Here is a 72,089-nt window from a genome sequence, read left to right as displayed (position 1 = left end):
GATTGTGTCTTTACAAGAGAATTGTATTTTATTGTTGATTAATATAGCTCTGCCTCTCTGTTTGGAGTTATAACAAGCTGAGTATGTGTGAAGGAATTGTGGTGAAATTAATTTGTGATGTCCTGTTGTAGGTGTGTGCGTCTCTTGTAACAAGACAATGTCTGCCTGTAGTTTGTTTAAGTGTTCGAAAACTTTTTGCCTTTTTATTTGCGTGCCCATTCCTCGCACATTCCAGGTGACAAACCTGAACGTGTTCCTCGCTACACTCATCTTCCAGGTGTGTGTGTGTGTGTGTGTGTGTGTGTGTGTGTGTGTGTGTGTGTGTGTGTGTGTGTGTGTGTGTGTGTGTGTGTGTGTGTGTGTGTGTGTGTGTGTGTGTGTGTGTGTGTGTGTGTGTGTGTGTGTGTGTGTGTTTTTAAGATTCCTAATTCTGACTGGCTATTCAAACATAGGAGTGTGTGTCTGCCAATATATGAGTGTGTGATATCGTGACAGTTGGGTTGTGATGTGTGTGGGAGGGAGAGGAGAGATAGGAAGTAAGAAACCAAAAACAGAAAAAGGACCATTTCAAACCCATAGGTGACATTAGCGGTGACGTAATGAGTACTTTTTTTTAATAACATTCTTTTTATATCCCAGCGCTAACAGTGCAAGTCCAAGATAATTATTACTATAACAATCTAGCAAACATCGTGTACATTAATGATGTAATATTAATTAGCTTCGCTTTAATATACGTTGTTCATGATGTTTACTAATGTTGCTGTTAAATACTTACCTGGACCTGAGTAAACCTGTGATGTGTGTGTTAGAGTGGTTATACTCAGCTTGTGAGGACCATCAGTAGAGCCAGGGAGTGACGGTGGGGTCCCGGAACAGCTGGCCGTTGACATAAAGCCTTTCCACTGTGATGGCGGCTCGGGATCCTTCAGCGATGAGCTTCTTCCTCACAGGAGAAAGCAGGCGGTGGCGGTCCAGGATCTTCTTCAGGAACTGGTCGTTGACGCTGAAGTCCGTCCCTCGCAGTTCCCTGCCGTGGCTCTTCACCTGCTCTTTCTGTTTGAAATGTTCAAACTTGGCTACGACGGGCCGTGGGCGCTGGTTGTCCTGTCGTCTTGCTCCCAGGCGGGAGGTGATGTTGTTGACGGTGTCTGCGAGCAGCTTCAGGCTCACCTGCATGAAGTCCCGCAGCGATGTCTCGGCGTCCTCCTCCGCCCGCTCGGGCAGTCTCGCGAAGACGAAGTGGTCCCGCATGCTCCGACTCTGGAGCTCGAGGATCAACTCCTTCATCTTGTTCTCCTCCGTCAGCCCGGTCAGTCCTTGGCTCAGTGACTTCACCTCGTCTCGTAGTCCCCGGTTCTCAGCTGTCAGCTCAGCCACCTGCTGTTGACTGAACTCGAGCGAGACCTGGAGCGCCTGAAACTCGTGGTGGAGCCACTAGCCGCTAGCCGGGCATCGAAGCTGGACAGCTTGGTGTTAATGCCGTCCAGGATGTCCTCGAACTGTTTAGATGGTGATGAAGCCATGGGTGGAGAGGCCACCGGACGGATACTCTTGGAGGACGAAGTCTGCGGATTCTTGGACATTGCTTGGACGATCGTAGCACGTAGCAGTCCAAGTAGGTTTGAAGATCTTCTATTGTGTCTTCTTCCAGTAATGTGTGTTAGCTTAATTTACCCTTTGTTTCTTTGTTTTGTTTTATTTTCTTCCCGTTGGATGGAAAAGTTTGTTTCACAGCCTGGGTGTCGCCATGTTGGATTGCACTTGATGACGTCACCCTCGAGTCACTCACTGTGCATACTCCTCCACCACTTTTCAGCAAACGTGTGGTCATGCAAGCGAATCAGAGATTTTCCCTTCATGATGTCAAGCGGGGAAATAGCCCTTCACTCTGGTAGTGGATACTCAATTTGACTCTCCCACGGGTCGGTATACACTTCTAAAGTTTACTGATATACTGAATAAATTCAGTATAATATGAAAAAAGGTTTGCAGGTGCGAGCATTAGCTACATGGTAGTAACTGTAATGACATGCTAACCGTTCTGAAACGTCCTGCTGCAGTCCGAGCTTCTCCTTCTGGGTCAGATTCTGGTTCAAACTGGTCCAGTTGTAAAACAGCGTTTCTAGCCATAGTCGCAAATCTTCCTGAGAGGAGTGTGGACAGACACAGCTCATTAGCATTTAAAGGTACAGACACAGAAACAGCCTGTTCTCAGTAGAGCTCAATAGAGGGACTTTTATGGCGCTTTTCTACTAGTACCTACTCAACCCGCCTTTGACACTTTTCAACTACATGTTAGTCGCTGCGACCAGGTACTTTCGTGGTACCTGCTCAAACGAGGTTCCCAGCGAGCTGACGTGAGTAGAAAATATGACGTCGGCAGATCGCAGGTCACTGATTGGCCGGGGTGTGAGGATGCAGAGGAGTCAGGAGTCTAGTTCACCCCGCCATTTTTAGGGGCTGTTTTTTTTAACACGGGTCCCAGAGTGGGGAAATTCTAAAACCCTGGCGGACTACAAGCTCCAGTCGAGCTACAGAAGCTACTGACGCTAGCAGGAGGACGAGCAGGAACATAGACCTATACAACTCAGAGTTACATAAAAGTCTATGAGTAGGTGTCTACTTCTAAATTTCTATGTCCTCCATGTCTTCTTCTGCGTTTTTGGTGTATTTGGTGAGTCACAGCACCCCTAAAGGCCTGGCAGATGTACTACATGGCCTGAAGCCTTGTGTTGAGCCGTGTTCATAGTGAAGTGTTGACAGAATTTTTTGGGCGAACCCCGGGGAGAAAAAGATTGTTTTGGCTCTTGTGGACGTGGCCTTAAAATCCGATCACAACCAGAATGCTAACAAACACAGAGAGACGCACAGAAAACAACCCCGTGGAGCAGTGAAGAGCTGCAGGCGCCTCTTTGTCTGGTGACAACCAGAAGATTCAGGAGCTCGACTGAGCGACCCGCGACGAGCATCAGAAGGTCTCCGAGCCACGGATACCACAATGTTTCCCATTAACTGGTTTCCCTGTTAACTGTTGACGGCCTTCCTTGAGCGTCCCCTTTTCACAGCAGATGGTAAAAACCTGACCAAAATCCGTAGCTGTCCTGGCAGCACCTGTTAACCACATTTCCATTAAAGGCTAAAATATCATACTGTTTCTTTATCTAGTTTAAACATCAGCTGCTAACACCGGCTTGTGGCTGGAGTCACCAGTTAACAGGGGAAAAAGTTAAACCGAAACACCGGACAGTGAAGCACATCTTTATGATAAAGCACGATCGTAAAAAGGCACATTTTGCAATATTAATAATTTCTCCCGCTCGCAGTTGTAACTTTCGTCATTGAAATGCATGTTGGCTCCGCGTCAGGTGATATAGATTCGGTCGGGGCTGATTACTCAGAAAACCTCTGTTGACTCCGCCCACACCGCAGTGGTACTATATTGTTATAGGAAACGAACAAAGCTCGAGTCGAGGTCAGGTGAGAAGGTACTGGTGGAAAACCGCCATCAGACTGGCTGAAATTCAGGACCAAGGCTGGATTTGGGGGAATTCACATTGACACCGATGTGAAAAACTGTATAATGTGGGACCTTTAAAGAAGACCTTGAAGTCTTGCTCAGATTTCATGCAAGTCATAGTTTTCTCGACGTTGAAGTGAAGAAGCTGCCGGATGAAAACTTGACCGACAAGTTGAAGCCTCATTTTTTGCACGTTCTGATATACAGAAATTGAGACATCTGCAACCACTACCAGACCAACATAAAAGGGATTTTTTTTTTAACACATTGAAAATCCAAGTGACGCGTTTGCAAGGCTCATTTGATAAACAGGCAGAGCTGTGGGAACAACTGCAGATATTTGGAAAACTTCTATAAAATTAATTCCTCTTCTTCTCCTTTCATTTATTAAATTCACTCGGCTGAAGCCTCAAAGACGTTGAAGTGTCTGTTTTGGCTCTGCGTTGTATTGTGAGTTTTAAGGTGCCGCAGAGCCCGTGAAATGGCATCATTCACTCCAACATCTGTTGGAGGCTTTGAAGACGAGGATGAGCCATGATGTTTGACATCCGAACCCAAGAGACCCAAAAACAAAGACAGGAATCCATCGATATTGATATAATCATTTATTCGGTTCCGTGGTCTGCCTCCAAGAGTTTGTCTTCTTTTTGAATCCACCACCCACAACTTGTAAAACACATGGGGTCAGACTGGAGGCATTCAGGAAAAATACATGTGTAATAACAGGTTGTAGAGAGATTTTTAACATTTTTGAAAGAAGAAAAGGTTGAATACAAGGAGATAGTAAAGTTTTCCTTTTGTTACGAACATTTATTTGTCTATGAAATAACCTTTTTTTCTTCTTTACTTTATTCCATCAACTTTCCATTTATCTGCCTGTATCTGGCTTTTATCACTTATTTTTTATAAATTTTTCTTCTTTTTGTTTTACTTCTTATGAAAATGTACCCATTAATCATTTTACTGGACTTGTTAAAGTATTAATATTCTTTACCTATATAAAAGTACAGTTGTAACAAGGGACTTTGGTTAAACTAAAACTACAGATTGAAGTTCCTGGAACCTTTTCCTGCTGGTGGTTGAGATGGAGGTCATATACACAGACATGTATGATAGCAAACACTTTTTATTTCTTGTCTTGTCAGGAGACAACATCATAATCACCCGCAATAGCATAGATCAGAATTAAACTTATGTCAAAGATTTGAGTCAGAAACTAAGGTTCCGTTTACACCAGGGTTCCCCGACCACCGGACCCTTTGGTACCGGGATCACTTGGTACCAGGCCGCAACGAGAGAATGAAAAGTTTTATTTTGAAATTGTACATTAAATGTCCCTTAGTCTGCAACAAAGTTGGCCAAGAAGGTAACTTTTTCATCTGCATTTATTTATGGATTTATTTCTTTATTTATGATTTGTCATCATCCGAGGACCAATCCAGCAGATTTTGGGTGGTTAACGGCAAACCATTTCCGAATAAATTCCAAAAAACGGTGAAAAAAAGGCCCCATGCAGAGCGGACGGGAGAGGCACCTCATGGAGGAGATCAGAAAAGATCCACCTTGGAAGTAATTCTCAAAAAGTTTCATTTTCAGTGTCTCCGGGCGTCGTTGTCGTGCAAACGGATCCAAAACACAGCAAAAGTTTTGCGTTTTCACTTGAAATCGACTAAATGTCATAAGTAGAGTAGCAAAGTACTTTATTACTTTCCACATCTCTAATCTATCTTCTCATTTTCCTCCGCTGCCATATAATCAGTTTTTCCTCAAACGTTTTTCTTCTTTGTTGGGTTCCTCCTTCCTCCCCGTCTTCTCTTGTCACATGTTTTCTCTCCTCACCCTTTAAATAGTGACTCAAAATGGAAAGGAAAGAATTCACTGTGAGAAACAAAAAGAAAAGATTACTGTCCTCGTGACACTTCTTTCATTGTGTGGTCTCTTCATGATGAATGGATGAATGGAGATTCAGATCAATCAGCAGTTTTTACTGGGAATTTTCACATGTATGTCCAGTATTTCTATGCCGACACATGAAAGTTGATTCTGGGTCATACTGAGTGGTCTGTGACTGTTTCAATCAGTCTGAGGCTCCTGCTCTCATCCTGAGAAGACGCTCTCTTCCTCTCTCTTCCTCCTTTTCCCGACCTCTTCCCCGTCGTTCCCGTTGACTTTCTACATGCTGATGTTTGCTGTTAATTTTAATGACTTGTGCATACTGTATAAGGATGCAGGCTCCTCTCTCTGTGCTGCGATGGCGCCAGAGGCCTTTCCAAAACATGTAAATATTCAAAATACCAATTAAAAAAAAATGTTGGAACTTGTGATTGTTGTATGATGTGTTTTTCCTGGTATTGTTACATTCACACAGCCTACTCCACATCTTCACTCTGGCCTTTTCACCTTTACAAATCCCATCTTTCACTCAATAAGTGCATTTCTTAAAGAGGTCATATTATGCAAAATTCACTTCCTAAAGGGTTTCCAACCGTACTAATCGTCCCCGTACCTGGAATGACGCCCCAGGAGTGAAGACAGTCTGTCCTCTCTCTCCCTGGCTTGTTTCAGGTTTTAAAAAGTGTGTTGCTCCAACCAGCCAATCAGAAATCAAACCCTATAGAGTGTCATCGGGGGTTTAGCCAATCCCAATCAAGGTAAAGCCCTCCCTTTGACTCCTCCCACAATTAGGCACAATTAGTACTTCCTCCTCTTCCTGAGATGGGACCATGGGAAATTATTGAAAAACTGACAATCTATATAAACAAGGCTTCACACGACCTTCACCCATGCAAACAGTTAAGCTCCCTCTGTTTCTGAGTCTGCTTCAGGTCTCACTGCGAATGGTGAGAAAGCAAGAGTTCATCGCCGTCATCTTAACGGCCTGACTTACGTCCCTGTTCGACGTGGCCGGCGCGTCGGTTCAAGTGCTTCAGACGCTTTGTCGCAGTTCAGTATAATTGGCTTTTTCAGTAGGGAGTTCATCTGGGAGGCATTCTCCGAAGGCCTCAACCTCAAACACCTCAAATCCTCTTACAGTTTGACCTCCTCGCTTTTATCTGCCTGTGATCGCCAGAAATCCACTCCAACTCCAAGATGTTGACTTCACCACCCTGTGAATTACGAGGCATTAAAGGGGGATTAATGGTTGCCGTTTGTTCTCTGGGATCCTGTTATTGGAGTATTTGGCGTCTGCACATCAAAGTGACACTTCTCCATCTACTGCAGCCAATCGCATGCAGCCGCTGATGGATGGAAACACGACGATACACTAACAATACACTAAACCACCATGACCAAGCAGACTCTAATGTTCCTCACAATCACTGATGTAACTGCAGCTCACATCGAGGCACAGTTGAAAAACAACCTAATTCCCTGAATAAATTTTAAGATTGAGTAATCAAGTAGTGATTTTCAGTCATTTGCAGAGCGTTGACAACCAGCGGAGGAAAACCCTCGAGGAAAAGCAAATCTGGAGACATTATGGAGACGTCAACAAACCAGCATCTGGCCGGCAGTTTATTTATTCTGAGCTGCCAACTTTCGACTTCAGTTTGGCGAGTGATGTATTTCAGTCAGAGGTGAGGAGTGAAGTGTACACACACACACAAACACACACACACACACACACACACACACACACACACACACACACACACACACACACACACACACACACACACACACACACACACACACACACACACACACACACACACACACCCACCCACACATACACTCACACACACACACACACACACACACACACACACACACACACACACACACACACACACACACACACACACACACACACACACACACACACAAACACACAGAAACACAAACACACACATTCAAATTGAGAGCTATAAAAGAGGCCCTGATATAATGTTGGCAATAAAAAGGAATGTCCATTTCTTTTAAATAATTCTTTCATGATGTGCGTATTAAATCATTGATTGTTTTCCTTGGACATTTTCAGCAACATCCAAACGATGTTTCATTGTAAAACAGAGGAATAATCCCGAATGAATCTCAAGGGCATAAAAATCAGGGAGGCACTGATAACACTTTCTTAAGGAACAAGTACGAGTACTACTTGCCGATAACGAGTACCGATACCAGTACTTATTAAATGCAATAAAGCATACATTAAATGCAATAATTCATACTTCCTACACAAACAATATGCAAAGGCTATTTGTTGCTGCAAACCACCATCGGACCAGATATCCGATACTGGTATTGGTATCAGTACATCCATGATAAAGAATTTTAATGAAGGAACTATAGGTTCTATCTAACGTATTTATCCACTTTAGACACATTTGCTGAAATGAATGATTACACTTCTATTCTACACCAGCAGCATCTAAAGCAGTGATTCACAAGCTTTTTTTTATGAGGGACACAAATTTGAACCAATGTAAACCTCCATCACACCCTGTACAAGAAAAAGTTGAAGGACCCTTATAAGATACTACATGTGAACTACACTTTCTTTATTGTATTATGTCATGACGACCTCCTTTTCTCTGGAGATGAACTCTTTGGGCGTCCACTCCATCTTCACCTTTCACGGTTTCAAACTTTCACCACATGAGATCCATTCAGCTCTTACTTTGTCCGTGTCTACGTAGCTCTCATTGTACACACTTGTTTTTCTTTTTGACAATTCATCTTTCTCATTTGCCTGATGACTCACCATGTTTTCTCCCCCTTCTTACACTTTTAATGTAAACACTTAAACTTGGTAGTTTTGTCACATAACTGAATAAAAAACGGACTCACCTATTTTTAAGACATAAAAAATGATTTTAGAATCACTGTACTCAAACATTATTAATCTCACACCATACATTCTTATGGATCTGTTGTTAAGAAATAATCCTTCAGAAACAAAAAGAAATATCAGATTTAATACTGTGAACTACATAGTGGCTGTGCCAGTCCGGAGTTTCTATTCTTAGAATTAAAAAAATGATATATACGTGATATGGCCTTATCCTGCTCCCTGTTTTTTCCCCACAGTAAAGCTTTTGAACTGGAGCACATCTGTTGCCCGTTCATCCTCCTAACTGTTTCCACCTGCTGCTTTTCACAGCACGAGTGACTCACCCCACCTCTCAGGACAGTTATTATCAAATAACCTCCATTATGACAAAGATGTCACGCTTTCAACCCAAACTACTGACTCCCGAGCTCTGCGCCTCGGCTCCTGGCTTGTTTGGACAAATTTAAAATTTCATGCATGGGAAAGCCTTGGGTGCAGCCGATTGGATCATGCGCCGGCCTGAAAACCAGCCGACGGTGCATCTGGACACAATGTACCCGGACTTGCACTAATTGCCTGGTCTGTCTGAAGTTGCAGCTTTTAAAAACATTGTGGAAGTCGCTTTAATCAGAGTCCACCAGGCAGGATCTGGTCTGTGTGCTCTTTTGAATCTGGCGTCCTGCGTTTGGACGCCGGCCAAAGTATCAGCACGGCTCGAGGAGGAATTTTTCTTTTTTCTTTTTGTTCTTAATAAGCAGAACCAATCACTGTGCACCTTGGAGAAAGGTCATCCTCAGTACGACCTTAACAGGCTGTAAAAGGCTGTTTTCACCCTCAAAGAATTCTTAATAAAGAGGACATTTGTGGTCTGAAGCCTCCTGCCCTGGTCTGTCTGCAGCGAGTGGATCTCTGCCTGTCCTCCTCTTCTCTCTCCATCCATCCTCTCACCCCGACCGGAATAGTTGAAATTCTCAACCTCCGGGTCTGGTTCTGCAGGTTTCTTCTTCTTTAAGAAGGTTGTAGTTTTTTTTTGTCTTGGATTCCTCATGTGGAATCTTTGCTTCTGTTTTTTTTTTCTCTGTAAAAGTGTCTGTGTTGGATTTGGTGCTATATAAATAAAGTTTAATAAAAAAATATGAATTAAAACCTCAACTTTCTGTCACTGTTCAAGTACTGACAATTTTAATGGGTTAAAGTTACACAACAACTTTTATCTTATGTCCGTTTACACGACAATGAAACACACAACTTTCTGAAACGCTGCTACTGCACATGCACACCACGTTTGTTGTAAATATTTATTCTGCACATGCTCAGTAGCTAGACCATCAGAACAAAGTTTCCTCTGTGGTGTCATGGCACTCAGTCCATATTCTCCTGGGGTTTGGTACTTTTATTTTGGCAGTCACCGTAATAACAATCCAACCTGGTGGTCTGTCCACTAGAATGTCCATGTTCTCTCGTTGTTATTGTTTAGAGCTCATTGTTTTCTGCTGCATCTGTGTGTGTGGTTTCACAACAAAAACAAACAGCAGCACCCACTAGTGGTCCAACATTATAACTACATCTTTTTTAGTGTTTCTGTGTAAACGCAAAACTTTTATCAAACGAAAACACAAAAGCATTTCCATGTGAACTGTCGTCGTGTAAAAAGGGCCTCAGACTCATTTTAACTTCAGAATCTCAGAAAAACAGAATTATCAGGTCAAACAATGGTCTGAGCCTAACGACTCACCTCGTGAAATTAAGTAATTTTGAAGATTTGCTTGCCTTTTTAAAAGTATTTACTCATTAAATTACACGATGAAGATGAAAACTAGGATTTTGGCGCAAAAGAAGGCTGAGAAGAAAACATGTTCATCTCGTGTTGTTGACTGCATGCCTGTATGTGTGGTCTCAGTAAAAAAAAAAAAAAAGATTTAATAACAGAACACACTAGTAGCCCAACATGAAAACTCGATTGTTTATGGACATTATTTTCAAAACCGTGCTGAATATATGCAAAACTTTTCCAAAACAAAACATTTGGTCTAAACAACATGCTAACAATATTGTTTTCAGTCATCAAAACGTTGCTGTGTAAACACAAAAACTTTATGAAACGAAAACGCAAAACAAACATTTTCACGAGAAACGTTGTGATGTCAACAGGCCTTTCTCATCGAGTGTTTCCTGACAAACGGTAAAGAGCTATTTTAAGTGTTGTCAGAGTGCTTGTTGGTTCGGACCTCTCCAAGAGGCAGTGAACTGAAACCACAAAACCCTCCAGCCTCCAGCCTCCAGCCTCCAGCCTCCAGCCTCCAGCCTCCAGCCTCCAGCCTCCAGCCTCCAGCCTCCAGCCTCCAGCCTCTAGCCTCTAGCCTCCAGCCTCTAGCCTCCAGCCTCTAGCCTCCAGCCTCTAGCCTCCAGCCTCCAGCCTCTAGCCTCTAGCCTCCAGCCTCCAGCCTCCAGCCTCCAGCCTCCAGCCTCCAGCCTCCAGCCTCCAGCCTCCAGCCTCCAGCCTCCAGCCTCCAGCCTCCAGCCTCCAGCTTCAGCTCCCACATACCTTCAGGCCCACTGTGTGTTTGCAGCGGAGGCTTATTTAGAGTCCTTCATCAGCTTGTGGCTTTCAGAAAGTACTTGCAATCAGAGGCACGGTCTGAACCAGTAGCCTGGACGTTTAAGACCAGCATTCCGCCCCTTCACCTTTGCTTCTCTTACTCTCGTCTGCGTGTCATTTCTCCACCAGCACATGAAACTCTTAAACCTGAACTTCACAACTTGAATCCTGAACTTTAGCTATGGCTCAGGGATTAATAGTCTGAACTTGGTCTCTCCAGGCTTCATTGGTTTCCAGTCACCCCTGGCTTTTACAGGCAAACCGAATCAGGCCTCAATTTCAGGATTTGTGTGAATTCTCACGTAGGACCCGAAGTATACTTCCAACAAATCAACAAACGGTTGAAGGAAGCCTTTTTTCCTGCCTGTGGATCAGTGGAAGAGTGTTGGAGTGGAAGTAACTCACAATGTGTCGATATTCAACAATGATATTCTTACAATAATACATACTTTTACCGTTTTCATTTCCTCATTATGTCAAACTCACAGCAGAAACATGAGACTGGTTTGTATTTCCACTTTTGACAGGTTGTAAATGTGCTTTGAAAACAGAGCAGATTCATTCTTTGCGCTTTGAGATGTTTGTTAATGTGATTTAGCGCTTTACAAATAAAATTGAATTGAAAATTGAATTGAATTCTGGAAGGTTTTCCACCTCCACCATTCACAGAGCTTATCAGACAGTTTGAGTGCATAACACTCCAAATCCAATCAAACCAACCGCCGTTGGAATCACATGTTTAAATAAAGCTGTGGCCACTTTGTGAGAGCGCTCCCAGATTAGTGACGGAAATTAATCTTTAAATCCTCTCTGATTATAACAATTAAGTTCATCCAAAAGGATCACACCTGTCTCCTGCGGTGTGGAATCACCGCTCTATAATTTGTTCGGGGAGCTGCTCCATGAGCACCAACAGTGAAGAGAATAAAAATAAAAGTCCACACCGTTGCATGCACTCAACACCAATTCACCCTCAACCTGCACAAACTTTGAAAGTGATAATTTTTTGTTGAATACCAGATTTCATGTGTTTCATACCTTTCACAATATGAGGTGATATTATTAACATCTGTGGTGAGCCAGAAGCAAAATAAGAACATGAACAATTGGAGAAGACGGACATTCTAGTGAACAGACGACCAAGTTGGATTGTTATCACGGTGACTGTCAAAATAAAAGTCCCAGGAGAATATGGAGTGGGAGTCATGACACCACGGAGGAAACTTTGTTCTGATTGTCTCAGAAGCAGGGCTGACTAATTGTGGGAGAAGTCAAAGGGAGGGCCTACCTTGATTGGGATTGGCTAAACCCCCGATGACACTATATAGGGTTTGATTTCTGATTGGCTGGTTGGAGCAACACACTTTTTAAAACCTGAAACAAGCCAAAGAGAGAGAAGACAGACTGTCTTCAATTCTGGGGCGTCAGTCCAGGTATGGGGACGATTATTACTGGTGGAAAACCAGCAGAAAGTGAATTTTTAATAATATGACCCTTTAAAATATATTCCTAGAATGATTGGGGCAATGGAAAAGCACACTGCTCTCCTAACTGAGCTACAGCCAACCCAATAAATGACCTAAAATCAGTATTTTTGAAAAGGACACAAAAAATCATGCTTGAAAAAGGCAAAAAATGTCCCAGTCTCTGTGTCTCTCTCTTGAAATAAAGGGGAATCGAATGAGGATAATTTCATGCAACTGCTAAAGTTTAAACGAGTGCATTGCTTTCAGACTGCGGGATCCTCCAGAGGAGAGATGATCGGTCCCTCAGGGCCCTGGAAAAATGTTTAACTCCACCAGATAGGCTTTCAGAAACACATAACCGCTCCTGTACCTCTCTATTTGAAGTCGTGTCCCACCACCCCTTCACCTTCATCTTCTGCCAGAGCTCCTTCTAACAGATCGTAACTGGCAGCAGCGAAAGGTAAACCAGGCTGGAGTCAAGAATATTGAGATTCACAATATTTTCTAACAAATCAATTCAAGTTATCTTGTGTTGTTATTGCTCCCGGACGCCTTCAGGACCTCGGAGCCCTGCCCAATTGAGACCTCCTTTTCAAACGGTTTTGTATTGGTGTGGTTCTGAGGCGCTCGCAGAACGGCCCCTCTGCTCTGCAATAACATTTCTGCACTCGTCACCTCGGACTCTGGATGTGGAGTCTGCTTGTTTTTTAAAAACACCTCGGGGATTCAACCTCCAACTGGACTCCAGCTCTCCCCGGGGCGGCGGAGATGACTCATGACCCAGATCACTTCTGTTGTGATTTCGCTCCTTATAAAATCAAACAGGGAATTCAGAAAAGCAGACGATGTTTATTATAACTCATGTTCAGGACTGAAGGTGGTTGGAACACACAGCTCGCTAGACGCTGGCTCGCCGATGAAAACCAGGCCCCGTTTACAGGACAACGTTTCAACTGGAAACACTTATGTGGAAAAAACTGTAGTTTTCCTGTTGGGCCACTAGTTGGTGCTGTTGCTTTGTCTTTGTAATGAAACCACACCAAGAACAAGCCACTCTAAACATTAACAATGGGAGAACAAAGACATTCTAGTGGACAGAAGTTGGATTGTTATTACGGTGACTGTCAAAATAAAAGTCCCAGGAGAATATGGACTGGGAGTCATGACATTGTTCTGATTGTCTATCTACTGAGCATGTGCACAACTACTAGTCACTCCAGTGCGCATGCGCAGTGGCAGCTCCATGTAGACAGCGGAGAGCATTTTTGTGAAGTTGGGTTTTCACCTGTCTCCACGGAGTCTAAGCATTTTCACAAATTGCATATTTGCCCCTTTCTATGGAGTCGGAGCGTTTTTTGAGGAAGTTGTAATTCCCCCCATTTCCATGGAGCGTTTTCAAAAAGTAGTGTTTTCAGTGACTCCGAGCACTGTTGTCCTGTAAACAGACGCCCAAAAGCCGAGCGAGTCTCGTGGAGTTTTGGTGGATCCATTATGGAGAGTGGTTATGATTGATGTTTGATTCAAGCACTCTTCAAAATGTCCTTCTTCGTGTAGTTGTACAAACAGTACGGACCACTGGTAATATTTAATCCAATGTCTTGCCAATAGCTCAGCAAGTTCTAAAATTATTAAGAGGTAATATAATTGAATGTATAATACGTGAAAAATTAAATAAAAGAAAATGTAATTGCTGCAGCCAATAATGTAAGAATACATAATAAAACTGCAGTTCTTGGAAATACAAAAATGTTTGCTGATTAAAAAGCAAAGTCATTCGTTATGGATGCATATGCTGTTCAGCAACCTCTGTTTTTATTATGGGTATTATATTACATCATTGGCTTTATTGAATTCAAAATGTAAAATGTATTATGTACTTGGCCATTATTCTATTATTGGTTGCTTTCAAACCTTCATGTTGGTGGTGCGGTCCAGGTGTGTTTAGACCCAAGCAGAGAACACTGGACACATGTCAAAGTGTCCTTGAGCAAGACACTGAACCCCAAACTGCTGAGTGCCTTGTATGGTAGCCGCCTCCATTGGGGTCTGAATGCGTGTGTGAATGGTTGAATGTGATGAACAGTGTAAAGCTCGTTGGGGACTGCTTACGCGGTGGAAAAACACGATATAAGTTACATCCTTTCACCAAATTTTCAATAACAGACATGCTTGGAATGTATAAAAAGCCAGTTTGACCGTTATAAATGGTTGATTTGTTCTTGATAATTGAGTCATATAGAGATTTTGGTGGTTTACAACACTTATTTTTAAAGAAAACATCCATCATTAAATGACAAATGTATTGAAAATTATCTCAAACTCTTAGAATTCATATAGAAAACCACTGCGACTATTAAATTCTGATGCACTGCTGAGACATTATCAATGATGTTTACACAAACAATCCCCAAAAATATTTTTTCAAAACTATTATTTGCAATAGAAACAATATCAGGACTCTTTTCATGTGTGGATCTTTTTACGTTCCCCGCCCCGAACCTTCTGTCTCTAAATTGCTATCAGCTTCCTTGTCTTGTAAGATCTGATCGTGGGAACTTTTGAGGTCATCCAGTGAGAGAAGAGGTCGGCTGAAGATCTCCTGGGCCTTGTTCATGACCCTGCGGAGTTTCTTCTGAGCTGCTGTGAAGCTGCTTTACCTCTCAGCGTTTGTAATCTGTGAGGATGTTCTCAGTGGAGCGCCAAAAAACCCACACCTGCAGTTTCTGCTGGGCCAAGAGTTCCAGCTCCAGGACGGTTCATCTCCACCCAGACGTGCCGGTGAAACATCCATCTCCTATAATAAAAGCGATTTTGTTTGAGAAGTTTGACTTTCTTCGAGCTGTTAAAGTCTCACTGCGACTCCATCGAAGAGCTTTTCTTCCTGTTTGGACCAGAGAATTACTCGCTCTCCACCTTCCGTTTTTCTCAGAAACTCACCTTTTGATCCTGTTGTGGAGTTTCTTGTTGTTTCCAGAAGCCTTCTGATAGTGACGAAAAGTACATTCGCTGACTTACTTTGCAAAATTCACAAGGAAATAAAGGACTCCGGGAGTTGTCTTGTATGCAACATTATTTTAGCTTCGTACCACAGGACTAACGCTTCCTTTACTCTCTATTGATCAACACCTTTATAGTCTAACATTGTTAAATCAACATTTATCACGTGAAGTGAAAAGCAGCGTACAGGTAAAATAAACCTTTTCTGAGATCATTGCTTCCAAAACACGTTCAAACTATTAACAAAATTACAGTTAATGCAAAATATCAAATTAACTTCTGAAAGTCTTTTTGTATTATGTTTTCTTTCTTGCTTCGGTAGATTTGAATACATCCACCTGCACTGAGCATCATCTCAGAACTACCACAAACTGTGATGTAAACTTTATTCTTGTTCATAGTATAACGTGACTGAACTTCCATTTGTTCCACTCCACTCATGTGAAGCTCATTACCACTGTTTATGACTTTAAATGCCTGTTTACGCTTGGATGAGCTGGTTCTTTCATTTTCTTTCTCCCTCGTCGGGAGATGTTTTGTCAAAAAAGATTTATAGTTATGATCGAGGACATAAATATGTATTGATGTCCCACTGGTGAAGTTAATCTGTTTGCAGGACCGAGGCCATTATTATTCTAACAGCAGAACAAATCCAGCCCTGCAGTTTAAACAGAACCACTTTGTTTACCAGCAGGAACATAGATTAATTTCAGTTTGTTATTTGGATTTTTAGCTCAGTTAAACAGCTGTTTGACTCAGATGTTCATGTTGCGGAAACGAAGAGGATCCATGTAAGTAAACAGATGCAAAAGAAAAGAAAGAACAATGAGGCCTGAAGCTGGATTAAGAGGAGGAAGACCAATCTCATGTACATTGTAATATTCAGGTTGCGGTAATCAGGGAACAATGATGAGTTCAGTTGATGGGTAAGTTAAATGCACCAAGGTTATAGAAGTAATAGTGAAATATCACAGGTAGAGTGAGAAATAAAAGATCAGTGCAGGTCCTCCAGCAGTCCAAACCTACAGCAGCTTCACTGGAATTGGTCCAGATTGTCCGGAAACAGCTTCAACTTTAAACTTTATTAAATTGAAAACTAACTGAAACTCGGATCTGGTTCCACATAAGGAGCCTGAGAGCTGAAAGTTCTTCTGGGCAGATATGGGACTAATAGTTCTTTATGATATGATGGACTCTGGTTGTTAACAGCTTTAAAAAAAACTATTTTAAACTCTATTCTAGATTGAACAGGAAGCCAATGAAGAGAGGTTAGAATGGGAGTGATGTGATCTCTCCTGCTGCTTCCTGTCAGGACTCTCGCTGCAGCATTTGGAATCAATTGAAGACTTTTTAAGCAGTTATTGTTTCACTCTGGAGATAACAGGTTCATGGAGTAGTTTTTCAGCTACACTCTGAGTCAACATGTTCCCGAATTTGGAAATATTACGGAGGTGAAAAGAAGCAGTCCTGCAGATTTGTTTAATGTGGGAGTTGAAGGATCAATCCTGGTCAGAATTGACTCCCAGGTTCCTCACAGTGGTACTGGAGGTCAAAGGTCAAATCACAACCATCTAGTGTTACTATATCTTCAGATAATTTCTCTCTCACTTGTCTCTCATTTCAGTTTTATCTGAGTTTAGAAGCAGAAAATTATAGCTCATCCAGGCTTTTATGTCTTTTAATGAATGAATGAATGAATGACTCAGTCAATCAATCAATCAATCAATATTTATCTTTTCTATGTCTTTAAGACAAGCGTCTAGTTTAGCACGTTGATCAGTATAATCTGGTTTAATAGATAAATAGATTTGTGTATCATCTGCATAGCAATGGGAGTTGATGGAGTGCTTCCTAATAATGTTCCCTACAGGAAGCATGAGTAATGTGAAAAGTATCGATCCTAGGACAGAACCCTGTGGAACTCCATGATTCAAGCAAGTTTTTTATGGGATGCTAATGCTAATAACAGCTACAGCTACATAACGTTATAGTTAGTTTTGACAAGCTGAAGGACACAAAACACATGTTTATTCACGTAACCATGACAACCTAAGCTTTTCTGCCATCTTTCAGCGGAAGTATCAGCATCTGTTGGGTTAAAAGCATCTGCTGAGAGAATTTATCACTTCCTCCAGTGTGTTCATCTCAGGTGACGGGGTGGTGAAGTGGGTAGCTTTGTTGTTCAGCAGCAGGTCGGCTCCGGGTTTGAATCCACTTCAGGAGATGAAGTCATGAATATCACTTTCACTGGCAAATTCGAACAGAGAGTGTGTGTGTGTGTGTGTGTGTGTGTGTGTGTGTGTGTGTGTGTGTGTGTGTGTGTGTGTGTGTGTGTGTGTGATGGACGATTTGATATCAGTGATCATGTCTCATTTTGTATTTGTACAAAGAGGAAATGGTTCTTGTGGAGATCAAAGATGTTCTCTCAGTGTTTGCTGCAAGTTAGAGGATTTCAATCTAATCTTCAAATAGTTTTCCAAAGATAAGAATGACGCATTTCTAGCCACACCACAACAATAAACACCTTCATTGTTAAAATCAGCAATAAAATAAATTTTCAAACACAGAAAAGAATGGAACTGCCACGTCTTTACAGTCGTAAAAGTTTATTTACTAATCTTTATGCAACATCATATACTTCACATAGTATTTAAAAAAGCAGCATTTTATTTATTTGCAATAATAAGGTTTCTATGGTTACTAGTATCAGCATGTTACCAGTGCTTGAAAGGAAAACATATAATCAAATACAATGCCACAGAAAAAACACAGAGCAGAGTCACAAAGACAACGTTCATAGAAAAGTCTGAAACCAAACTAGAAGCAGCTCTTTAGTCGACTTATTTCCAACTATTTCTTCATGTTGGTTCTCGCTCCGTACCCTCACAGTCCAGACGTTTTGCTCCAATCAAACCCATAAATCATCAAGTTTGCACTGCTGCAATGAAAAGCAGCAGGCACAACTTTCATCCGTGATGTGCAAAGCGAACATGAGGATTCATGCATTAGCGTGATTTTGCAGCGACATTAAATCCCGAGAAAAGATGTTCGCTAAAAGGCTAAACGGTCAGACGCTCAACACATGAAAGAAAACACAGATTATAAGAAAGCTAGATGTCTGATTACGCTTGATAATAAATGATTAAAAAACAAGATACCTCCGGATAAACATGATATGCATCCATCTGATCTTTCTGCTTCCTAAATAATAGGAAGACGATGTCAGCTTAGTTCACTGGAGTCAGACCCTCCCATGTGCCCACGCTTTTAGTTGTGTGTTCAAACAAATACCACCAAATAAATCAACTGGTTTGTCTTTTCTTCTTCTGACCAGGAAACACTGAGTGAAACACCTGATCTGCTAAAGATCTGCTAAAAGATGCACTGATGATCATTTCTGGAAGTAACGGGCCGAAACCACACATGACCCATTTGGCAAGTCAGCCATCATGAATGAGGAATATTGGGAATGTCTTCTGGATCAGGCAAAATACAGAGTTTAAAAGTGTGTCGTGCAGCGTGACGTCTGATTTACTCTGCAAAAGCTTCGCATGCAGAGGAGGCGGCAATCAGCTCGGCAATCAGCAGTGATGCTGTTTTTATTGCGACGAGAGACGACTTTAGACCACGTTTACACGACCGACAGCATTTCAAGTGAAAATTTATCGTTTTTGCATTTTTGTTTCGATTGCAACATTTTGAAAACGATCTCTGTTTACATGGAAATGGAAGCAAGGCTGACAACAATGTAGTTTTCAAGTAGGGCTACGTGTGGGTGCTGTTTTTGTAATTAAAGCACACACATAGAGAACATGACACTATAAACATTAAAGGAGTCATATTATCAAGTTTTTCAACTCTTCCTCTTGGTCTCATTGGTCTAGAAACTTTCTATTCAAAGTTTCGAGCTCCTCCTTGATTTTCCTCCATTTGAATATTGGATCATAGGAGCTGCATTCAGAATCTGCTGTGTCTGTGTGAGCTGGACTGGCTCCGCCCACACATGCCCATCTCGGGAAGAGGAGGAATTCCTTCCTCTCGTGGTGCCATGTGCCAGAGCACAGATGCCTAATTGTGGGAGGAGTCAAAGGGAGGGCCTACCTTGATTGGGATTGGCTGAACCCCCGATGACACTATATAGGGTTTGATTTCTGATTGGCTGGTTGGAGCAACACACTTTTTAAAACCTGAAACAAGCCAGGGAGAGAGAGGACAGACTGTCTTCACTTCTGGGACGTCAGTCCAGGTATGGGGACGATTAGTACTGCTGGAAAACCTTTAGAAAGTGAATTTTGTTTAATATGACCCCTTTAACAACTGGAGATTGATAATCTTGTTTATTATTTATTATTCTTTTTTTTTGTTGCCATATTCACATTTATTTGCTATTTTGCATCAATATATTTCCAAGCTTCCACCCTCTCCATATTTTTGTGCATGTCTGAACTCCATTTAATCACTTCATGGTGAAAACCAGTGAACATAAATGTGAGCCCATTCAAGCAGGAAAGCTGCAAACTGGGCATTTTATTTGCATTCTGCAGGGTGTTAGTAAATCTGTCCCTTAGTACATCTGCTTTTATCACAGCTCACATCCTGGATATGTGTGGGAAGGTAAAGTGACACTGAGGGTTTAGAAACCACTTAGACTCATTTTAAAGTCACCAAGAAGAGTTTAGACACTCACAAATAATGGAAAATATCAGCACTCAGTCAAAGGCTTTTGTTTTGAAATCCCAAATTAATACACGATGATCAATGTAAGGAAAGTAAATTGTTACACAGTTAAGTTTATGTCTTAAGATTGTGTATAAAATTGCTCAAGCAGATACATTTTATGTGAATGTGCTAAAAGCTTAAAGTAGGAAAAAAAAATACTTGTTTTAAAAGCTTTTCTGTGAATTTCAGAGCAGTTAAAAGCAATAAACCCTGTAACATTTTCACAAAGTTCCCTGCTGTGCAGTCCTCTGTAATAAAGTGCTTTCATGCAGTGAATTTTAGTCAGAATTACAAACCAAGGGCAGAGAGTGGTTGACCTTTCATGATGTTCACGGCGGGCGGGCGGGCGGGTGGGCGGCGTGGAGTCCTGTGGGCTCAGAGCTGCAGCCGGTGGCTCAGCAGCGAGGGTTGCCCATTCGACAGTAACAGACAGTTCTGAAGAGGCGACACTGGCAGAAAGCGCAGTGGTCGCAGCAGACGTTGCCTTGAGATTTACAGCTTCCCCACAGGGGGATGCAGTTAGCGGGAGGAGGGGGCCGCTTCTTCACACTGAATTTGTTCTGTGGGGGGAAGAAAGATAGAGCAGAGGTCACGACGCATGAGTTCACCTCACAGCGGTTAAATCCGACACATGTGAGGATCCAGACGAGATTCAAACAGAATACAACTTTACAACCTGGCTTTGATTAAAACCTTTGTGAAAAGTAACAGCTCCTCTATATATGGAGCTGTTTTAGCCCAGTTTATTAATTCAGTCCACTTTTATTTTACCAGGGAGGTCCACTAAGAAACACTTACATTTACAATGAAACAAATACATTAATGCATACAACAAAACTGTGTCACACAATCCTAACAGAAAGAAACAGTGATCTATATTAGGGAAACAGGGTACGAACTTTAGGATTGCGAGACTGATGAATCTATGAGACCAGAGGTCAACCTGCAGCTCTGCAGCCACATGTGGCTCTTCAGCTCCGCTGCAGCGGCTGGTGAAGCTTCCAGAATGTGTCATGTAAATAAACATTCTGCTTTCATTATTATTTAATTTGCTTTACACAGTGATGTTCAAAAAATGGTCTAATCTCCAGGATAAAAACTGCAAAAAAAAAAAATAAAGGGTAAAACAGCTAAATGCAGCTGATGAAATAGCTAAAATCCCTTAAAAAAAACACACATTATTATTATCATCATCATCATCATCATCATCATCATCATCATCATCATCATCATCATCATCATCATCATCATCATCATCATCATCATCATCATCATCATCGTCATCATCAATATTAATAATCAATAAGTAAAATAAATAATAATAAATAAGCTTAAGAGGCTAAAATAGCCAAGATACATAAAATATAATCCATCAAAAATTCTGAATTCAACCTCAGTTTTTGTGTGTAGCAAGTTTTCTCTTTTGTTTTGTTTTTTTAATCTAAGATAATTTACATTTTATTTGGTGGAACATCATGAATATATCTCTTTTGGTCATAAAGGTTGCAGACCTCTGGACGAAACTGTAGATTTGTAGACTTGTGTTATGAATATCGAGAAGTGACTGTCGATGAAGAGGAGTTTTGTAAATGAAATATCATCGGGTCGGTGAAGGAGTTTCTGAGGCAGAAGATTGGAAGGATTCATGACCACCTCAGCAGGAGGCACCAGAGAATCAGATTTGTATTTCAAAAGAAAACCACAATAAATCCATTTCTGGGCCTGAGAATTGTCTTTGCTGGAGAAGGCTGGTTAGACTTTCTTGAAGCACAAAAGGTTGAGAACTTTTTTAACCAAAGTTGTTTTCTCAAACTTTTAAAAGGTTTTAAAGACCGTAATCAAGATCAGAAAAGCTCTAAAGAGGATTTGACCATTTCAGACTCATTTGAGCACATTATTTCATGGATATTCTAATGTTTTTAATCTTCCTGGAATAATCAAGAAGCAGCATTTCTTTGAGCAAACCTTTTTGTGCTTCTTGGATTTCTTCTTCCTGGTGGATTTTGGCAACTCTAAAAGAGAACATCAGAAACTAGAGTTACATAACACAACACCAAGTATCATCAGCATACAGGATTATTTATTTTCATAAATACTACAGCTTACACTTAGAAACTCACCTACAATAAGAACGGACGGGGAGCTTATTCCCAGACTTTGGGACAAGGCGTTGGACGCGATGGCTTTGTTGGTGGTGAGTCTGTCCTCTTGGATCATGTGGGCGGAGCTAAGGAAATAGTCCGTCGCTGCCAACACAAAGCAGCCAAGCAGCAGGACGGCGTGCATCTTTCTCTGGAACAGAACATGGAAATGTTTGTTTCACCACTTCAAAATCACACTTTCTACACCACACACTAGTCTTCTGTACACTTCTTTTTCAGGGTTCCCACATCTCATCTTCTTTTTCTAATAGTCTCCGTTTCCCGTATCCTCCTTCCCCACATTGGCTGCTTGCATGTCTTCCTTTGTGACTTTTCTTTTCCTCATACCTCGGACCTCCATCCTCAGCCGTCACACTGGACCGTCAGCCTCGTCTCTCTCAGTCATCGTCAAACTTTCCCATCAAGCTCCTCATTTCTAGTGAGAACCTCAACATCCTCAGTTCCACCTCAGTGCCGCCTCCTTTAATCAATGCAGACCTTCCTCTCTAACCATAACTTCACCTCTCTTTCACCGCTTCCACTGCTTTCTGCTCTTGATCCCAGGTACTTAGACTCCTCCACGTGCTTCCCATCCACTCCTCTATTTCATTATTATTTCATTATCATTTATTACAGAGACGGCAGAAACACTGAAAACTATGTAGTGAGCATGCCGGGCCACTAGTGGGTGCTAGTCAGTGCCTCAGAGTGCCGTTGACGTGTAACCGAACCCAAAACGGAACAAAAAATCTCTGTTTTCACTTGAAATATTTGGCGTGTGAATGAGCCCTGAAGCAAACCTCTGACTAAAATAATAAATCAAGAGCAAATAAAGACAATAAGCACATGCACTTCACAAATGCATGCAGACAACTGATTACTCTTACCTCACTGCACATATGCTGCACATGTGTGCGCACACACACACACGGCTATTAAAAACATTTTTTTTTAATTGCTTTGAAAGTGGACACATATGTTGCTCGTCTGTCACATGATAGACGACTTCAGATGATTTAATTTGAAAAAAAAAAAAAAAAACACGGAAGAGAAGCCAGGAATGACACGCAAGTGCAGCTGAATCTCAGTCAAAATGGAAATCTCGAGAATAGTAGAAACATGAGTGGGAGCCTGATGACTGAAAGCTGTTCTGGGTCTTTGTAGTGCTGAGGGATAAGTAGCTCCGACATTTGGAAGCCGCTCCGAGTCGTGCTGTTGTTCATTTGTAATAAAAGAAGCTGGACGAGGAGGCTTGTGCTTCTGCATGACTTTGGAGGGATTTTGTGACAGGGGATGTATTTATGTCTTGTTTTATTTAGGATATCGTCAGAATCCCGCTGAAAGACACTGGGAAAATCAAAAATTCAGATGATATGATGGAGTCTGAAGTCAAATCATTTCCAGGTGCACAGAAATTGAAGAAATACATGACTGATTGAAATCTACGGTGGCCTGGAAGTGCAAAACACTACAAACTAGAGAAGCACTACCAAATAAAAATAACTCTATAAATTAGAGAAAACACAACCAAAAAAAAAAAAAAAAAAAACACTACCAAATCCAAAAGAACACTACAAATTAGAAACGCACTACTAATTTCAAAAGCACAACCAAATCGAGAAAACAATCCCAAATTCAAAAAAACACTACAAATTAGAGAAAAGCTGGATGGATGGATGGATGGATGGATGGATGGATGGATGGATGGATGGATGGATGGATGGATGGATGGATGGATGGATGGATGGATGGATGGATGGATAGATAGATAGATAGATAGATAGATAGATAGATAGATAGATAGATAGATAGATAGATAGATAGATAGATAGATAGATAGATAGATAGATAGATAGACGGACGGACGGACGGACGGACGGACGGACGGACAGACAGATAGATAGAGACACTACCAAATTAAAAAGAATATATCAAATTGCGAAAACACTACCAAATTCCAAACCTTTTTTGTGTTTAGGGGATTTGGCACTTCTCAGCCACCATAGAAATCATTAGAGATTGAACTGCATGTCAGACATGTGAAAAATTAAGACTTTCCTTTTATTCATTTTGTTACAGATCCATCCATCCATCCATCCATCCATCACCCCAATAGATTGACAGTCATTTCCAAAGCAGCCTAAATCATATGAGAACTTTTCCATTCAAGAAATGATCAATTTCAAAGGAAACTTTCCGTTAAAATCTCTACATGTCTGCATCTCACTCAGACATTCGCTGCACATGTGGTGATTTCCAGCAGATGTTTTCACGTTTGACACGCCGAGTTTTAATGGCCTCGCAGTCATACTGAAGGAACAATAATGATAGAGGAGAGGGAAAGAAATGACAGCTGAAGCTGAACGAAATTGGAGGCCTGGCAAGACGAAACCCTCTCTGATCTGATCACATCATTTTCATGAGAGAGAAAGAACCAAGAAGAAAAGAAATCCAGCTCTGTATTGTTTAAATCATCTGCATGAATGTTGATCCAACGAGTATTCACAAACATGCACTCAAGTATTTTCAGAAACAGAATCTTTTTTTTTAAATCAATCAGTCTTTATATATATATATATATATATATATAATATATATATATACAGTATACTGTGGGGCAGTTTTCATACATTAGGTCCCATTTACACGACAACGTTTCAAGTGAAAACGCTTCATATTTATGTTCTTGTTTCAGGAAGGTTTCACGTTTACACGGCAACGTGCTGCAAACTATGTAGTTTAAACGCTGCATTTTCCCGTGAAACACTGTCGTATAAACAAGCCCTTGTTTTATGTATTTGCACGATTGAGGAATTTATTAGTTGACTTTTTTAACATTCCCTGGGAGCGAATTTATAGTATCGTATTTTCTTTTACATTTTATTGGTGGTTATTCATTGGTTGGATGCTGGAGCGCTATTCCCATCAGACCTGGTTCAGATAAAAGGATCCTCATCGAGGTCTGCAGTCGCCCCATAACAAGAATCAGGTGTGTTACATCGGGGTCATATTTTGAAGAGGAGGGGCAGAGAGCGAGGACCCGGACTGGAAAACACTGCTTGGGATTTAACTGTGACTCATTAATCTGGGTCAGCACTCCTCCACCAGTTTGTGCTGTAAAGTCTAAATGACATAAATCAATTATTCCAACACGCAGAACATTTTCCACCGTTCCACCGGTTCTTTCTTCCACTGCCAGCACCTGCTGAGCTAACATTTACAGTAACGTCTTTTTTTTCTCACTGTACTGCAGCTCCAACTGAAATATAAATTGGCCGCCATCAGTAACATCAGCGCAGCATTAAAGCAACATATAGCGGACTTTGTCTTTCCTCCTCGCAGCGATCGATTGCTGCCGAAACAACTCAGATGACGCTGTATCTGGGCGGGAGAACCGATGGTTCAGCCTGGTTTTCGATTACATCTCTGCACAGTGGTGGAGTGGTAACAAAAAATTCCCCCGGCTCTGTTACAGAATTGCTTATAGGTGTGGATCTGATGGATTTCAGAACGGTCGATTTAACTGTCCACTAATTAAGTGACAATCAAATCAGCTTGTTGCAGAGAGGCTCCTATGAGACACATTTCCTCCGTTTCTTTTATTCTTTCTTGACCAAACTCACATTGAATTACCTTTAATGCTCCGATACCTTTGATAACATCCTCCACCAACACGTCTAAGTGTTACTCTTAGAATAGAATAAAATAGAATAGAACTTTATTTCTATAGCACCTTTCACAGACATGAGTCACAAGGTGCTTTACGGCACAAAAAACCGGGAAATAAAACAGAGATGAGATCATTAAAAATATGGAACCAAGAAAAACATACACAGTTATACAAAAAAATTGAGCAGCTGCAGGTCAAAGGCTTGCCTGAATAAAAATGTTTTTAACTGCTTCATCTCTTATCAAGATTTAGGGAAACAGAAAGCACAGTCGGTGTGGTTTTAGTGTGCTCAATGCATATCTTAAAAAAATCCCCCAATCTGAAGTGGGAAAAAGGAAGGATCCGTTTTGTCAGCAGGAAGTAGTCTAAATCAGAACGGTTTAGAGCACTTGAAGAAGTTAAAACGTCACTCAATAACGTCACTCAGGCCCCCTTTCCTCGACAAAGCAGCATTTTTGCATTTTCGTTTCAGAAAAGTTTTATATTTACACATAGTGATGGGAATTGATACCATTTTTATGATTCTAAACCCATTTTTGATACTGCTTAACAATTCGGTTCTTTGGAAATGAACCTGCCGTATCAACAGTGGAGGACCTGCTGACATTGCCGATGCTGCTCGGTGGAGAGTCGCCCCTGAGCGGATCGAAAATGCAGCGTTGCCGTGTGGGCAAATATGTCTGCACGTTGATCATATTTCCTCCCTTTGACAAAATATCCACTTTGCAAGTATTGCAAGTTGCCCTGTTGTCGTCCTTCCTCCTGAAAGTGTTTGAGCCACTTGGTCGTCGTGTTTCCTGCACTGGTGAATGGCGGAGCCTGCAAAAGCTAAGCAATGTGTGTGATGACGTAATTTGCACCAACTGGAATCAATAAGGGCTTCGTAAACACTGGGAACCAGTTCGCAACGAGAGCGGGTTTTTGATTTGCTGTCATATAAACGGAACCCCAAAATGCAGAAACTTAGTAGCCCGTAACAAAACAGGATGAACGTCACAAAACATGGCAGCACGTAACTGGCCGTAATGGAACTTGGAGGCGGTCCATGGTGGGACGGGAGGCTTACAGGAAGTGACTTTTGGTGGCCCTTTGGGGCATAAATGTGCTTTCACAATGGTCCGGCGTCCACATTTCATCTGTAGAAAGCCTTGGCAGAAGGTGAAAAACGTGCCACGCCTTCCTCAGAATTCCCCAAAATCCCACGGCGCACTACGCTTTGGCCAAACGGGGCTGCCGTGGCTGCCGGGAACATAGTGTAAACCTACACTAAACGAAACAAAATAAAGCTTGAAATGAAACACATGTTTGAGTTTCTCACACTGAAAATATCCGAATGCAATTATTCAGTATGAGTGTCATAACTGTGAATTCCAAACATACATGAATATATTGTTTTTCTGGCTCTCTAGCCTTTTTTTCGGCTTGGCTGAATCATTTTTACAGTCTTTGACAGAAAACTGGGTCAAAACTGCCTGTGCTCAAACAGCTGGGAAATGATTCAATTACTCAAAGGACACAATAGTGAATCACATTCCACAGTCCACAACCTGCCACTCAACCATCAGATACACCCGCTGACATCTGTGGTAAATTAAAAAGAAATTTAAAAAAATGGGATTGACTCCGAGCCAGGGGATAAATGTGTAATGTGGTTCAGCAAAAGGTTGTATTTGACGTGTCAGAGTTTCGTGTGAAAATACTGCAACACGTGTTTCTAGAAAGGCTTGAATCTTGTTTGAAAATACTAAAGTTAGACTGACTATATGATTTAATTGTTGTTTTTTTTGTGGCTCTCGGAGTTATTGTGGATTTTAGCTCCTGCGATAGTGACTGCTGCGTCACCTCCACACTGCCTTGATTCCTGCAGAAAAGCTCTGGGAGCTTCAGCTTCCTGCAGAGTGACGCTGATGGAGGATTAGCAGCTCCACCTGCCTCTGCAGCGACTGCTTTAGGCTGGACTCATCCATCAGAGACGACAGATATGCAGGAATCCTCTGCGATTAAAACCACCTGTCTCTGCTGGAATACTGATCGCTTTCACATCGGGATAGTCCGGGACTCCGTTCCATTCAGCGCCAAAATCACAAGCGCATAAAAACTGTAGTCGCACACAGTTAGCTCACTCTCTGTGCGATCGCTGTGACTTCTGTGATTTCTCCGCAGGGGGATGTTGAGCTGTGGCACTTTGGGGGCGGGCATTGCATAGACGGCCTCGTAATCCCCCCCTCCTTTCTGATGGGTCACTTTAAACGTCACTGTTTCCTGGTCATGTAATTAATGACAGACTAGCAATAGAATTAATGAAAACGGTTATAAACTGAATTCTGTTTCTGTGAACAATCCAGATTAAGGCATTGACCAGACGTCAGTTGAGCTGGCACAGTAAAAAAAAACAAAAAAAACACGAGCTCCATACATTGGTCCCAGCATAAAATCTAATGAAATCAGACAGATAGTTATGCAAGACTAATGACAGATTCATACTCCATAAGAACAAGAAGAAAGTTCGGCACTGTGGAATCCAGCCAAACAAAATGACATCATCTCCTTCTGGCCGAAGAAATATGGTTCTGCTGTGCCGACCGTCTGGGCCTAAGTCAATGCCACACTGCCGAACTACGGCACTGCCGTGTGCTACGCATGCGTGTTCCAGCTTGCTAATGACTATCAGACATATTTGAATCATGTTTAGCATATAAGCTTGCTACTGTATGAGCCCTGCAGCTCGTTAACATGTTGGCGGGCAAGCTTACGTGATGCACCTGAACGCATCACTGAAAGTGGTCAGCTCCTGCAGTTAAAACCAGACAAAGAAATTTGTCTTTCATTTCTGAAACACTTCAGAGAAATAGATATTTCTGAAAACATTGGAAGCGAGAAATAAACTGTGCAGTTGAAAAGTTAAAACGCCACTTCACAGATGTGTGCCTGCTGTGAGGGGGCGTGGCCTACGAGTTCCACAGCTTCTTCACGTAGTATGAACTCTCCTGGCGAAAAAGCATGTTTTTCAGCATCTGGCTGACGTCGCAGCCCAACTTTTCTTTTTGTTCTTATGGGTTCTTATGGGAGATTGAAGGGGCCTTTACTTGCTCAGCCTTGAAACCCCCTACGTACCTCTGACTGGGAAACAGTGACGTTTAAATTGACCAATCAGGAAGGAGGGGGGGATTACAAGTCTGTCTATGCAATGCCCGCCCCCAAAGTGCCAAAACCCAACCTCACCGTGCCAGAGAGATCACAGAAGTAACAGCGAGCGCATAGAAAGTGGTCTAACTGTGCGCGATTACAGTTTCTATGCACTTGTGATTTTGGCACTGAATTGACGGCATACACGTCTCATTGATTGAGGAATCGCAACAAAGCAAAGCTGCAGCGAAAATCTCTATGTAGTTTTTAGGTCATATAGAAGAAAATATTGTATTAATGGAAGTATACTTGAATTGCAAAGATTTTCCTATGGATGCCATTGAACATTAACATAATTAAATATTACAAATGTAATGGCAGAAATTGTTGTCACAGAATAAAGGTTTCTTGCCAACTGTTTATTTTATTTGAAGCTTCGAGACACAAGTCACACAGAGAACAGAATTGTCTGCATGAGAGTGTGTAGAACTGCACAGACAGAATATTTGTATCTGTCTTGAATCAGCGTAAGTGACAATGGTCAAACAGTGAAATTAAGGGGTGGGGGGGTAGGGTCAGTTGGTAAAATTCCCTTTTTGCAGTAAGATTTGCAAACGTGCATCTTTATTTAATCTTGCTGACATAGGTCAAACAAGATTTACGCCAGTACTTCTTGGAACACAGACCTAGACTGTGCTGTAGGTGTTAGTTTCATAAGTTCTAGGCTGAATCTGTGTCTCAAAATTTCAGACGGAGTTTGTCTGCATTTTGCATGAACTTTTGCACAACAAAAGGGAAGGCTCAAACTGAGGTTTCCAATTTACAATTTTGCCTTTCCACAAATAAAATGAGAATTTAACAAAGCTGCCTCCTGTATATAGTTTTATTTCTTTGTCACGATGCTATTTTTTGAGAGAAGTGATTCATACTCAGGTGTCACTGGAAAATAGGGGCCAACAAAATCAATCTTCACCTTGTCAGATTTAATGTTTGAGCCACAGCCTTCTCTGAAACGTTGCCAGCTGTGCTCTGCAGTAATTGGCGACATGTGGAACTGCCTGTTTTGGGATTTAATTTTCATTTTTCAGGACCTGTTTTTCAGTCCATCCAACTAAAGACACACAAAGCTCATCCCACTTTAGGAGTGTAAAAATATGAAGAACGCTGGCTGCAAGTCGTCTGCCGATGATTAAGGAAAAGGAAGTGCTGGTCACGAGCTAAAACGTGGGTATGCTCTGAGCAGACACCTGTGAAAATACACATGTGATTTAGTGAAGATCTTTAAAGAGGGAAAGCTCTGGAGCAAGGAGTTCAGTGTCTTCAAACCGTGGCCAAGCACTTCCTTTGATCCATTAAATATTAGAATCGGATTAAACTAGAAGAAATAAGATGACAGCAGTCAAAACCATGAACTCCATTCAGTCTCCTCAGATATATATATATATATATATATATATATATATATATATATATATATATATATATATAGTGCATTGTACAGAGTTATTTCAGATAGGATATGATTGCTGAGGTACTGATTTTCCGAATGAAGGAGATGTAAACTAACTGGACACCTCACACTATAAAGCCACTCAAATCCCAGAAAATCCTTTGACAAATTGTAAAAGGCCATTGTTAATTTTGAACTTACTACAAAATTCAATCAAGCCAAAAGAAAATCTCCAGACCCCTTCAGACAATCTGGGTAAATCCCCGTTCGAGCACTAAAGTCGTTCCATATGCTCCAAGTGTTGCCGGAGTTTTGACCCCTGCTCGATAATGACTTTATGCTCTCTAACGCACCGTGAACAAATTAATTTGAAGCCAACAAAGGATTTCTGTAAGATGCAGGGGCGATGCTCTGAATCTCACAGGTGAGGGCGGTCAAGTTCTGCACTCGGGCCACATCCAGCCCAACCAGCTGACGAATGAGTTCCAGAGAGGCTCTGGACAAACACTCCTGGATGCTCCGCGGGAAGCGGAGTGAAACTCAGGATTACTGCCTTGGAAATATGATACTGCAGCCAGTGATCTGAAACACACTGCATCAACGTCTCACTGCCAGCGGGAGAAGGAGGGAGCGCCCCGAGGTCAGGCGTGAGGTGGTTCTGTTATGGCTTTCTGTTGTTAGGGGAAATAAAACCACTGCTGCCACCGTCTGTCTGGTCCTGTGGCGACGCTGGTAAGTGGTGCTGAATGCAGACCTGCACACGTCCTTCCATAAACTGCAGTAGTATATTTGTTTAATCTCATGACGAGATCTTTGGATCTACATCTAGGCCTCATTTACACGACAATGTTTCAAGCAAAAACGCATCGTTTTTGCATTTTGGTTTCAGAGAAGTTTCAAGTTTACATGGTAACGTTTTGAAAATGATGTAGTGAGTATGTCGGGTCACTAGTGGGTGCTGTTGTTTGTTTTTGTAATAAAAGCCACAAACACATGCAGCAGAGAACAGTCAGCTCTAAACATTAACAATTGTAGAACACGAGCATTGTAGTTGACAGACGACCAAGTTGAATTGTTATTATGGTGACTGTCAAAATAAAAGTACCAAGTCCCAGGAGAATATCGACTGGGAGTCATTGTCTATCTACTGAGCATGTGCAGAACAACTACATGTTTTGCATGCGCAGTTGCAGCATTTAAGAAAAGTTCCCCTCTTTCTCCAGAGATAGAGTTGTTGTATTTTTGAACATTTCGCCTTTGGGAGCTATTTTCAAAAGTTGTGTTTTCAGTGTCTCCAAGCACCAGAACTAAATATTAAGTACTTCTATACTTTTATACAAACACACTCCCGGTGTGCATTCACATTTCAGATGAAGTGATTAAAACTGACTAATTAGTTGAGTGACATGAACAAAACTCAAGTTATGAATGCTTCTACTGATTCAGGCAGGAGTCCTCATGCGCTCAAGAAAATACTGGTCCACCGATACCAGTACTGGGTATCGGGTCTGATACTACACAGAGCCCTTGTACTTGTGAAAGCTAGTGGACGGGGTGAATTACTCGGCCAAGTCCACATTTCTTCCTTTTAAGTTGATGCAAATTTGAACAGAAATTTGAGACTGATGATTTGAGCAAATTTGTCAAGATTTTTCTTTGACCACCAGACGGCTGGATGAGAAAATATAGATCTGTGTGGTCCCATTCACCAAACTGCTGCAGGAGTTCATGCTGATTCGGCTGGAAAGTACCAGAATATAGAGTTTCTTTTGTATGAGACATCAAAAAAGGGGGAGAGGAGACATACAATGTTTTAAGAGTGGCTGATTGCTATACGTTCAGGCAGTTTCTGCAACATGAGCGTCCCGGGGGGAGGCCCAATGGTTTGGCTGTAAAGATGATCAGGCCCGTGAAATGTGAAATGTGAAATGTGAAATGAGAAAAAAAAAAGAAAAGTTGCCTATGAAGAGCAAGAGACGAGGCAATCAACAAAGAATGCACACCGGGTCAACTGCAGACCCTCGGGCTCTCCGTAGCCTCCACACTCCATTGGACAGAACACTTGGTTATTATGTCTGGAGATATTCCTACTGCAGCGTCTTCCCCAAACCGCCGCCTGTAAGTAGAACTCCCTCAGGAATCCCGTTTCCTCACCAGAGGGCAACGCGTACTAAAAACGTGCGCGTGGGTCTGCTGCCCTTTCACTCCCACCGTCGGGTTGTGTTTCACAGGTCTGCTCTCAAAGCTCCCTCTCTCATTTCTGCACTGATCTTCTTCTTTTTTTCCGATTCAACTTTACACTTCTATAATTGACGACATGAGCTGTACAACATTGCTCGTTTTCTTCCAAGAGCAGCAAATCTTCACTCAGGTTTCCCCTGGCTGAAGGTGAACTCACTCGTCAAACCACTTTTATGAGTGGAGGAGAGCATGTAAGCATCCTCGCTGAGATTTACTGAGATTTCTGCACAAAGTGAGCTCAGTTGCATGCACAGGCAGGAAGACTGCACTCATTCTGGTTGGTGGTTTATAAAGAAAATATCACAGGATTTAGACCCTATTTATACAAAAACCTGTCCATCGCTTGCCTTTGCTGGTTAGTGACTGGATGGAGCGTCGGTGGAGGTAATTATAACGTCCTGAGAGAGAAGCGATGGTGAACCAGCTGAGAACTTGACTCTCCTCACATTAACAGGCCCAACCGATGTCTACCTCCTTTCTACCAGCGTTACCTGGTGTTGCACAAAAAGATCATTTTCAGCTCCACTTGATGTGAGGCAGAGATAAACCGAGCGGGATCCGCTTGTGATTTTATTCTTTAACAAAACATCTAATTTCATGATGTGCACCTAACAGAATACAAAATACAATGTGCATTGTAGAGACAAAATGAAATACAATAATAATAATAGAATAGAGAAAGAAAAATAAGTAAGTAAGTAAGTAAGTAAGTAAGTAAGTAAGTAAGTAAGTCAATAAATAAATAAATAAATAAATAAATAAATAAATACATAAATAAATAAATAAATAAATAAATAAATAAATAAATAAATAAATAAATAAATAAATAAATAAATAAATAAATAAATAAATAAATAAATAAATAAATAAATAAATAAATAAATAAATAAATAGCAACTTTAAATAAGTTCTTCATTCCAGTCCAGGAGAAATGATAGTCAGGGGTTTAGGAGCAGTTACTTTAAAAAAACAACTTAAAATATGGACAGAAACAAATTGAGCAAGCAAAATATCTAAATGAACGAACACCTTCCTTCTTTTCTTCTTTTTCCTTTCATTTGTGTTTTTAAAGGGCTCTCAGGCACACGACAACATTTTCAAGCGAAAACGCACAACTTTTGTTGGGTTTCAGAAATCTGTTTACACCACAACGGTTCTCTGAGTCACTGAAAACACAACTTTCTGAAAACGCTCGGGCTCAGTCTCCTTGTAGACGGTGGTAGTAGAGACAATCAGAACAGTGTTTCCTCCGTGGTGTCATGACTCCCAGTCCATATTCTCCTCGGACTTGGTACTTTTATTTTGAAAGTCCAACTTCTTCTCTGCTGCATGTGTGTGTGGTTTCCTGACGGAAAACCAACAGCACCCACTAGTGGCCCAACATGCATAAATACTGTACTTTTCAGTATTTCTATTCAAACGCTATACTTTTCTCAAACGAAAACACAGAAACGATGAGTTTTCACTTGAGACGTTGTGTGAACGGAGCCTCACTTTCTTTGTTGGGCGGTATTTCTTGTCCTCCAGAAGCTTGTTTGACCCCGTCCTCCTCCACATCACCACCTCGTCTTTCACTCTTCAATGAGTCTCTCCATCATCCTCCCCTCTGCTCTGCCGCCAGAGTCCAGACCCGTCGCTCTGCAGTGGTGAACACCAAGAGGTCATATTGCTCCCATATGGTTCTCTTTTTGTTAGATTCCTGTCAGAATCATTCTCTTAACCTGTAAAGCTCTTAATGACCAGACCCAATCATCTCTGAAGGAGCTGTTACTCCCACATTACCTCGGCAGAACACTCGGTTCCTATAGTGCTGCTTACTGGAGGTTCTAAAAGTGGATTTTCAGCCGTCAGGTTCCTCTCATGTGGAACCAGCTGCTGGTTTCAGCTAAAGAACATTTTCCTTTATTATGAAGATACTTTTGGCTGGTTCACGTCACCCTGGAGCTATTGGTCTGGAGCTTCTCTCGTCTCTCACTGTCCAACTTTCACTGCCGTCCTTTGAACATTGTTTTTACATGATGTCAATCCCTGTGTTATTATAAAGAGATTGCTTGAAAACATATGCACTGGAAGCGCAATTTATTTGCATGTCATCATCAAATTTAACACGGGATCTTTGTAAACCAATGACTTCCAACAGGAGGATTTTTGTTTTCAACATGTCCTTCTGAATAAATAAATAAATCTGAATTCATTTCAGAAAATTAAAAAAAAAAGAAGCAATTTTGGAGATGATTTTCATAAAGTCACAGTGATTCAGAAAAGATTGTAAGACCTCAGAAGAGTTACAAGACAGAAAATATCATAAAGTCATTTATTGTTCTCTGTTGCATGTGTGAGTGGTTTAATTAGAAAAACAACCAACAGTGCCAACTGGTGGCCTGGCAGGCTAATTACATCATTTTCAAAAAGTTTTCTGAAATAAGAACGCAAAAACGGTGCGTTTTCACTTGAATCGTTGTCGTGGAAACGGGGCTTTATTTGGTGAAATGAGGGCATCAATAGGTTGTATTTCACCTTTATTAGTCTTTTAACTAGAAGATATTAAGAACCCAGGAGAATGTTTCTGTCTCGTTTTCTGGGTTAAAATGCCAAAAGAGTGTGAAGGAGCCATATTTCACACGATTTTTCATCTTTGATGAAAAACATACAACCAACACTTAATTTTTACAACATAACGACTGAGAATGCTGAGCAGAAATGTTTCACTGCCTCCCCGCGGCACTCAGAAAAACCACTGGACCGCCCCCCCCGCCCCCCCCCGACCTTTTGACCCAGCCAGTTTGTCACACGGCGCTTTATGAAGTTTATGTAACCGGCGCACACACACTGACAAGAAACACATTTTCTGCAGCCGCGTTGAGGATGTGCTAAAACCCAAGAGTTTACCCGTACAAAAGAAATGAATTTGTTTAAAAATGTGTGACAAATATGGATGTTTTCAGAAGCAACTCAAGCCAAGTTATGCATTCTGAGTTCCTCTTTTTCTATTCAATTCTTTTTTTGTTAGTATTCTTCATGGTTCACATCATTCTCAACATAACATTTTGACTTTGACATCCATTCATCTTTACATTAAAGTTGAATCTCCACAAAACATCCAAAGCTGTATAAATAGTACAGAGATAAGGGATTGGTCCTGCCACTATAGTATAATACAATCTATTAATACAACCTTAGAATTAAATAACGACACTCCCTAGATCAGGGAAACATGGGCGTGATATTAAATAAAGATGAAATTAAACATGAAGTAAACCTGGCAATGACCTGAAAAAAAGAGTCATACTCTTTAACATTATCCAAAATATGGCTTCATGGTCTAACATACCTCATCCATCTTTTCAAGAACACATTTTGTTGAAGTCGTATGACAAATTGTCTTTCCATCTTAAAAAACATCATAAATAATATCAATCCCCTCGTCCAACGTGTTTTTTTTTTTTGTTTCATCCACTTCCTTGTATTGGCCTTCCTCCCGGCTTCACCGGATGAAAGAAACAAGATGAACGCTGATCGACACTGATCGACTCTCGCCACAAACTGTTTTTCCTGCCGATACAATAATCGTGATGTATTTTATACTAAATCCTCCAGGATGAAAACTCTCAACTATACCTCCTCTGTGCAGGATGCTTTGTCTTTCCCCTGCATGTTTAAGTATTTCTCTTTATGTGCAACTCATATTTTTGACTTTCACCTTGTTGCTTTACCTTTACTTGATGTAATTTCAGCTAAAATCAGGATTAGAGAGCATCTTCCTCCTAATTACTGATGTCATTACAATCCATATTATAGAGCATCTTCCTCCTAATAACTGATGTAATTATAATCCAAATTATAGAGCATCTTCCTCCTAATAACTGATGTAACTTGAGATGAACCAGTGAATCAGTCGTTAAACTGACCCACAAGGGGCTGAAAGCTCAGATAATGTTAATGTTACGACGCAGAAAAATGATCGAAAATGGTATTGTTTATTTTGAATTAACAGACATGTTGGTTTCATTTGTAACTATCTTGTCTTTCTTTAATCGCTTACCTTAAAAATAATGTTAAAGTATATTCTTTTGAGTGCGACAGCATGACACTAATTTGTTTTACGGCAGTCGAAAGTTGTTTTGTGTGGAATGTCGATTGTAATGTATGCAACTTGGAGAGAAAATCAAAACAATATCAGGCTCCGCGGCGAATAAAGTTCCAAACAAAGAAAAAAGAGTCGTGATTTTTCACGATTCCAAAACTACAATAATCCAGAAATGTTGATCCGTCAGGCTTACCGTATTTTCTGGACTATACGTCAGTTTTTTCCGTTGTTGTGACTCATGGTAAAATGCGATTTATACATAACATATAGTACTACACACCATCTGGTACCACTCAAAGTCAAAGTATAGAGATGCAGATGAGACTTAAATCTGGAATTAAGGAAGAATAACAGCAGCAAATAGGAAATAATCAAACTACTTAAAAAAAACAACTGGATATTTCCAATAACTTGCACAACATGGATAAAAAGTAGTTGAATATTGCATAAAGAAAGTCGATAAGATCAAACAAAAGTAGATTTTGTTTCGAATTTGACCAAACAGTTTGACTGAGAAGCATTGTTATAAAAAATCAGTTTAAAATGACCAAACAGGACAGAAACCCTGAGTGGCACCGCGTGGAAATTAATCCAAGGATCCTCTTTTCTCATATATTATCTGAAGCAACCTATCGCGGAGACTGTGGTGGGAGCAGAGGGAGAACAACATCAGAGCGCTGCAGAACGCGGCCTGCTTCTCGTTTCAAAATCTTTTTCAGTCATTTCCATCGTGGCGGAGGCCGGCAGTAAACACACCCGGTTCCTTTTTCTTTTTCTTTTTTTTCTTAAATCAATCTGCTGCAATCTGGCTCCGCTCTCGCTCGCAATCCGTCCTCTTATTTATCTGCCTTTAAAAAGTGAATGAGAAACAGCAGGAAAACACACACAGAGCAGCCTGCAGTATTTCACCCTGGGCCTGCTTTTCCACTCATAACAAACGGAGCGTCCTAAAACAACACGGCGTGACGCCGAGCAGATTCTTCGCAAGTGATTAAAGCGCCATCAATCCTAAAACACAATAAAAACACGGCAGGTACACAACTACTGGAAAATATAATGGTGATATGTAATAAAAGTCACTTCTGCTATTTATTTATAAAAGAAAAAAACACAATCTTTTGGCCACGTTCACATTTTCAAAATGTGACTGTTGAACATGTGGATTTCTTCTCTTCAGACATTTTGAGGGGGTTGAAAATCACATTTCATAAGAGGATTTTAAATCATTTATTCATTGATTCATTCACCCTGAATGAGAAAAGTTATAGCCGAATATAAAGTTCTGACGAGACAACACAACGCTGAGACCTGAGCTGAGATATTGGCGACGCTCTTTGCTGTCGGACGAGCCCCAAAGCTGCACTGTCAGGGTGTGAAAACACCCAGAATGCAACAGCTAGAAGAGTTTTTATTTCTACATTTCACTGTATTTTGCATTGTGAAAATTGGTTTCATGTCGAGATTGCAGTAATCTTTGGTTGTAATTGGAATAGAACTGTTTGGATGCTCTGCGCCACAACAAAGAAAAGCTCTAATGTTTCAAATTAAGGGTTATTATAGCACTATTGTACCGATCCAGCCAACTCAAGATGAAACGAGGATGTTTGTGGCTTCTGAACTGAAACAGAAAAACATATTGATTCTCAGTGACGAACATTACAGAGGTTACATTATAAACATAAAACTATATTAATGTTGTATTTAAGAAGTTGAAGCTCCATATTTGAGAATTACTAACGTTATTGTTTAGCTTGTTAAAAGCTGTTTGTGATGAACAACTTGTCCACTCTCAATGCTGATATCAGAAATGTGTTTAAATTTATAAACAGGCTGGAGCTGTCCAACAACGGAATGATGAAAGTTTTAATCAGACCAAAGGAAAGTAGTGTCAGGTGCACATCTGGACTTTGTAGCACTGCAGAGACTATTATCTTCTATTGTCGTCTGTTTGCTGTTGTTACATGGTTTTATATGGAGCTAAGAGTCTGCAATAAAGACTGACCGATTGATTACTTTTCTTTTTGGATAATTTCCCTCCACATATTGAAGACACAGATAAGCTATCAAAGTCAATAGTGAACAAAAATGAGAAAATGTTCCTCTTTTTCTTTTTTCTTCACAGCTGGTTTACTTATATTGAGATCGGACGCTTTAGATTGGAAGTGTCCTGAGACAGGCAGCGCTTTAATGTGTTATTAAAGAAACCAGATGTGGCGTCAAAATCAGTCGAAAGCCGAAGCCCTTTGTTCTGGGAAAACTTCCTTCAAAGTCTCATTATGCGTCGCCGCATGTTCACAGTTGAATTTGCTCAGTGAATTGGCGTCCGACTGTCCAGCTGCTAACGTCCACAGCCGAGGAGATTTAAGGAAGAGTAAATGCTTTCAGAGCCGTCCTCTACGCTTCTCTTGCCCTGCAGGTTTTTGGTTTGAGTCCCTGCAGCCGCACTCCTCCACCGCCTCTTTAACCTTCTTCACTTTTACCGTCAATTAATTCATCTGGTTGCACTCAGTTGGCTTTTTCCTCAAATCACAGCAGAAATCAGCATTAGGTCCGTCTCCAAGGAAGGGATGTCCATTAAATGTGAACCTCTGTCACATGTTTGTCCTTATTGTTCACTTTTATTCAATTATTGAATTTACATTTGAATTCGTTCAAACCCATCGAATAAACATCAAAACGAAATGGACCCATCGATGAAACCACTTCAATCAACTTGTTTCTTCTAGATTTCTGTTGTTTTTCCTCGAACGACTGGGTTCAAAATGTCTTTTTCCAAATGTGATAGAGCAATCCTAACACTTCCAGGATGGTTTCACACTTCTACCAAACACTTCTCGCCCTTCCCGCACATCAAACACCATCTGCCCCTGGCGATGTCTGGAATCCGGCGATGACTGACTTTCACCACCAAAGAGCAAAAACGAGAAACGTGGAGTCGGAGGGAGAAGCTTTCCAGAGCCGTCCTGCAGCGCCGATAGGAACCAGTTTCCAGAGATCCACACCCAACTCCTGTCAGATGAGAATCTTCCTTTTGTCTCCATGTATTTATCAAGGTGGAAATATGCGATGATGGGAAGTAAAAACTCGTCTAATCGGGAAAACGTGCAAGAAATTCAAAACAACAAGGTACAACAGAGCCAGACGAAGAAGAACCAGAACAAAACCCAGACGGCTGACATCAATCAGTGTTTCATCCATTTGATTTAACAAGAAATTAATGTGTTTGGGTAGAAGTTGCTAATATTTCTCTAAAGAAACGTAACTAAACGTAACATGCAGGGGCAGATCTCAACAGTCTTATACCAGCAGGCCAAAGATTTAAATCCAGGGAGCAAAAAAAGTGATTAAACTGCCACTTTTCAAAATTTGAGCCAATATTTGAAAATAACAATCGTTCAGTGACTGTATTCATTTCTTCATCGTGATGTTGTTGGCTCAGCTCAATCTGACTCTTTGGTAACACGAGGTTGGACGTCTTCCTTCGGCTCCTTCGGATGAGTTGAAGATGAAACTTGATGCAAGGCAGCTCAGGCAACGTTCACACGGCTTCGATTCTGTGTCACAGTTCAGAAAAGCTTCATGTTTTCACGGCCATGTTTTGAAAATGATGTCTGTTGAAATGCTGAAAATGATGTAGTTTTTATGTTGGGCCACTAGTGGGTGCTGTTTTTGTAATGAAACCACACACACATGCAGCAGAGACCAATGAGCTCTAAACACTAATGATGGGAGAACACGGATATTCTCGTGGACAGACCACCAAGTTGGATTGTTATTATGGTGACTGTCAAAATAAAAGTACCAAATCCAGGAGAATATGGACTGGGAATCATGACACTCTGGAGGGAAACACTGTTCTGATTGGCTCTGCTGAGCATGTGCAGAACTACTAGTTACCCCGGCCGAAGTGCCCATTTCAGAAAAACTGCCTTTGCTTCCATTTCCATGGAGATGGTGTATTTTCGAAAAGTTCCGCCTTGGGAGCTGTTTTCAAAAACAGAAAACGGTTCTCATGTAAACAGATAGCCAAAATGCAACAAACGTTTTACGGTTGACAGTGAAAAATATGCAGAAATGTACTCAAAGTTATAGTAAATAACTGGTGAAAGCATGAAAGTGTGTTTGACTGTTTCACGTTTCCACTTTACTCTGCACGTTTATATTGAATATCAAAAATGAAGTCAATGTATTGTTTCATGTAGAAGCCAAAAAGTGTTTCCTGTAAATTGATGCAAAATAAATATTCAATCTAATAATGAAAAAAGAGAAGTTGAAGTTTAACCTCTAAAATGGATCATAAAAATCGTTTCAGGAGGAAAGAAACAGCAAATATATATTTAAAAACAAGAGTTCCATTGATGTTTGCGATGCTGTGAAGTTTGTTTAAATTCAGACGTATTCAAATTATTAGAAACAAACTGATCTTATTGTGGTTTGAGAGATACATTTATTGTGTCCTTCATTTGCGTTGTATCACACTTTGACATTAGAAATCTGTTAAATGTGAATCTCAAAATCTCAATATACATTATATAAGATCAATTTCATAGAATTTGTCTGTTTTTGTCCATTTATTACATCCCCAATTTTTTCTTTTTTATTCTTCAGATTAAAAAGAGTACTATAAAAAGTATTTCAAAATGTAGATTTTTTTTTACAGGATCATGTTGGTTTTTTTCTTTAATATGATGGGAAAATTCTTGCAAATTTTAAGTTTCTGTGTTCTGAGCGTCGGGAGCAATTATTTAGAATAGAATAGAATAGAATAGAATAGAATAGAATAGAATAGAACAACTATTAATCCGAAATTCTTAAAAAAAGAAAACTATAAATGTTTTTTACTTTTTATTTGTCAATAAAAAAAATTTCTCTTTAACGTTTATTTAAATCTTTTCTTTCATTCTACTTTTTATTGACTTAATTTGTCAGCATAAACACACATTTGGTTTTCTTTTTGAGGGATTTTACATGTTTATTTTTTTACATTTATTTTTTTAAACCACCCTTCCACTCTCGACCATGTTACATTTTCCATGTTTTTACATCCGCCAGTGAAGATTATGTTACAAATCTCTACTTTAAAATGCAAAAAAGAAAAAAAAGTGCATTTTCATAAGCTAAAATCCAGATTTATGGTTTTTTTTCATCCCGAAAACACAAAAAAAGGGTTGTCAAAACATGTTTTCTATGTTTTTACACCCTGCTGTGGCACAGCTCTCCCATGACATGCAATAAAACCAAATACTTCTGTGTTTTCATGAATCAATCCAGATCTCAGGTTTTTCCATTCCAGAAGCATCAAAACGTCACAGGCCGTTTTTCTCTCTTCACAGGGGTGGACGATGCGCTTGTGGTTGCTTTGACGGAAACAACTTCAGGATGAAGGCGGATTACTACGTCTGCATCACGTCTGTCAAAACGTTGCTTTCTTCTGGATCCACGAGGCCAATTTTATGCTAATTCAAAGCTTTGAGTACTTTAAAAATCTCCTTCCTGTGTGATTTTGTTTTTCTTACGTGTCGTCGAGCTTATTGAAGCAGAAACTGTTGTTATTTCATTTCTTACTCGTCAGGATTTCAAACAAACGGCACAGGAAGGGAATATTAAACATAAATAAGGAAGCGCAAGAGTTTCGGTTCAGCCGGTAACTCGATCTGGGTTATAATCCGGTCCCGCCAAAACGTGAACCCAGGCACCGCGAGGCCAAACAGGCTATGTTTGACCTTCCGTCGCAGCGTGGGAAAAGTCACTGTGGCGAGCCCCGAACCTCCACGTCCAAAGCAAACCCACAGAACCGATGCCTTCGCTTGATCTCAAACAGATTCCACTGACGGATCCACACGTCTGCGTCGCCTTTAACAATTTCTGACGTGTCCCTGACACATCTCAACTTCTCCGACATCATCCATCTGCCGCAGACGCCAGGAGACGAATAAAGATCAACGCACTGCAGCTGTCATGAAAACAGGATGGTACAAGAGAATGTGCAGATAATGGCGTAAAATATATATAGAAATATACAGTGTGTGTGCGTGATTAATATTATATAATTAATAATGTAAATAAATAATATATATAATCAAATCTAACTATATTCTAAGTCGATGTATACACACACATCTATATATGTGTGTGTATATATATATATATATATATATGTAAATCAGGAGTGTGTGTCAAGTGATCTTTGGATTAATCATTTAGATGAGTGTCTCTTTTTTTATTTTGTTGAGTTTGTTTCTCTTGTTTCTTATTTAAAAAATGTTTGTACATGTTCGGAAATACATACACACACACACACACACACACACACACACATTACATTTATATCTACTTCAAAATGTCTCAGAAGGAGTAGTAATTTACTTACTTATTTATAACTTATTTACCACTTCTCAAATCCTATATTCATCCTGCTTCCCGAATCATATGTATAAGAAATAGGTTTTTTTATAAACTCACATACACATTCATTCATTCAGAGGAGCCACCCCGTTTACATGACCTTGAACACGACTCCAGTATCAGTCGCTGTATTTTTTGACCAGAAACTATCCAAAAATTCTACTTTGCATCGACCTATGAAATGTTCTGTCGGAGGTTTCAGTTACAGCGTCAATGTTTTCCATCCTTCATCTCTTTCCTTGGAAAACCGAAGCTCTTTCGGATCCAAATGTACGACTCATAAACTCATCTGTCCAACACACACTGGGAGTTTCAGGGTTCACCGTAAGATAGTAGCTCTGCTGTTCTTTCACACTATTATTACAATTTATTACCAGTAGCGTTTCCATCAGATGTCCACACGAGTTAACGATCATCTAACTGATTCGGTATAGAAGATTATTGTGTCATCTGCATAGCAGCGGGACGCAGGTAAACTCAGAACACACAATGTCTGCAACTTACCTCAAGTTACAGCAGTAACTGGATCACCACTGTTTAGATTTGGAGGAGGAAAAGTCTCAGATCTGGAAAACACAATTCAACAATGCGGCCGTGTGTGTGTGTGTGTGTGTGTGTGTGTGTGTGTGTGTGTGTGTGTGTGTGTGTGTGTGTGTGTGTGTGTGTGTGTGTGTGTGTGTGTGTGTGTGTGTGTGTGTGTGTGTGTGTGTGTGTGTGTGTGTCTTGAATAAAGGCAGAACAAGTTGGGAAATAACCGCTTCCCTGCCAGTAGCCATGCATCAACTGCCCACAAGTAAAACCAAAATGAACCTACAGCTCAGTTAATACATCAGCCGTCATTATCGTGCCCAAAATGTGGCCCCCGGGCCAATTGTGGCCTGAAGTCAGATTTACTTTGGCCCGCCTGCACAAACCTGAATATTACAAAATGATTGAAGGCCACCAGCAATCTTTTCTGGCGGATGATGTAAAATGAACATAAACTGTGTAAAGTGCCGCTCGTTGCCTTAGCGGTCTATCTTACGTATATCCACCAAGAAGAAATCGGAGTCAGCTCACCGCACATTACTTTGATTTGCAGAATTTAGCCATCATAACAGGAATAACAATAATGCAATGAGAGAGTGCACTTTCACATAATCTAATTGTCCTGGAAGAACAGTTGGTCTGTTTCTGTCTGCTGCGGATTCCATCCGTTTAAATTCAATTTCTTCTCTTTATTTTCTTTTTTTGAGACATTTTTCTTGCTCCTTCAGTAAACCTGGGGGGTTTTCTATGCGACTGTGGCGAGCAGAGACATCTAGTGGTCATTAATGGTATGTCGTGCAATGTTTTGATATATCAGTCTCGTCTGAATACAAGTTGAACAAATATTCCTGAAGATATGGTAAATGAATCACCAAATACTAAATTCTAAATGGATATGAAGTTCCAAATTATTTTATTATTTATCTTATATAAGTAAAAAAAAAAAAATTATAAATTTATATATATATATATATATATATATATATATATATATATATATATATATATATATATATATATAACTCACTGAATATTGTGAGTCTTCTAGATTCAACACACACACACACGTGTGTGTGTGTGTGTGTGTGTGTGTGTGTGTGTGTGAAGGCAGAACAAGGAGGATAAATGATGGATTACAGTACAGAATCCATCAAATATTTACTTGAACCTTCAGTCCAGTTAATAAATCAAGATTATTTGCAGGTTATCGCAGTACAGCTGTGTGTCATTACAATAATAAACCAGTTTCAAATCAATTAAACCATTAATTTGTTTTTTCCCTCAAACACAATCAACATTTTCTGCTACTATCAACCAGACCTTTGTTATTTTTTTCTGCTACACTCAGCCAATCTATTCCCTCACTGACGTATCAGACGTCTTCTAACATCCTCCAGCAGTAAAATACTGCAGTACAAGACATTCAACGCCTCCACCTTGTACAAAGAAGGAAATCTGTGTGCAAGCACATTCTTCAAATTCCTCAGAGGGCAAAAAAAATCATGAAGCCGCAAGGAACCACCGGCCAAATAACAGACATCAAAACTATCATTTACATATTGTGATATATATTTCATAGACATATAATATAGGTTAAAGCTATTATGATGATTTTACAAGATCAATTTACGTATCAGGGGGGTTTAGGAAAATTCAGTTAAATTATTCCTCATTTTAATGGTAAAACACATCAGAGGAAGAAGATTTACAAAATATTTCACGGTTTGAGGTCTGGAGAAGAAAAGTATGGAGCGTGCAGCTTTTTTAAAATTGCAGACAGACCAGAACAATCTGTACATGTGTATCGACGTTTTCTCATTTAAATACTTGAAAAGAAGCAAACTTTACAGCTTAAATAGAGATTATAGTGGAAAAATTGAGCTGTTTAGATGATAAATCACTAAACTCAGTTTATTCAATTACAGATTACTTTTAAAAAGGTAATTTAACTCCAACTTTTCAATACATTTGCTCTTTAAAGTGACGTTTTAAAACATTTGCTGCAGAAAATGTCAGTTCAGACAAGCAAAATGAACCACGTGTCAAACAAACGCTCATATATAACATGATTGTCTGAAATTATCGTGGAAAAACTCTGCGGTTCAACGTTTAAATAACTTCAAGTTCAGTTCAATTCTGAAGTGGATCAATTAGATATTTGATTAATTAGGTTACGACTTTTGTTGGATTGTTGTTTCTGCAGTTAATATTCAAAATACCACGAGGTGGGCTAATCCGTTGGAAATGAAAGGTCTTTTCCAAAGATAACTTCCTAATGCTTTCAACATGTGTGCGCGCGCGCGTGTGTGTGTGTGTGTGTGTGTGTGTGTGTGTGTGTGTGTGTGTGTGTGTGTGTGTGTGTGTGTGTGTGTGTGTGTGTGTGTGTGTGTGTGTGTGGACGGGAAAACGGGGAAAGGAATTAGAGGATTACTTCAGTCAGACTAAGATTTATTGTCAATCTTAACATGGGAACATTAACAGAAGAGGCCTCTCTGGTCTCAGTGTAGATGATAAAAATGTAATTAAAATCTAAGTTTTATGAACAATTAAGAATAAAAACACACAGTAAATTAAAGAAACCCAATTTCAATGTGTCCGTGAAATAAACTGTCCACATGTGGGATTATTTTCCTGCAGTTATCTAAATTAAACGGAAGATATCCACTATAAGTAGCTACTTACGGTTAAAAATAACCCCAGTTTTAATCATGTAACTGATTATTCCTCGATTATATTTTAGCCTGAGTTACAATTAACAAAATTTTCTCATTGTTCAGTCCAGTCTGGATCATTTAATTTAAATGCTGCAGATTTTAAATAGAAAGTGGCTACGCCATCAATACAATAAAACCCTTTTTTCTTTGAACCTTTTCTCCCTCTACAATCTGACCTCTACAGAAGCGAGGTTACGTAATGTGATTTGTTAAAGGTCGTGGGGAGATCACGGCCGCTCTCCTCCGGCTTCACCAGACAATTTGTATTCTTGGATTCTTTATTCAAAAAAGAAGCTTTTCATATCTTGTTTGCGTTGATATGATCGTCCAAACAATAGAGAAATTTAGGTTTTTTTGTGCCTCGGGAAAACAAACGCAGATTAAACATATCGGATTTGTGAGAAGCATCAATCAACCATCAAGTTGCTGATTAAAATGCTTTTTACTGTTTAAGTCCTTTTGGCAACGCATGAATCCACTGAGGGCTGGAATCTCACTGTTTATTAACCGAGCTCATTATTCACTTACTTTTAACTGTATATTGATTAAAGTTGTTGTTCATAAAAGATTTATGTGTCCCGGTCCACATGGAGATCACAGATCTTTTTAATAATGTCAAGTAGAAAACCTAAAATTACCTTTCTGTGTTTTATTTACTCTGAAATTAATAAACTCGCCATTACTGCCTGCAGTTTTATTGCATTTAAACGTCATAAATAAGTACATTTAAAAAACTGTTTCACTTAATGGTGTGAATAAAGTTTAATTCTAAGTGTCAGTACGCAGCCACTCGCTCTCACACTTCTACCAGTTTTTTTTTGTTTTTTTTAATCTCTGGTCACATATCTGACGTTAAATTCCGAAACAACTGCACAGGGTCGCGTTATTTTTCATTTTTCAGGAACAGTCTAACATTCCCGTTTTTCTTTCTCACAGTTTATTTGTCTTTTCTTTTTTTGTGTTTCTTTCCCCTCCACGCTCGGATCCCGATAACCGCGCAGCCGACAGGTGGAGCTCTGACGGCGTCCGGACGCACAAATCTCAGCCAGCGCATGTTAAAATGGTAAAAATGTACAGTTTTACGACCCCAATCCACTTTGTTCCATCGTCCTTCAGACATGTCGCGTTGGACCGTATCGGTACATTTTGAGTTTGGATTCATTTGAAGTCGCCAGGCCCTGCGTTGTATTTTCAGCGTGTAATTTGAATAGTACCCGTTTCACTTTACAGGCCACAGCTGGAGAAACCCTCTGAAAGCTGCTGGCACACAGAGAACAACATGTTGAGGAATTTCCTAACAAGCCCACAAAGGATGATTTCCACTTAATTAGGCGCTGTGTTCTCCAGACAAGTTGGATTAAAGATCATTAGACTGAAAATCAAAGGTGTTTGTGGAGCCTCGGTGACTCTTCCCTCGCCGCTTTCCTGGACCTTCTAAAGTTCAACGTGAGCCGGAGGAGAATCGGTGTTTGCCTTACCTGTGGATCCTGTGCCAACCGGATGAGTGTGTCACGCTCTCGCTTTCTCCGCTTTCTAATGCGTCGCCTCCGTTTCTTCTTTTTATTTCTCTCCTTCCTTTTTTTTCCCTCCCTCCCCCCTTTTTCCTCACTTCACCTCTGATTTGTTGTTTTTTTTGTTGCTTTGCGTCTCCTCGCAGTGTCTTCTTCTTTTGTCTGGCTTCACCTCTTCTTCTCCCTCTGCCCTCCCTCGCTCTGCGTCCCCCTTTCCCTCTGCTTCGGCTCGTTGCCTGGTCCTCCACAACCTCTCCTCGCCCCTTCTTCCCCTCGCAGTCTCTTTATCTGCCTAAGTAGCAGTACCTTGCCATGCTGTTGATAAGGAAGACTTACTCTGAGGATTGCATTGGAGGCGGGACCAGTGGGGGTGGGGGGTGGAGGGTGGGGGGGGGGGGGGGGCGGGGGTTAGGTCAAATTATGCAGAGGATGGACAGATAAACGTGAACCAGACACTGGAATGAAGGGGAGCTAATGGGAGGTGTTACCCCTGTAGCTGCACGCAAACTAAGACTCTCATATTGGCCTTATGGGGGAAATGTCTGTGCCGTTCAGCCACCTTGGATGATTAATATCAAAATCCACCCCCACCTTCCTCCTCCATCTCCTCCAGCCTCCCCGGTGCTCTTTGACTTCTGCTTGTGATTTTCCGCATTTCCTAGAAAACCACGCTGATCACACATGATAATCTACGCCCTGCTTCCTGGCAACATGTAACTCCAAGCAGGTGGAGAAGTGCCCAACGCAGCAGGAATGAAGGGAAGGGATATTCTGCAGGTAAAACACGCAACGTTTAGCCACGTTTTTAGAGCGCCGGCTTGTCGCTGCGAAGCAGAACAGAGCTGCACTGGACGGAAAGCACAGAATAATGAAACGATCACCACATGGTCTTACGACTCAACTCCAAAGAGAAACGTATGTGCCGACGTTTCGCAGCTCCTCGGGGGATTCCACTGAGATTCAGACGTGTCAACCTGCTGGTGGCGCTACAGGAAAACTCAAGGAGGAGTTCCTTCTGGACGGCAAAAGAGAACAGAAACATTTAAAGCTCTCCAAAAATCAAGTTAAGGCTTGATTCAAGTCACGGACCAGCAGATAGTCAATGAAAATCCATCAATGAAAATCTCTTCAAGCTTGTTTGGGTTTTCATTTTTCTGGTGGGATGATAAAGATACCCTTGATCTCTTCATCCTTACAAATCAGACTAATGTAATTATTTTCAAGAAAAGATTAAAGATGCCACAATGTTTTCTCAAAATGTTTAAGGTCATTTACAGTAATCAGAGTACTTGGAAACATTAGATCTGAATATGTCGGCAGATAAGCCGATAAATACCCCAAAATCATGAAGTGGATGTATGAAAGATGACAGGAATGTACCCTCTCCCGTCCGCTGAGGATAAATATGTTGTATATTTGCTCTTCCAGATGAGGCACAGAAAATACTCTAGAGAGCGAAGTTGTGTGCTCACACTCTGTGGAGATGTTCAACAACAAACCTGCGCTTCCATGAAAAGCCTAACAGGTCGGCGACGGAGGGAACCAGTCGGTCCACCGGTCTCACAATCATCTAGATCTAATTTCACCATCAGGCAGATAATCCGTCCGACATTGAGAGACCTGGTTTCTGAGCTCAAGAGACGATGGAAACCTCCGAAGACTGAAGACAATTACCGTCTCATGAGTACACTCATAGGTATTGTCTTATCAACAATCTTTACCCTCGTTTCTCAAGAGCTTAAAAGAGCGTCCGACCTCACGAGGTGCAGCAGGTGGAGGAGTCTCCTCCTGATGAATTCACATTCTCAACCCCATAAACGAGTCAAACGATTGGTGAGCGGTTGTTTCAGTGTGTGTGTGTGTGTGTGTGTGTGTGTGTGTGTGTGTGTGTGTGTCAAGCCAACAAACTCCACAATCGTAAAGACTTCCTGAGCTCGGTAGGATTAAGAAGGTTTGTCTTTACCTGCGAGCCATCATCCCCGCCTGCCGTCGCTGCAGCGGCTGCATCCTCGGCCGGGCGCCGTCGATCTTTCACGTATCGCTGCTCCCCGCCTCAGAACGTCGTCTGGTGACTGAGCCACGGCAAAGATGTTTGCCTCCCGCCGCCCCCTGCAACTATCCTCCCTTATTGGTTGGAACCTCGGATTCCTGTCCATCCTCCTCGGCTGGGATGTGCCATGTCGTGTCAATCAAGTCGGAAACCAACTAAACGTCTGACACGATAAGAAAGCAAAGCTGAAATTGGCGGCATCGAGAGCAGATAGATTAACTCAATGTCACGAACACCGTGGCAGAAAAAGGTCGGCGCTGCAAAGTATCACTTTCGTAGTTCGCGACATTACCGACGAAGCCCCGTTTTTGGGGTTTTTTTCCGCAGCCATGTAAACATCTGTCGCAGCAGTTATGCTCAATAAACAGGAAAACACTCGGTTGGGAGTCTTCGCAGTGTTTCACTGTTACTGGGCGCAGCGTAAACAGCGAGGTCACGTTTAGAGAAAGTCTGGTACGTTTCAGCATCAGTTCTTCGACGTAACAACTGCAGTTATGAGCGCAAAACTGAGGGGAAAAACGAGTGATTCTTTAATCTGCTTCAGTTGGAGACAAAAATCACAAACGAAGCCAAGAATTTGACCCAAACAGCTAATTAAAAAGCTTTCCAGCCACTTTTAGAGAAAGTCTCTGGTACGTCTCAGCATCTGGTTTTTTGATGCAATAACTGCAGTTATGGACATAAAACTGAGAAAGAGCAGAGTGATGCTTTAATCTGCTTTAGTTGGAAACTAAATCACCAAAGAAGCCCAGAGTTTGACCTAAACAGCAAATATAAGAGGTGTGCAACGACCCCAAAAAAACCTGCTGTGAATAATAGTTACTCACTACTAAAATTTGCTTGTTGAAGCATTTCGCAATTTAGATGAATGAAGACTTGGAATTTGAGAAATTCTAAACAGGATATGAACACGTACTGCTGTTACAAAAAATAAAAAATTTTAAAGCCGTTTTTTCGCAGCGCTGTGCCAAAACTGCTTCCTTCAGTTTGTCTTGACACCTGACGGGTCCAGGTCGCGGCGTCGACGTGCTAATGAAGCCTTGACAACCAATTTCCCAGCGACGGCTGGCAGCGGCTGTGGCCTGCCTGCAGTGTTTTCTCACCTCGTGGTCACGCTGCATTTCTCTTGCCTGCGGGCGGAGAGCAGAGTCGCTGTGGAGGCGATCCCAGCATATGAAACACAGCTGCCCTGCTGACACCGACCGTCTGGGGGAAGAGCGGCCCTACGAGTGAACCCCCGAACTACGAGATGAGGTGTGTTTCTGGCTATCGCTTGCGGCTTTCCTGCAGGTTCCCAGAACTCTGTCCTGCTTTCTCTGCGTCACGTCGAGTCCAGACGCCAAGCTTGTGTCAGTTTAGTTTGCTGAGGGGTCAGAAGTCACGGTCGGGGTTACCTGGTCTTTGCATGCATTTGCCACATTTTATGATATTCCCCAACAGTCTTCACTGCACGTTTCCGGAGCCTTGGAGGAGATTAATGTAACATGCAAGTCGACTGGCTGGTGGAGGAATGCAACCAGGAGGCAGTAATTCTAGTTACGACAGGGCTCGGGGGTGAACACCCCCACAGTGAGAAAGCCCACACAGCTGGGTCATAAAACTCATTATTTGGTGGTTTGCACGTCGAATAATTCTACTTTTAGTGGATTCAGTGCAGATATTTAAATGTTTTTCCCTGATCACCAGCATTCTGTAAATTAAAGAAAAAAAATGGGAGCACTCACTTTACAAGGTAAAAGAAAATAAAAGTAAAGTTTAGTCTCGCATTACTTTTTATTGTTGTTTTCATTTGACAGTTGATAGATGACTTTCTGTGAGACATTAGATATATACATACATAGAAATCTATGCATCGCACCACCAGCAGAGATGGTGAAGTCAAATTTATAAAGTCCTCCTTTGCACTGAATGTCTATTAAAGGTTTCACAAACTGGAATATACCACCACCAGCAACTTGTCGGTTTTAAGAGACGATTTAAGACACGGCTGAATAACAACCAAACTCGTAAAATACATTTAAAAAAAAGTCACCTTAACTATGACATCTAAACAATTTATCGAAACAATAAAACTTTGAGGGAGATTTTTAGAAGGAATTATTTTATAATAATAACTTTGTCTTTGTTTTACTATGTTGTTCTTACGTTTTTTATGTGTGGGAGAACAGATGATAATCAAACTTGTGCTAATCTGGTTTATTTACAGTAATGTGGTGAAAATTCATGAGATTGTCTGTACATTAATATGCACTGTCCCATATAAAAACTAACTAACTAACTAAATAAATAAATGAATAAATGAGTAAATGAATAAACAAACAAACAAACAAATGTCGGGATCAGCCCAATCATGGCCTCTGGCCCCTTTAAATATTGATCAAGCTTAAATTTTGAAGGTTTTAACAAAAAAGGACTTATATTTTGAAAATGTGGGGGGTTTTATTTGAAAGCCAACTGAACTCTAATGTAGCTCGTGGCATATAGGCCACCAACTAACCCTAACCCTAGTTTCTCTAGTTTCCAGGGATTAGGATCTGCTATAGTGGGTGTGGATGGTGGGGGATGTTTAGATAAAGCAAAGCAAGACACTTTCAGCTTAGGTTGGTCCTGTAACCCTCACCCTAGGGTGGGGTCAAAAGTGGGCGGGACCTGGCTAATTAATTAATTAATTAACAGAATTGGCTGAAGGTTGAATATAAGCCCCTACTATAGAAATGTATAAGTGAAAGTTAATTGTCTGTTTGAATTGTCCTGTGGAATTGATCTTGAGACTAACAGCAGCAGTTGTCAGTGATGTCGTAGAAGAAGTTACTGTCCGGCTCGACATCCTCACCCGAGTCCTGTTCTTTATATTCAGTGTAATTGACTGTTTTTAATTCTGGATTTTCAGTGTTTACAGTCATAGCAGCTGATGATCTGTCGGCAGCTGGTGATGCGTTGTTTCGGGAGTTGTGTTGCATCATAATGTGGTTAGTTCATGTAGTTTTACCTTATTCCAGTACTCAGTCATATCTCTCCAGCTCCTCGATGTCACGGATCACCAGGACCTTCGCCTCCGCCGGTGTCCCGTTGAGCTTGACGAAGATCTTGCAGCTGGAGGTCCATGTCGTCTAGATCGTCCCCTGCTTCTTAAGCAACCGGGCTTTCCTGGCGATGTCCACCTTCCTCTTGGTCAGATGTTCATTGATGTACACATCCGACCCTTTCAGCTTCCTCCCTTGTTTCAGGAGCTCCGTTTTGTGCTTCCTGTTGACAAACCTTATTATGATGGCTGGTTTGTCATTGTTCCTCCTGGGCAGTGCGTGACTTACCATATTAATTCATATTAATCCATGTTAATTCATCTGCGATATGATCGGACAGCACTGTGGTCAGTCAGTTTCACTTTATTACAGCAGAAACGTGTCGGGCTGAACTTCCTCACTGCTTTTCTTTCAGTTTACATTTTCTATCCAGTTGTTTTGACGCTGCGTTTCTCTTGTGTGAGTGATTTTTGTTGTTGGAATATTAATTCATCACGCGACGGCATGAGTAGTTCCACAAATTCATGTTTCTGCAGTTCGGTCAGGTGTGATCATTGATGTCATTATTCCAGATCAACCCTCGTGAAGATAAACAGACCTGGAACAAGTCAAGAACAAAAACATCCTTCAAAACCTCAGTGACCAGGATTTATTTTATTATGTCAAAAAGATTGTTCTAAATTAATTACTCATCTCTTCTCAGCTGCAGCTCAGTGCTGAATCCATGCTCCAATCACGATCATTTATGAATGTGCGGGTCATTTTCCAAGAGCTCTGATTGGTCAGGAGGTGGAGCTTTGACCGCTTATCAAGAACATAACCTGGTCCAGAGCAGATTAGACATTCAGCGTCAGTAGCCGGGGTGAGATGTGAGCGAGTGTCATAGTACGGAAAACCCAGGGTTAATCCTTGAAGTTATCTTGATAAGAGAAAACCTAGCGTAGTAGTACAGGCCTCTGGTGTGGACTCTCAAGTAACATGTGAAATTAAGAGCCAGATCTGAGCATGTACATCACACTTCCTGTTTCCAGCAGGTGACGCCACGGCTGATGGTCGTAATTGTTGTATGGCTGTGATGAGGGTCGGACTCTGATGCAGCTTATCAAGTTTGAAGTCAATCTGATCACGTTCAGTCTATTTACATTGCACTTCCTGTTCCATGGCCTTCTTGACCTTTGACACGCCCTGTTGTAGAATTTCCGTTGCTTCCTCGGTGATGCTCAGGTTCAGAAAGATGAATGAAGAATAGACATTGACTTGATGCAAGGGTGTTTATTCAAACAAACAGTTGGAGGCCTCCTGACAGTCATGCAGACACAGACTCAGAACAGACTCAGAACAGACTGCCCCTGTGCCTCCTTCAAGTCCCCTCTCTCCCTAAGAACGCCTGACCTCCCCACTTCATAAGGTCTCGCAACCATGTTTATTTTCTTATCTGGGGGACATTTGCTCCCGTCGTACAGGGGAGCCGGTGTTGAGGTAGACAGTACAACACCTCCTCCAGAGTCAGAGGCGTCGGCTAATCAACAGGAACAACAAAAGGCCATAACAAACTGGCAGAGGGCATGATAACCTGAGGAGACCCGAGGCCAGCTGTGAATACTTCTGTCAACATAATCTAAAGATGTCTCCGTATAAATCAGTACAAAGGTCATCGTCATCATGTGGTTGCGATCAGGACCAGATTCACACTGCACTTCCTGTTTCATGGCGAAACAATCTTTGTGGCGAGGTCACGGCCACGCCCTAAAACTTTTGAGAGAGTTTTGGAGAAATTTTGTTCTTCCACCATTTTTCTATCAAAAGAACCAAAGTTGAAGTAGATTGGAATTTCTCCCCTGGGACAAGTTCACTATCGAAAATTTGTAAATTTGGGCAAAAATTCTCCTTTGGCCTTTTCTAAAAATTGGCCTTTTACATATGTGTGCTGATTTGAAAGGGGATTCTGCGGCTACCTTTCTCCAATATTGCAGGTGGCGCCGTTGAGCCATTTCTCAACTCACATGTGTAGTTCCCCCAGATTATCAAAATTTTCCCCAGCCCTGATGAGCAGGGGCATTTCTAGACCCCCTGGGGGCCCGAGGAAGGAAGGACTATGGGGCCTCCCGGCTCCAGAATGATGATGAATGAAGTCCAGGACGACGGATCAATACTTTAATAATTAACATATAAAATAAATATTAAATAACATTACGATCTAAACTGAATGCAAACTTTACACACTTTATAAAAATGCCAGAAAAACAAACCCAATTGAAATGTTGAAACCAAGTAAAAAAACAACAAAAAACACCTTGGTCTTACATCTATAGTCCACTTGTGATGCAATTTTCTCTCTTAAAACTGCTGCATGCGGGCCTTGGCTTCTGCAAATGCAGCCACAATATCTTTCCTATCTAAGGAGCTCTGAACATCTCTGTGGAAATCAGTGTTCGTCTTGCGAGCCTCTCCTGGCTCATGGTTGACCTCAAATGTGTTTTGATGAGCTTCACAGCAGAAAAGCTCCTCTCACCAGAGGCAACAGAGACCGAAAGAGTCAAGAGGAGACACAATGCAATGCTTAGATTGCTGTATAGAGCCAGAAGGTCCTCACTGTAAATGTAGTTTAAAATGTCATTTGGGCAGGTGGAGGTGTGGTCAGGGGAAGTGGAGACAGCAGAAAAGATTTCTGTGGCAGTAGTGCTTGTCACCACTGGGTTCCCCCACAGAGTGATGGAGGGAGAACGTTCCAGAACCATTACATTTTATTAAATAAATGAAAACTCAAAAACAGACACTCAGCCTCTTCCAGGCTCTCCTGCTGTGTCTGTCTCCTGCCTGTCCCTCTGTGTCTCCGGGTGGCTCCTCCTTTATGGGCAGGGAGGTGAGGCAGCACACCTGACTCACATCAAGAGCTTCTTCACCTCACCTGCCACAATCTCCAACTCTAAATCATCAGCGTCAATGTCATGCATTGCTCGCTCCAAGTTCTTGCAACTTGCAGGAAGTCACTCTGTATCTCTTGTTGCATACTTTTCTTTGAAAACAGGAAACTGTAGAGGACAGAGATATCTTCCATTTTTGAGAATAATCTTTTCGTTTCATGTGCCCTGAGGGGTTTCTCCGCTTTATTTCTTCAGTGTGTTTGACAACAAGGATTCCGTGTTGATGCGGGGTAGTACTGGGGCCCCATTAGGGAGGTTCTCGACGTGTCATTGTAACATGTCCGGGTGGGGGTTTCAAGTTGTGTCGCTGATATCTGCTGTCTGTCAGGGGCCCCCTACTAGAATCTAGCCAGTGAGTACTCAGAAAAGGCCCCATGGAATTTTCAATGCGCTGGCATTGCAGCGTCTCAAAGCAGTTACATTATTTTGTCATTGAAATTGACTGATGTCAGCTGTCCCTCGGGGCCCCCTTCAGCTCGGGGCCCTAGGCAATTGCCTGTGTTGCCTACCCCGTAGCGGCGCCTCTGCTGATGAGTGTGCAAAGTTTCACAAAAAGTTATGGATGCTAAGGCCCTTAAAAACTGTTGGGGCTGACTACTACTACTACGACTACTATTACTACTACTAATAATAATAATTAATAATCCAACAGGTTTCTATGGGGTGATCTGCAGTGTGAGTGCTGGGACCGTAATAACCCCCTAATCCACCTCTCCCACATGAGACTCATCCTCTCGGTTGTATGGATCCAGCTCTCTGAGGTCTCGGACTGTGATCACTCTGGCCTGCTCCGGCGGGCCATTTAGTCGAATCATTACGTTGCTCGTCCAAGTGTCTTAAATCTACTTTTCTTCTTTCAGGATTCTTGCTTGCCTTGCAATTTTGGTGGTTCTCTCAGTCAGATGCTCTTATGCATTTACTCCTGTACCCTTCAATTGTTTCGACTGCTTTAACACCTCGTCTTTGTGTTTTCTACTCACAAAGCGAATGATGACGTTGGACCTGTGGTCTTGTCTTTGGGGCACAGTGTAGCAAACAAATATATTTTGTCTGTCTATCAGAATGTCTTTGCTACTGAAGAAGCCAATGACTTGCTGCTTAAGTGTGTGGCGTTCACCTCTTGGAGCAGCCTCGCCCTCCCTGTCACCTGCTGTAGTCCGTACAGAGGTACGATAGGTTAAGTCAAGTCCAGATGTAACAGATGTGTTTAAACAATTGATTTATTTTTTGAAACCAAAAGTTCATCCTCAGCTCTTATTTTCACCTCATCATACTGATTCCATGTTTATTTATTTATATATATATATATATATATATATATATATATAAATATAATTTATTTATTTATTTTTTAATGAAGTCTGCTGTGTCTCTCTCTTTCTTTTAAAGGTGTGCGTGTGAAGCCCAGAGGTTCCTGTACTGATTTTGTTTTATTTTATACAGCTGGTTTGGAATGAATCCTGCTCCAGTGGCAAGATATGGTCTCCCGTCTCATCCCTTCACACAACACAACACAGAGAACTATCGCAGTGAGACCAGAGTACAGGGTCGAGCCCGACCCGACCACGCAGAATCACAAGGTCGTTCATCCTTGCGTGCTGAAGGAAATCTCCTTTTCTTAGCAGCTCCTCAATTTTCTAATCTTTTTCTATCATCATGGCCGTCAGCTGTTTCACTTAGTCCTCACTGCTCAGCTCAGACGGAGGATGTTTCCTGGTCAGATGGTTGCTGTCAGAGCTGCTGGTGTTGGAGGAAGAAGGCTGAACTTTTCCTCTCCATCAACGCTGCAGTTACGGCAGACCTCCACACAGTCGATAGAAGATTTCACACTGGAAGAGAAACAATCATTAAGCTCAAATTAACGTCATATAAGTTCAGTGTTTTAGTGACTTTATATCAGAACCATGAAGTGTGATACTCATGAATCTCAATGAATGAAAAATAAAATATACATGGCTGAAGCTGAGTTGTAGTTTATATTTGACATTTTTAAATTGTATTGTTTATCGATTATCTTCACTTCGATTTTCCTGCAGATCGTAGAACATGAGCTTAATGTTTGTTTGTTTGTTTGTTTGTTTTTGTATTAAAATATGAAGTCATCCAAACAAATGATAACAAGTTGTCATAACATTGCTTGAAGTTTCAAACTAATAATTTCCAGAGAGCAGGAGGGTGGCATCTCTGGTTTTTACAGATGATGTTCTTTATTTAAGCATCAAAGAAGAGGAAACGGAATGGATGGATGAATGGATGGATGATGGCTGGATGGTTTGTGGTTATTGTAAGAAAACACAATGAGTTGGTATAACTTACATTTTAAAAATTTTTTTGTGGTATAACTTAAATTTATTTAATTCTGAACAATTCCAAACTCATAAATTATGATTTATGTTATCATAACAAAAGATAGTGACTCAGCACAACCTTTCTCTGAAGGGATGCTGAGTCATCTGAACAAACCAGTTGGTACAACTGTAAAGGAATTCCTTCAAAACTTTAAAAAATATTGTTTAGAGTCAACTTTCTGATGTGATGTTACTTAAACACTGGAATCATTTAGACACATGGCAGCCAAACTCCCTTCATTCAGGACCAGCAGTGGTCTCCGTCCTGATCCTTGAGGGCCCCCGTCCTGCTTCACTACACCTGAATCTGATGACTATGTCGTCACTAAGCCCCCAGTAAAGAACCCAGTAAAGAGTGTCCTTGGTTCTCCAGGACCTGGGTTCTATAGGACCAGGGTTCTCCAGGACCAGGGTTCTCCAGGACCAGGGTTCTTCAGGACTAGGGTTCTTCAGGACTAGGGTTCTCCAGGACCAGGGTCAGTGACCCCTGGTAAACAACATGCATTAGTGGGATGAGCAGCAGAGGTCAGTAAGCAGATTTTATTTACATTAACTCACTTTTTTTACTTGTACATGTATGATGCCTCCAAGGATGTCACATGTCAGTGACACTGATGACGCCGTTATCACAGTTGCGTAAGGTTCAGGTCTCAGTGGAAATGCCGCGTGGTGCGAGGCGGTGGCGGCGGTGTGTTAGTTTAAACAGAGCATTATCCGTATGTTCAGGCAGGAAGCAGGCGAACAGACACGGAGAGGTAAATGGTGTTCGTTGTGATCTGATGTACCCCTCAGTTTATTGCAGACTTTTGGAGGTGAGTAATCTCACCTTCATGAGTTTAATAAACACACACTTGGCCTGATCTGTGCTGAGCGGTGCAGACAGCCTCGCCTTGCTTTATGGCTTATTGTGGATGAGGCCGTTAACAGTGAGTTTGTTTCAGCCTGCAGACTTTATAAGCTTCATTCACACTGAGTTTACTGCAGCATGTGGTGTTTACAAAGGACGCTTCCAAAATTAATTCAATATTCAGGTCGTTCTCGTCATCACGTTGCGATTTGTGGTAGAAGTGGAAGTGCGGTGGTTTTGACTGAATAAATATGGAAGGGAATCAAATGAAAGAACAATCAGACAAATCTGGAGGTTTGAAGTTAGAATGAAGTTTACTTTCATTGCTTTTTGTTCATTTGCCTTCTGATTTGTGAATTTTTCACCAAAATTACGTCTCGGTTGGTGTGAGATGTTACGAATACCTGAAGTTAAACTAAAGTTGTCATATTTAACCCATATCCGAGCACCGTCGTCGTGGAAACCGACCCCCCAAAACACAACAGCCTTTTAGAAATCATTGTGTTTCAACCGTTCTGAGTTTTGTCTGACGGAGCCTCAACAGCAGCAGGAAGCAAAACACAGCAAGTTTTCATTTGGGCCTCGAACACAAAGACACTAACTCAAGCTGCCAGTCACCAAAACCTCCACTGAAAGAAAAATATCTGCTTCAAGGATCTAATGACAAATTAATAAACACTGCATAGAGAGAACAAGGAGTCAGAGTTCAGATCTCAAACACCAAATAGGCAATAATCATCAGTCACCATGAGACGTCATAATAAAACGATACGTCGGTTGTTGTGGTTCAGATGAAGGCATCAGTGATTTTCTCAATTGTTTTTTGTTTCACAAAGCGCTCCATGTTCCATTACTATTAGTCAGTTACGCTCGTAATAACAGGAAGTTCAAAGGTTGATGTGTGGGCTGCAATGATTTGCTGAATCACATTACACTGCTTTTAAGTAAAAAACAACAACATAAATAAATGTTTTATTGGTGTATTTATTAATTAACCAGGCAACAATTTATAATCTTTACACATAAAAAGAAATCTGAATATTCTTTGGCTGCAGCCCACCCAAACCCCCCCTGGTGCCTCCTATGCCCCTGAGTGTCTCACTTCACGATTCCAATTAACCGATGGTCTTCTCCTCTGGGTGCTCCTAGCTGTCGTTATGACTTCCACCTGTCTTCCCTGTGTATTTAAACCTTCTCCCACTGTCGTCTGTGGCGGCTCGTCTGGTTTTTGTAGCTTGTATGCTAATTAGTGTGTATGTTAATTAACGTGGACGATAGCTTCAGTCAAGTCCAGATATCACAAGGTTACTCATCCTACATCATCCATCCTATACCCATCCGTATATCTTCCTATCCCTATGTTGTTGAAAGTCTTTTTCCAGCCCAAGAATTTCTTTCTCAAGTTCTTCCATTTCTGCTGCGTATGATTTTATTTAAGCCCTTTTGTATATGAAATGATTTGACCTCTTAAATAAGCTTTTAATGTGTCGCATAGTATGAAACTATTAGAGGAGGAAGGACAGTTTGTTTCCCAGAATAATTTTATTTGATATCTGACAAATTTACAAAAGTCAGGTTTTTTAAGGAAGGTGGAGTTCAATTCAATTCAATTCAACTTTATTTATATAGCACCAAACACAACACAGTCATTTCTTGATGCTTTTAACAGAGAAAGGAGAAAAACCCAACAAATCCACATGAGCAGCAGATTTATTTGCGACTGTGGAAATAAAAAACTCCTCTAACAGGAAGAAACCTGCAGAAACCAGACTCAGAGGTTCTGCTGACTGGTTGGGGTGAGAGGATAGAGGAGAGGAAAGGATAGGATAGACAGAGAGATAGATTGGGGGGGGGGGGGGGGTACAAACCTTGGTTTGGGTGGGGAGAAAGAAACACACCCTGATCCGGGTAGGGGGAGGGAGAGAGAGAGAGAGAGAGAGAGAGGTAGAGCAAGATTGTTTGAAAGTATTTTGAAGTAGTCCTAACTGTAGCTTTAGTAAATAGAAAAGTCTTGAGTGGAACCTTAAAAGTAGAGACTGTTTCAGCCTCCCTAACTGAAACTGGGATCTGGTTCCACATCAGATGAACCTGAAAGCTGAAAGCTCCGCCTCTATTCTACTTTTAGAAAACCTAGGAACCTCCAGTAAGCCAGCGCTCTGAGAACCAAGTGTTCTTCTGGGGAGATATGGGACTAACGGTTCTTTAAGATATGATGGAGCCTGTGAACGAAAAACAGTCATTACTGTGTTCTTTTATTGATGAGGAAACAAGAGTGGAATTAATCACACATTTTCACAGATAATTACCTTAAGCAGAATACATGGAATAAAAGCGAGATCTCCGGGATGATCAGGCTTCTTTGGTCAAGAGCCCTGAGTGAACAAAAACATTGGTTTATAAGCATTTCTTTCACCCCTCCCTGCACATATGGTGTGGATATCACATGTTGTCTTTATCAAAAGTGACTATATCTCGTGTTCTGTCCCGAGAACTTTTAGATATCACAATCGTACTTTCTTCAGACAAGCAGGATGTCAGGTCGACATATGTTGCAAACTGGTGTGCTTGTAGTTGCATCCTCCCATATATGGTCATGTAATTAACAGTTCTGAGCAGAAGTGATACAAGCGGATTATACTGGTATGCAAGCTAGTGCGTTGATAACTCATAACACCTATTTCTTCCTTTACCTGGTTGTTAAGAGCTTTAGAAGTTAGAAGGAGGATTTTAAATTTTATTCTGGATTTAACAGGGAGCCAATGAAGAGAGGTTAGTATTGGAGTGATGTGATCTCTGATGCTGGTTCTTGTCAGGACTCTCGCTGCAGCATTGTGAATCAGTTGAAGACTTTTTAAGCAGTTATTTGGACACCCTGATAATAGGGAGTTACAATAGTTACTCTCAAAGTAACACATGATGGATTAGTTTTTCAGCATCACTCTGAGTCAGCATGTTTCTAATGTTGGAAATATTACATTGGTGAAAAAAGGCCGTCCTGCAGATTTGTTTAATGTGGGAGTTGAAGGATAAATCCTGGTCCAAAAGAACTCCTAGGTTCCTCACAGTGGTACTGGAGGACAAAGTAATACCATTTAGTGTTACTATATCTTTAAATAATTTCTCTCTCAGATGTTTTGGGCCAAATACAATAATTTCAGTTTCATCAGAGTTCAGAAGCAGGAAATTACAGCTCATCCAACCTTTATGTCTTCAAGACAAGCTTCTAGTTTAGAATGTTGGTTATTATCGTCAGCTTTCATTGATAAATAGATTTGTATGTCATCTGCATAACAATGGAGGTTAATGGAGTGATTTTTAATAATATTCTCTACAGGAAGCATGTACTGTATAAAGTGAAAAGTATAAGACCAAGGACAGAACTCTGTGGAACTCCATGTTTAACTTAAGTCTGGACTGAAGAGTTACTATGAACATGGACAAAGTGGAACCTGTCTGATAAATATGATCGGAACCAATTTAGTGCTGGACCTTTAAGCCCGATGATGTGTTCTAGTCTCTGTAGTAGGATGTTCTGATCTATAGTATCAATGTTCTGATCAATAGTATCAAATGCAGCACTGAGATCTAACAGGACCAGAACAGAGACCAGTCCTTTGTCTGAGGCTACGAGAAAATCATTAGTAACTCTGACCAGAGAGTCTCTGTGCTATGATGAATCTAAAACCGACTGGAAAAACTCAAATAGCTCATTTTTGCTTAAATGGTCACACAACTGACTTGCAATCACTTTTTCTAGGATTTTAAAAATAAAGGGAAGGTTGGATATTGATACTCAGTGACTGAAACTACTTCCTGTAGGATTTTAGAAATAAAGGAAAGGTTGGTTATTGATACTCAGTGACTGAAACTACTTCCTGTAGGATTTTAGAAATAAAGGAAAGGTTGGATATTGATACTCAGGGACTGAAACTACTTCCTGTAGGATTTTAGAAATAAAGGGAAGGTTGGATATCGCCCTATAACTTGCTAAGGCATCTGGGTCATTTTGGATTTTTTAAGAAGAGGTTTAATAACAGCAACCTTAAAGGTTTGTGGTACATAACCTGTTATTAGAGACATGCTGATCTGATCTAGTATTGATGTACTAATCACAGGGAAAATATCTTTAAACAGTTTAGTGGGGATTGGATCTAGTAGGCAAGTTGTTGGTTTAGATGAAGCTGGATTGAGGAGAACTCAAGAACTTCTAGGGTTGAAGCTGGATAACTGGAAATCCAGCTCCACTAACAAATCTGAAGATGTGGTTGATCGATCTGCGACTGCACTGGACAGTGAATCTTTAATTTGATCCCTAAGAGTTAGAATGTTGTCATTAAAGAAGTTTAGGAAGTCTTTAGTGCTCAAAGTTAAAGGTTTATGAGGCTCGACAGAGCTTCGGCCAAACGCCACCAGCACATATTGGACACAGAAAATGTGAGTGAAGAACGATCAGAAAGTGTCCTCGGCAAACAAGCAGACTCTGAACTCCATGTGTCTGATTGAAGATGTCTTCAGGTCTTCATCTTCAATGTTCCCCTCTCTGCCACAATATTTGGAAGGTGACAAGATGTTCTCTTTTTTTGGTGAGTTGAATTCTGAAAAATGAAATGACATTTGTTTAGTTAAATAACGTGGGTTAAACATCCCATCAACCAAGGTTAGTGCTGCTATCTAAGTTAGCTATATGTAAAATAAAGCCCATCCAACTGATGAAGTCATTTTTCAATGATTTTCCCAAGAGGTTGTCTTGTTATCGATGTTCTTACTCGTGTCACTGTCCAATGGGGTTTTCTCCTTGGTGGCAGAGGTGCAGTCGGAAGTCGTGGACCGAGCCTTGTCCTCATTCTGCCCTGGCGATCTTTCAAAATAAGACAGAAAGTTGTTACTTTCACTGCATATCAGTCTGGTTGTTCAAAATCCAATAAATCATCAGAGGGATAAAGTTTGGAAAATACCTGCTGACACACACATTTTCCCCTCCATCAAAGCTCCAGTTGGTGCAGACCTTCATACATTCCATTGAAGATTTCACACTGGAAGAGAAACAATCATGAAGCTCTAAACAACTTCATAGATTTTTTGCACAATGACATTGAATACTTGTACACACACTTACTAGCTGTTGTAATTTGGATGATTCAGATGACTCATTGTTATAAAGGGATGGGAAAGGATCTCTTCTGCTGTGATCCTCTCCGAAGCATCCGTGTGGAGCATCCTTTTCACCAAATCAATGAAGCAGAGGTGGTCACACTCAACAGCTTGCTCATCTTCTGTTGCTGCAGCAGGGACCTTGCAGGGACAGAAAAGCAAAGCAAAAACAATTCAGCAAAAGAATGGAACTTGTTCACAAACACAATTGTTTTCCAAGAAATGTCAACTACCTTTAAAAGATGGTGCAGTTTCATGTTGGGGTCCGGGAGACATTCTGTTGAAGACACTTTAGGACTTGTTGACTCTGGTGACTGAAGAGAGGAAGGAATTAATTTACTACTGATGCAGAAGGCAACAGAAAATAAATAACTTTCACTGACCAAACACAGTGGAAAGAGAGACAGCAAATAGTACCTTTAAAACCCAACCCTGGGTCGTCTCACTGGAGCTTGTCTCATTGAAGTAATAGTCAGTATACATCCCGGCCTTCAACACCTCGTTTGGTGGCTGTCCAATGACAGATACGATCCTTTCCATCTGTAGAGTCAACACAGTGTCAGAGCATGCTTTCAAAAGACACACCAATAATACTCCAGGTAATATGTATTATTTGTAGAAGTGCTAATTTGAGTAGAAGATGTATTACACATCTATGCAACAACTAAGCGCTTAAAACCACTGACTACAAACTGTATCATCAATGACGTATTACAACTCCTGTCAAAGAGGTTGGAATGACTATTTGTGTTCTGTCTGAATTGTGTTACTGACCAGTTCAGTTTCATCATGGGGTTGAAACAGGAGAGTTCCTGTCAGCATTTCTGCAGCCATGCACGCTAACGACCAGACATCAATGGCGTAGTTACAAAGAACTCCCAGCACCGTCTCTGGAGATCTGAAAAAGACACAGAGCAGGAAGGTGATTATGAGGTGGTTTGATAAAGAAACAGAGAAGTCAGCTCACCGTGCAGATCCACATGTGTTCCAGATATGCAGAACAGATCTGGTTTTCATACCTGTACATCAACGTTTGAAAAGTTCCTCCCACCCATTCTTCTGGATTGCGCATCGCCTCACCAAAGTCAATTAATTGGACTTTAAGTGGCTGTTGGACACGGTCTACTAACATAACATTTTCTGGCTTTAGGTCGGTGTGGATAATCCCTTTGTCCTTCAGGAAACTCAGAGCTCCAGTGATCTGAAACAGAAGACACAACAACAGGAAAAATGAAATGCATTTCAAAAACTTCTCTTTTTACCATCAATTCAAAGAACTGAAGATACACATGAATCTACAACCCCTAAACACGGTGTTAATCCTTTACTGTGGATTTCATGTTTTTTTTTCTCTTACTTTAAAATGGCAGCTATGTTATAATGAAAGTTGCAGCTGGGAGTTTTTCGTAAATCAAAACATGAAATCAAGAGATATAAAACCAGATAAAAAAAAAAAGCCAAAAGAACATTAGAAGGTGAAACCTGTTGGAGAATTGCTCGAATCTCTTTCAGTTGAAGAGGCCCCCAAGTTCTCATGTAGCTTTTCAGACTGACGTCCAGCTTCTTGAACTCAATGCATAACAATCCTTTATACATGAAGGAGTCGTTGCAGCTCACGATGTTGACTTGTTCGGAGCCCAAAGCCTTCAATGAGTTCAGCACCTCCACCTAGAATCACACAAGATCACATGAAATCAACTGCTGCATAAACATGAATGTGGTAATGAGTGTTTCAATGTCTCACCTCTGCTTTTGCTTCTTCGATGCTCTTATTGAGCATATTGTCTTTGATGATTTTCACTGCCACCGTTTCATTGGAGGGCTTTTTCACACACTGGACCACGGTTCCAAAGGAACCAGAGCCCAGGACCTCCTCCACTATATACTCCGAGGTGGAAGACCAGATCGTCTCTGTGGAGTTTTTGATGCGCTCCAGTAGTGCGTCTGCCTGAGCCTTCACAAAATAATGAGACATGCAATGTCAGGTTAGATCTGATCATCTATGACTTCAAACATCAGCCCAAATACAATGTTTAACCATATATCTATATGAAGTAAAAGTGAACCTGCCCTGAGTAAGGAAATGGTATACATGAAAAACTGAAAGTTTGCACTAAAGTTTGACTTCATATTAGTAATGACTGCTTCTGCTGTAATTATGACTGCATGTGTGTTCAGTACCGAAGGAACAAATTTACAGATACTATAAGTTCTACTTTCTTCTCACGACAACCTCAGTAGCTTCTTCATTTACCTCAGTAGAAGAACGGTCCTCATTACCTGTGAAGAGAGAGAAAGTCGCTCATCAGTGTCCGTCAATGTGTGAGAAGAAATCGTTCTCTAAACTCATGATGTCAACAATCACATACCTTCAGCATCAGGTTCTGACCATACACTTCCTCCAGCCTCAGGTTCTGACCATACACTTCCTCCAGCATCAGGTCCTGACCAGACACTTCCTTCAGCATCAGGTTCTGACCATACACTTCCTCCAGCCTCAGGTTCTGACCATACACTTCCTCCAGCATCAGGTCCTGACCAGACACTTCCTCCAGCCTCAGGTTCTGACCATACACTTCCTCCAGCATCAGGTCCTGACCAGACACTTCCTCCAGCCTCAGGTTCTGACCATACACTTCCTCCAGCCTCAGGTTTTGACCATACACTGCCGTCAGCATCAGGTTCTGACCACACACTGTCTTCAGGCTCAGGTTCAGATGATTCACTTGCTTTGGCATTTTCCAGCTGTTCATTGACATCGGTTAGTTGTTTGCCAAGTGACTGGATTGTCGCTTTCTGGTTGCTCAGAGTTTCCATGAACTTTGCTGAAACTCCCAGCAATTTTGTTGCCAGTTCTTGTCGGCTGAGTGTTGGAGCAACCATGACATACTGTAAAACACAATCAAAGACAATTATTAAACCAACACAATTTTACTTTTTAGGACATTTACCTTAGTCAATGTCACTGTCGTCTTCAATCTCTCCCACTCTTGTCTTTAAATCCAAAATTACATGGTTCCTCTGGAAATACTTATGACTTATAAAATGCATTAAACAACAACTTACATTCAAAAGCTGGACCGTCTCAAGAAGGATTTTTCCTTCTTCTGTGTCCAGTTCCGGAAGCCGTGGTATTGACATCAGGTTTTCCATTCTTCACGCCACTTGGTGCAAAAGTAATTCGTTGTCAATAATATTTCTCACTAAAACTATGGTTTGCCTCTCGCAGGTCAACTCACAAACTGACTGAAATGAAATAGCAAAAGATGACTTTCAAGTTCCTTTGTTTCATCACAAAGGAAACAAGCATCATGGAGGAGATGCAAGGAGATCAAAGAAGTTCAACAGAGATCAAAGCAGATCAGCGTCTGTTGCCATGGAGTTGCCGAGCTCAAAGGAGCCAGACATGCAGACACAAAAATTTTCCTCTGGTAACTAAAAATTTTAGCTTTCTTTGGCACTGAAAGTTGGGGCAAAGTTATGTTTTTGTCTGCGTGTATTTATTTATTGGTATGTACAGGTACATCTATTAAAATTATAAAATTGTTCAATATTTTTTGTCACTCTTTTTAGAAAGTCAAACCCATATATGATACAGGCTCATGACACATAAAGTGAAATAATTAAAGCTTTTATTTCTTGAAATGTTGATGATTATGGCTTACAGATAATGAAAACCCTAAATTCACTGCCTCAGAAAATTACAATATTACATATGCTCAAGAAAAAAAGGATATTTTAAACAAAACTGTATGGCTTCTGAAAAGTATGTTAAATTCTATGCACTCAATACTTGATTGGGCCTCCTTTTGCATGAATTACTGCATCAATGCAGCGTGGCATGGAGGCGATCAACCTGTGGCACTGCTCAGCTGTAATGGAAGCCCAAGTTGCTTTGATAGCAGCCTTCAGGTCATCTGCATTGTTGGTCTGGTGTCTCTCACCGTCCTCTTGACAATAGCTAGAGATTCTCTCTGGGGTTCAGCTCAGGCCAGTTTGCTGGCCAATCCAGCACAGTAACACCAAGGTCCTTGAACCAGCTTTTGGTACCTTTGGCAGTGTGGGCAGGTGCCAAGTCCTGCTGGAAAATGAAATCAGCATCTCCACAAAGCTTGTGAGCAGAAGGAAGCATGGAGTGCTGTAAAGTTTCCTGCTGGATGGCTGCGTTGACTGTGGACTTTAGAAAACCCAGTGGAGCGACACCAGCAGATGACATGGCAGCCCAAATCATCACAGTTTGCGGAAATTTCACACTTCACTTCAAGCAACGTGGATTCTGAGCCTTTCCACTCTTCCTCCACACTCTGGGACCTTGATTTCCAAATGAGATGCAAAATTTACTTCTACGTCTAAAAAAAGGACTTTGGACCACTGAGCAACAGTCCAGTTCTTTTCCTCCACAGCCCAGGTAAGACGCTTCTGATGTTGTCTCTTGTTCAGGAGTGTCTTGACACCAGGAATGCCACATTAGGCTCCCATGACTAGGATTGGTCTGTGCCTAGTGGCTCTTGATGCGCTGACTCCAGCCTCAGTCCACTCCTTGTGAAGCCCCCCAAATTCTTGAACTTTTTCTTCCCACACTTTTTCCTCCCACTCTATGAACATGCTTGGATCCAGCACTCTGTGAACAACCACCTTCTTTAGCAAGGACCTTCTGTGGCTTACTCTCCTTGTGGAGGGTGTCAATGACTGTCTTCTGGACATCTGTCAAGTCAGCAGTCTTCCCCATGATTGTGTCGCCTACTGACCCAGACTGAGACCGTTTAAAGGCTCAGGAAACCTTTGAAGGTGTTTTGAGTTAATTAGCTGATTAGGGTGTGACACCATGACTTCCAAAACTGAAATTTTCCACAATATTCAAATTTTCTGACACACTGAATTTTGGGTTTTCGTTATCTGTAATCCATAATCATCATAATAACCATTCCGGGGCTCCGTGTTCGCTGTAGTTTTCTGAAAGTCGGTTCAACCTCGCTTCCGCCTTTTAGGTAGCGATAACTCCGGCGATAACTCCGTCCCCAGCTGATAACGCGTCTGACCCCGGTCTGGCTCCTCTCTGGCCCAGCAATGAAATGGGGCCAGTGTAGCACCAGTTTAACCCCTGTTTGGCCGGGGCTTTGGCAGTGGAAAGACAAAGAACTGGTGCTCAGTCTGGCCCTGGCTCCGAACTAGCACCTGGTTCTTTCCGGTGGAAAAGCCCCCACAGACAAATCGTTTTTGGGTTTTCGTTTCAGAAATGTTTCGCACAAGGTTCTGAAAACAGTTTACCCAGAAATGGCAGAACCACTGAAAGCAAAAGCAGTCAGAGACTCCTGACGTCCGCCAAAATTTGGTGAAAATCCGTCATGTTGTTTTTACAAAATCCTTAAAAGACTATAAAATGAAGTCCTGATCCAGAGTCTGGACAGGCCACCAAGTTGTATTGTTATTACAATGACTGTCAAAATAAAACCAAAGTCCCAGGAGAATATGGACTCGGAGTCATGATTGTTCATTGTACGTGCAGAAGTAGCAGCGTTTCTATCGTCCACAAGAAGACGGCGCCTGGGCTTTTTTTCAAACATTTCTAATTTGGGAGACATTTACAAAAAGTTGTGTTTCCAGCGGCTCCAAGCATCATTGTCATGTAAACGAACCCCAAAACACAACAAGAGTTTTGTGTTTTTAGTTTTGTCAAACATGACTTGTAATTTAGATTCACCTCATTATGAATAGAACTTTCAATTACTGGATCTATCTCAGTAACAAAGACACAAATTTTTCTTCTCATACTTTAAGAAAATATCTCATACAGTCATGATGGGTAGTAACGTGTTACAGTTACAGTCACATTAACGCATTACAAGTAACGGCTCCTGGTGTTTCTGTTCAGTGGGAAATTGATCCAAACAGCTCTTTGAGTGTTGAAGGTTGCGACCCCTGATACATAGTATTATGTGCAGTGAAATGCTTTGAGTTCCACACCAAAACAACAGTTTCTGTAGGATGGAAGAATAGAAAAAAAAAATAAAAAATTTAATTTAGAAGACAAAGAAAATAGCACACTATATTCCAATATTAATAAAGACAAAATAAATAAATGAAAAAGGAAATCTGTCACAATTACATTGTTGGCTGTCTTTCTGCCATTTCCATGTAAACGGACATCATTTTCAAAATGTTGCCGTGTGAACGCAAAACTTTTCTGAAACGAAAACGCAAAATCAATGCATTTTCACTTGACACAATGTTGTGGAAACGGAGCCTTATTTGAGCTAGAAACTGTGAAACATGTATGCCTTTGGTATATTTTACACTTTAGTAAAAAAAAAAGAGAGAGATTTTGGTTTAAAGTTACTCTATCAGAAAGTCTTTAAAATATATTTCACATAAAAGTATCATTTCTGCACAGAGAATAAAGCAACACACCAAAACAAGACCATCACCACTTATTTCCAGTAATTCCCAACCTGCAGTTTCCTAAATCCATCACACCAAAGTCGATATGTTTACAAAACAAACTGAAATTTGTACCAATCAGACTTTGTTGATGTGTTGCTAAATGACGCCATCTTCTGAAACTTGGCACAAGGGTTTCTGGGAAATCAAAGATGTCGTCACGGCAGCTCCAGCGAGCATATCAACATTTAAACGATTTAGGGTGAAAAAAATCCAGACTCTAAAAAATGCCACGAGAATAGCGTTAAAGGTTGTGAAACTGATCATTGGTCGCTTTTCCAGTGCGAATCGAGATCTGGCGAGATCGAGTGGACAAACGGGATCTTGTGTACAAAGCTTCAGGATAGTTTGTGAGTTTCTGTGAGCAGCATGAGATCAACAAACCAGAGGATGTTCCATGAAATTTAAATGCTGAAAATACGTGTTTGTCTTGTCTAGTGTAATGAGGTATTGACAACATATTAGATGATGTACATCAACAACCAAAACTGGATCCTAAAGATGTTCATTTTTCCCGTGTGAATTCTGGGAGAAGAACTTTAAAATTCTGCATGTTTTAAACATTTTCACCCATAAGACTAAACGTTCAAGAAAGGGTTGAATAAAACATCAGAGTATGAACTCAGTGGTATAATTCAGAATGTAAATATTACTATTACTATCAGCACAATTCATCTTCATTTCTGTATAATCTATCGATGGAGCGCACAGCTGCAGTGAATAGCGTGAGGTCGGAGTGTGTCTATGTTTTAACTGAACACACCTCATAAACTTCATACCTTGCAGCACTCAGACCACACAACCTGGACGCCCCTGTATCTCCCCACGTCCCGCCCAGTCAGCATCCCTCCACCACAGGAATGTTTTTCACCTTAACAGAATATCTCAGGAAGGCGTTGAGGGAGAGCCTCAAACGATTATGTTCGTCCGACGATTGTGAGAATAATAGTTCAGCAGAGCGTCGGGGGGAGAAATTTACAATCCGTAAAACAGTTCGGGGGACGGATGTCAAGGATTAGCGTTAATTCAGAAACATCTTGTGCTTCCAGGGTGAATAATTATGACACAATTTCTCACAACTGTGGAAAAAACATGGTTTTGATTTCATGTCGTCGTGAATCTCTCCATCGTCTGACAGTAGAAAACAATAAATCTTCCACTGGGAAGAATTCACTGCACATGTCAAAACAACACAATGATCACTTCCTCTTCAAACATGCATTTAATATCTGTTCCAACATTCCTTCACAGTCTCCATGAATTATCCCACTTGAGACGGATATTATTTTCGGACATAACATTTGTCAGAGGTTCGCGACTGCAAATCAGTGATTCAAGATATCCATGTAATCATCGCAAT

General features: G+C 41.1%; 1 protein-coding gene across 3 annotated transcripts; it reads right to left on the bottom strand.

Moving 5' to 3' along the window:
• Positions 1-17,951: 17,951 nt before the first annotated feature.
• Positions 17,952-50,021, bottom strand: asip1 (agouti signaling protein 1). 3 transcript variants are annotated; one of them, XM_080460837.1, is made up of 5 exons: positions 47,916-48,139; positions 47,652-47,694; positions 22,196-22,367; positions 22,041-22,087; positions 17,952-20,635 (listed from the first exon to the last, which is right to left on the bottom strand). In XM_080460837.1, exons 3-5 carry the CDS (start codon positions 22,359-22,361, stop codon positions 20,471-20,473), a joined length of 378 nt encoding a protein of 125 aa, XP_080316963.1. In that variant the 5' UTR covers positions 22,362-22,367; positions 47,652-47,694; positions 47,916-48,139; the 3' UTR covers positions 17,952-20,470. The 3 variants fall into 3 exon arrangements, with proteins under 3 accessions (XP_080316963.1, XP_080316962.1, XP_080316961.1); XM_080460836.1 differs by lacking the exons at positions 47,652-47,694; positions 47,916-48,139 and adding an exon at positions 49,912-50,021; XM_080460835.1 differs by lacking the exon at positions 47,652-47,694 and having other exon boundaries at positions 47,916-48,287.
• Between the last annotated feature and the right edge of the window lie 22,068 nt (positions 50,022-72,089).

This window comes from Lipophrys pholis (genome assembly GCF_963383615.2).
Source record: "Lipophrys pholis genome assembly, chromosome: 4".
NCBI lineage: Eukaryota > Metazoa > Chordata > Actinopteri > Blenniiformes > Blenniidae > Lipophrys > Lipophrys pholis.
Note: the sequence above shows the minus strand (reverse complement) of the source record. Positions and strands in the feature narration are given on the sequence as shown.

Bases quoted from the DNA above. Each gene is read 5' to 3' on its own strand.
- asip1 (XM_080460836.1), bottom strand. From the start codon at position 22,361: ATGCACGCCGTCCTGCTGCTTGGCTGCTTTGTGTTGGCAGCGACGGAC. The intron at 22,088-22,195 runs GTGAGTTTCTAA...GTTCTCTTTTAG, and splicing joins CCCGTCCGTTCTTATTGTAG to AGTTGCCAAAATCCACCAGG. The intron at 20,636-22,040 runs GTTTGCTCAAAG...TTCCCCCCACAG, and splicing joins AATCCAAGAAGCACAAAAAG to AACAAATTCAGTGTGAAGAA.